Source organism: Sorex araneus, chromosome 6 (genome assembly GCF_027595985.1).
Source record: "Sorex araneus isolate mSorAra2 chromosome 6, mSorAra2.pri, whole genome shotgun sequence".
Taxonomy (NCBI): domain Eukaryota; kingdom Metazoa; phylum Chordata; class Mammalia; order Eulipotyphla; family Soricidae; genus Sorex; species Sorex araneus.
The window spans coordinates 93,452,919-93,524,643 of record NC_073307.1 but is presented as its reverse complement, the minus strand read 5'-3'; the positions used below and the strand labels follow the sequence as shown (position 1 = coordinate 93,524,643).

Genomic DNA, 71,725 nt, shown 5'->3' with positions numbered 1-71,725 from the left:
TCCTCCTGGGAATCTGTTCTCTCGACCTAAGCCTCAGCTGCCCTTACTTCCTAGCACCCCCAAAAGCAGGGTCCCGATGAGGGACGAGACGGACCCAAGGCAAGCGGTGAGTTGTATGCTACCCTGGCATCGAGATGGGCCTGGCCAAAGTGCCTAATGCTTAACTATAAGTTAAGAGCTTGGTCATGGACAAATGTTCTCATGATCCAAACAGTGATAACTAGATTTGGACCCTGCTAGGGTGAGGAATGATTAATCTGGCCTGAGTGCTGTGGTCTGAGCCTGTGGCAAGATGTTGCCAGGAGAGCTGCCTTGCAAGCCTCAATGTGTCTCTTGCTATGTCCATATAGAAATAACTAGTATTAAGATGTTAGTAAGTGTTTGGACTAAGGAAAAGAAAAAAAAAAGCCTTAAGAGTCAGGAAGGGCTTTGGAATGCCCTGCCCTCAGGAAGGGCTTTCTTATGTTGATTTTGCTACTTGGCTGGGTGTAGCCTAGAGGGCAAGGTGGGAGAGACAAGTAGGGGGAGAGATGAGAGAAGCGAGAATCGAGAGGCTGCAGCAGATGGAGAGAGAGGCCGGAACCGGGAGTGCGGGAGATGAGAAAGATGGAAGATCGAATAAACGGTAACTAATCAGCAACCAGCTTGGTCCTCGTTCTTCCTTTGCCTGTCCTTGGCTAACGGCCGTCCCGATCCAGCCCACACACAGCGGTTCCAGAGCACCGAACGCGGGTGGTGAGACAGAGCTGCCCGGAGAGCCTGCGAGTGCACACGCCCCTCGGCGTGCCTTAGTTTTTTACAGACGTGGGCCACCAAAGAAAATCAAGAGCAATGCTTTTCTGTCCCCCCGAAAGCCTGGCAGGATCTGTCCCTCGGACACTCGCATATGAAACAACCTTCTGTCAGGGCCAGGCTTGGGGAATCTCCCAGCAGGCCCCAAGCGGGACTCACATCCCAGATCCTTCCTGGGGGCATTGTATCCATCAAAGGAGCAGAGATGCTGAGAGCTGACGGAGATGAGGCGGGAGTGGAGGGGCGTTCCAGGTCAGTGCCCACCAAGCCGCCTGTGTCCAGGGAGGAACCGCGGCATCCAGACTCATTTCTGTGTCCATGACCCTCTGACTTGGCATGGCAGTGACCTTGGGTCCTCAGTAGAGGGAGACAAAGATGTGCTTTTGGGTAGAGATAAGCGAGGTTAGATGTCAGCCGATGTGCTGCTCTGCCTGGACCCTGCACCAGGGAGAGAGAGAGAGAGAGAGAGAGAGAGAGAGAGAGAGAGAGAGAGAGAGAGAGAGAGAGAGAGAGAGAGAGAGAGAGAGAGAGAGAGAGAGAGAGAGAGAGAGAGAGAGACAGAGGAGAGAGACAGACAGAAAAACAGACAGAGACAGAGACAGAGAGGGAGACAGACAGACAGAAAGATAGAGACAGAGACAGAGAGGGAGAGAGACAGAAAGATAGACAGAGACAGAGAGAGATGGGGAGAGAGAGAGAGAGATGGGGAGAGAGAGAGAGAGAGAGAAGATCAAGAGAGCGACTCAGGGGCCAGAATGATAGTACAGTACAGCAGGTATGACATTTACCTTGCATGTGGCCAACTCAGGTTCAATCCTTGGCATCCCATAGGGTCCTCCGAGCAATGCCAGGAGTGATTTCTGAGTCCAGAGCCAGGAGTAATCCTTGTGCATCACTGGGTGTGACTGAAAAAGCAAAAAAAAAAAGTGGGGAACCGTGGATACAGTGGGGGGCTGAGCACTCAGTCCCCCTCTCCCATGGAGCAGGGAACCATGGACTCTGCAGGAAAAATGTTGGAGGGCTTCTCGGAGGAGTTGATACCAGATGTGGGATGAGCACGATTTCTCCAAGGGGGAGAAGCAGATTTCTCTGCAACAGAACCGGGTCCAGCACATTCTTGAAGCTACTTGGTCATGCAGTGACACCACCCAGGTTCAGAAAGTCTCTGGAATGTTATTTATTCATTCATTCTTTTATTTATTTAGAGTCTCTGGAATGTCATTCATTTATTTATTTAGAGTTTCAGGAATGGGGGCTGTAGCGATTGTACAGCGGGTAGGGCATTTGCCTTGAACGCAGCCGACCCAGGTTCAATTGCCAGCATCCCATATGGTCCCCCGAGCACTTCCAGGAGCAATTCCTGAGCACAGAGCCAGGAGTAACCTCTAAGCATTGCTGGGTGTGACCCAAAAAGCAAAAACAAAAACAAAAAAAAGAGTTTCAGGAATGTTACTTATTTACTTAGAGTCTCTGGAATATTCCGGGGACTGAGTCAAGTGCTGAGATGGATGCAGAGCGGGGTGGAGAGAGGTGGGGGTCGGGCTAGGGGAGTGATGCAGAGATGTCCACAGTCTCTCCCTGCTATTCCTCTCGCCTGAACCCCCTGCCTTCCCCCCTCTGTGGTCAGACTGAGCTGAGAGGGGCTGGAGAGAATATGGTCTGGGGGGCTCTTGTCAGGGGCTCTGCACAGAGCGTAGGAAGTGCCCTGCTGTGGTCTGTAAGCAGCTGACTACACGTGTGTATGTGTTTGTGTTTGTGTGTGTGTGTGTGTTTCGCTTTTGCTTTCAATTTCGGCAGGATCTGCCTGGTGGGTGTCCGTGTCTGTGTTCAGCCACAAGGCTTGGACCCGGGGCTGCTCTGACGAGATCTGGACCCCATCCCAGTGGAGATGGAGGACCCCTGGAGAAGCTGCCGAGGAGAGCAAGAACCCCTGATCTTCTCACCCTCCTCCTCACCACCTGCTGACCTCCCAGCGGCTCACCCACACACGAAGCAGCGCCCAGCCGGGTTTCCGCCCAGCTGTCTTCCCCAGAAATAGAAACAGAGGGTGAGGGGGTGGTGGTGGTGGGGCTGCTCAGATAGATTAAATTTCTACCCCAAATCAACGGAATCCTCAGATATGCTGAAGTGACCCCAGAAGGCAGGCGGATGTTGGGGGGCTCCTCCCTTTGGGGATCTGGACAGGGTACAGGAGGAGGAGGAAGAGAGTGGGGGGAGTCTGAACCTCTCCCCGCTGTGCTCTGGTCCCCTGGACCTCTGGGCCCTGCTGCCCAGGCTGAAGGGACAAAGGATTTCTGTCGAGACTCAGGGACCAAGTTGTCCCTGAGACCCCAGACACCCACCCGAGTGTGGGCGCCTGCACAGGTCCCTGGAGAAGTGACTCCCTTTGAGTGTGGTCGCGCATCACAGCAGACAGTGTTCAGAACAGAGGAGGGTCAGGCCGTGCATGAGGCCGACCAGCCCTGAACGCCCTGACACTGGCGTCCGCAGAGCCCAGGAGGCTGGGAGACTCAGGTGCTGGGGGAGGGAGCTGAGAGGGAATGAGCTGGAGCCGCAGGGGCTCTGAGTTTGCTCCTGGCTGGCCCTGGCCCAGGAGGTGCCTTCACCCAGAGGAGGGAGGGGCTCAGGCACTTCTCTGGGATGTGCACGTAGAGGGGTGGACAGAGCTGTGTGGAGGGGGTCCCTGAGTCTCCCTGCTGGAAGGTGGGGGATCATCTAGGGTGAGGCCCGCTGCCCCCTTCTGAGATTTCCGACCTCTGGCATGGTGTATAACATCTGTGTTTGGGGGCTGGAGACATAGTAGTACAGTGGGTAGGGCACTTGCCTCGCACGTGGACAGCCCAATTTAATCTCTACCACCGCATATGGTGCCCAGAGTCCACCAGGAATAATCCAGCAACCCAGTACAGAGACGGGAGTCAGCCCTAAGCACTGCTGGGTGTGACCCTGCAACTAACCAACTAACCAACCAACCAACCAATCAACCAACCAAACAACCAACCAACCAACCAAACAACCACCCACCCAACAACCAACCAACCAACCAACCAACCAAACAACCAAACAACCAAACAACCAAACAACCAAACAACCAACCAAACAACCAACCAAACAACCAAACAACCAACCAAACAACCAAACAACCAACCAACCAAACAACCAAACAACCAAACAACCAATCAGTTAAATATTTGTTTGGTTTATTTTTCTGAATCAAGCATATCCAAGGCAACACTCCAAGAGTTATTGGGCAAATATCCAGTCCTTCTCTGCATGTTCCTGGAGGAGTTATTGTGGCCCGGTGAGGATCTCAGGGATGAGGTGCTGCCACCCTAGTTACTCTGACCTGGGGGTGGGGGGGGTGTCTCTTCTTTGTCTTTTCAGTCAGGCCTCTGGCAGGGCCGTTAATAAATGCTCTGGGCTTCCCAGAAATGTGCCTGAAAGTCACCCATCTTGTTTTCTTTCTCATAAGGCAAGAGAATCACAACGGATGGTGAAAGAAAATCTCCCTCCATGGGACTGGGATGCACCCTGACTCCTGCATCGAAATGGGACATTCTAGAAAGCATAAATTCATGGTCTTGATGCAAACTGTTACAACTTAAGAGACAGGACCCCGATGGGGAAGGACAAGCTGAACTGGCCTGAGGACTTAGTCTGGGATTTACGGTAAAAGCCTTGTTTGTTCTCAGAGTCTGGAGAACTGAGTGTTAAAAGCCTTACTTGCTCTCAGCCCAGAGAATTAAGTGTTGGGATCTTTGTCTATTACTGTGTTTATCCAAAAAACTGCAAGTATGGATAACTTATACAATTAGAGGGAAAGATAAAAACAAGGTAGATGTCCCTGGGAGACAGAGTGTCTCTTTGAGTTGATCTCCCCAAGAGAATTTCCTCTGCCAAATGTTTATCCATGTAAATGACCAATCACACCTGCCCTTAGCTCAACCCCCCCTCAGATGTTCTATAGGTGCATTAAAGGGGCCATTTTCACCATCAGGCTGTGGTCCCCGTTTCTCTGTCTCTCTGCTGGGGAGCCCTGGGGAAGTGGGGAGGCTGGGACAAGGCCACCCAACGCAACATGCATCGCAGCTGCAGTCCCTGAGGTTTACTTTGTGAACTCACAATTACGAATTGTATTATGTATGTTGGTGATGGGAAACAGGTATTTTGTTGTTAAACAACCTTCCTTTTTGTTAATTCCTACTAATATTACTGGTGATTGGACTGAAGAAGAATCCTTAGTTATATTACAAGAGGTCACGATCACGATCACGAAATCCCGTTAATCATCGATTTCTCGAGCGGGCTCAGGAACCTCTCCATTCGTCCTTTCCCTGAGATCTTAGAAGTCCATCTCGACTCGGCCCTCCCAACGATGTCGATGTCGCACTGGAGGCTCTGTCAGGGTCAGGGGAATGGGATCCAGCTTGTTACTGGATTTAGCATATGAATACACCATGGGGAGCTTGCAAGGCTGTCCTATGTGGGCAGGGAACTCTCAGAAGCTTGCCAGTTTCTCCCAGAGGGAGAAGTAGGCCACAAGATATCGCTTCTGGGAGCTTGCTTTTAAGTCTCTGGATGTTGGCTGTTGATGGGATTACACACACCTGGGTTCCTCTGCTGGTACCTTCATGGGTGAGGCCTGTCCGAACGTGTGGAGAGGGGCCTTGAGCATGGCTGTGGCTAGATTCCGGTGGTCTTCGGCGACCGGGAGCTCTGCTCGGGGCGGGGAGGGAAGCTGGAGCTCATCCCCTTCGAGAGTCCCCGGGGAAGACAGCCAGGCATGTGGGCAAGAGACTCTCTGGAGGTATATGAATTAATTAGGCCAAAAAGCGTAGTGGAATTGATTATAGCAGGACTATTGGCTTTAATCATATTATTACCACTGCCACAACTGCAGGCTTTGCTTCACCACATTCTATTCAGACTGCTCATGTGGTTAACGCATTATCCCGAAATGTTAGTATTGCCTTAAATTTGCGAGAAATTATTGATCAAAAAATGGATGAGAAATTAAATGCTTTTAATTAAAAAAATGGATGTGGTTAAAAGCATAAGAAATGAAGGACAAAGTTTAAGGGCTCAATCCAAGTTACGACGTCATTATAATTTTACTTGAATTTGTGTGACTAATATGAAATAAAATGAGACCATATATCCATGGGAATATCCATGGGTTAAGAAACATGTTACAGGGCTTTGGCATGATGCCAGTGAAAGTTTGGATCTTTTAAACCTACATCAGGAAATTGGAAATATACAACAGGCATCTAAGGTTGCCGAATTGAGCGTTAATCCTACCAAGTTTTTGAAACGCCTTTCTTCCTATTTTAAACCTGAAAATTTGTTTAAACGTGCTTATGGTGTTATTGGATTTGTGGTAGCACTGTTTCTTGTCCTCTTTTACTTGCATTATTGCCCTGTTTATTTAGAAGATTGATGAAGAACATCCTGCAAATGAGAGCCCTCTGGCGTTATAATGAGCTACAAAAATTACCGCCGATTCAACTCAGATAGAGAAGGGAACACCAAATAAAATGTGGTTGGAGGCCATGCGGGGGAAGGGTGATGAGTGCTGAATGTAGACTAGAGACTGAACACAATGGCCACTCAACACCTTTATTGCAAACCACAACACCTAATTAGAGAGAGAGAATAAAAGGGAATACCCTGCCACAGTGGCAGGGTGGGGTGTGGGAGGGAGATGGGATTGGGGGTGGGTGGGAGGGATGCTGGGTTTATTTGTGGTGGAGAATGGGCACTGGTGAAGGGATGGGTTCTCGAACTTTGGATGAGGGAAACATGAGCACGAAAATGTATAAATCTGTAATTGTACCCTCACAGTGATTCACTAATTAAAAAATAAATAAATTTTAAAAAATTAAAAAAAAGGAAATTACCGCAGATTTAATAAAATAAAAATGGGGAGATGCGGGCAGCTGCCTGTGCAGGCAGGGTCCTTATCTGGACATAGCCCTGGGAGCTGCCTCACACAGAGGGCCAAGAATACTTGGCATGGCCCCCAGTCCCACCAACCCTAGTACGTAGATAACTTATTGTATCGCCAACCCAACCCTGTAGAGAAGTTAATAGTTTAACATCTCCAGCCTGCAGAGAAGTTAATAAGAAACAGATGTATTATGATTTAGCGGGGACTGCAGGAAATCGCATCTTTTATAAATTATTAGAGGATAGAGGAATGATCAGATTGTTTTTCAGTGGCCTTTGTTCTTATTTCCAGTTATGATTTCAGAAACAAATTGTCCCCCATTATATTATGTTTCCTATTTTGGTTATGATCAAAGAAATGTGCCTTGTTGTAATAACCGTGAATAATTTTACTTGCCAAGTTCCTGAGAGGAATGTATAAAAGGCCGCTTGAAGTAAAGATCACTGCTGCTGTTTGTGAGAACTCAGCCCTCGCAACCACTTGTTTGGTCTCTTTAAGGTCCTCACCTTCCCTCTTAACCGGGCAAGAGAGAACTGATTCCGACTCTTTATTCAGGAGCACTGGGATAGGTATCAGGACTACAGAATTAGAGGAGAGAGAGTGGCCTACGTACAGCAAAGACTCCTGGCAATTTAGAACAAATAAGCAGAGTGTGGGGGGAGAGTCTAGGAAAATTACTGAAGGGATAGTAAGAGCAGGGAGGTTCAGGTTCAATTGGCTCATAGGACTTTTTTTTTTTTTTTTTGGTTTTTTGGGTCACACCTGGCGATGCACAGGGGTTAGTCCTGGCTCTGCACTCAGGGATTACTCCTGGCGGTGCTCAGGGGACCATATGGGATGCTGGGATTTGAACCCGGGTCGGCCGCGTGCAAGGCAAACGCCCTACCCGCTATGCTATCACTCCAGCCCCGCTCATAGGACTTTTTAAAAAAAAATTTTTTAATTTTTAAAAATTTTATTGACTCACCGTGAGATAGTTACAAGCTTTCATGTTTGGGTTACAATCTCACAATGATCGAACACCCATCCCTCCACCAGTGCACATTCCCCACTACTGATGTCCTGGGTATACCCCCCTCTTCCTGCCCTCCCCCTGCCTCCATGGCAGACAATATTCCCCATACTCTCTCTCTCTACTTTGGGGCATTATGGCTTGCAGCACAGACACTGAGAGGCCATCATGTTTGTGCTTCTTCAGATGTGAAATCTTTTCCCTGGAGAATTTACAGGCTTTTCAGTAGAGTTTTGGGGCCTCTGGTGTTGGGCTTCTGCTTCCTCAAAGACAGAGGCAGGGCAAAGGTTAAAGACAGAGCAAGAAGATGGGAACTGGATTTTGGGATAGGAAGGGATGGGTGCATGCAGGGGAGATAGACCGTCTGATTTGGACTGAAGAAGACTTGGAACCAAGAGAAAAATCATTGCAAACGGCAACAGAGAACAGTCTGGAAAAGGGGAGAGAGGGACTGGGGCGATAGCACAGTGGGGAGGGCGTTTGCCTTGCACGCGGGCGACCCAGGTTCAATCCCCAGCATCACATAGGGTCCCCCATGCAGCACCAGGAATAGTTCTTGAGTGCAAAGCCAGGAATAAGCCCTGAACTTCGCCAGGTGTGGTCCAAAGGCCAAAAGAAAAAGAAAAAAGAAAAAAGAGAACGGGACATTGTTGAAGAGAGATGTAACAGGACTTGTTCCTGTTACATGAGTGCAGAGCCAAGAGTTACCCCTGGGGTTAGGAGGACTGGTCAGTGGTTGGAACTAACCACAAGTGTGTGCATGGCTGAGGGTAGGTAAGATAGAGAAGAGACCGCTATGACAATAAAGCTGGGGATGATCACGCTGGACAAGAACCAAGGGTTAAAAGTAGGTAAGGGGGGGCTAGAGTGATAGCACAGCGGGTAGGGCATTTGCCTTGCACGCGGCCGACCCAGGTTCGATTCCCAGCATCCTATAGGGTCCCCTGAGCACCACCAGGAATAATTTCTGCATGCAGGGCCAGGAGTAATCCCTGAGCATCACCGGGTGTGACCCAAAAGGCCCCCCCACAAAAAAAGTAGGTAAGGGTTATTCTGGGTAATCTTTCAGTGTCAATATTGCAAACCACAGTGCCCAATAGGAGAGAGAGAGAGGAAAAGTGCTGCCATAGAGGCGGGCTGGATGGGGGTGAGGGGGGGAATCTAGGGACACTGGTGCTGGGAAATGTGCACTGGTGGAGAGATGGGTGTTGGAACACTTATGGCTGAAATCCAATCATGAACAGCTTTGTATAAATAAATGAATGAATACATAAAAATGTAAAAAAAAGAAAATTAAAAAAGAATAAATAAATAAAATAAATATAATTTCCAGCAAAAAAGAAAGAGAGAGAGAAAGAAAGAAAAAGAAAGAAAGAAAGAAAGGAAGGAAGAAAGAAAGAGAGAAAGAAAGAAAGGAAGGAAGGAAGGAAGAAAGAAAGAAAGAGAGAGAGAGAAAGAAAGAAAGAAAGAAAGGAAGAAAGGAAGAAAGGAAGAAAGAAAGAATAATCCTTGAGCATTGCCGGGTGTGATCTAAAAAGTCAAAAGAAAAAGAAAATGGGACACTGTTGAAGAGAGAGATGTTGGAATAAAGGAGAATCTGGTGGATCTGCACTCTGCTTCCATTTAGCAAGAGGTTTCATTTCCCCCCCCCCCATTCCCTCCCCTCCCCCCCTGCCTTCCGTGTCCAGTCCCCAGGGTCACTGCACAGTTTGTTTTGCTTTTGGATGCTAATCAGTGACTTTGGGATGCTAATGATGCTGGTGCTGACCTGAATGGATGGACCACAAGGCAAGTAACTGCTGACCTCTGGAAGCAGGGGACAGACGAGACCATGAAATTCCAAAGGATGTGGGGGCACTGGGGTTGATTGGAAAGAGGAAAAATAAAAACAGGGAATAAATAGTACAGGTCAAGAAACGTGTCCAGACCCCAGAGCCTGCAGGCAAGAGGGAGTCACCACAGCTGTCAGGTCCCGCATCTATCTCTTGGGGCAGTTGCTAGACAGGTGATATTCCAGTTCTTTCTCGAATATTCCATTCCGCTAACTGCTTCAATAAAGATGCCATGAGGTGCAGCCTCCATTGTGTGGGAGAATGGGTCACTTGGTTCAGCGACATGGGACACGCTCATGATCAGGATCAGGAGCAGAATGACTGTTACAGGTTGTTGGAAGTGTGAGAGAGGGGAAGGCACAGAGAGGGAGAGAGAGAGACAGAAAGAGAGTGAGGGAGGGAGAGAGAGAGAAAGAGTGAGGGAGGGAGAGAGAGAGGGAGAGAAGGAGGAAGGGAGAGAGAGGGAGAAAGAAAGGGAGAAAGAAAGGGAGAGAGAGGGAGAGAAAGAGAGGGAGAGAAAGAGAAAAGAGAAAGAGAGGAGAGAAAGAGAGAGGGGGAGAGAGAGAGGGAGAGAAAGAGAGAGGGAGAGAGAGGGAGAGAAGGAGAGAAGGAGGAAGGGAGAGAGAGACAGAGAGTTCATGTGAGTAGGTCAACTGAGCATCACTCCCCGCTCTTGGGTACCACCCTTCTGAACGCGAGGGGTGAGTCTTGATAACTCAGACAAAGTTGTCAAGGACAAAGTTGTCAAGTCAAGCAGAGTTTGTGGCCCGGAAGATCCAGTGACTGCAGGTCAGGGACACAGCAGGGAGCAGGGAAGGAGATGGCTGTGACAGAGGTGTCCTGGCCGTCTCCCCTCCTCCCCAGAAGGACGTGGCCAAGTTCCTTACACATGGCTTCTCTATCCCTTTGTCTGTTCGCAGGCACCCGGGGTGTTTCCAGAGTCTGGCTATGGTGAATAACCCGGCGATGAACATAGGAGCGCAGGTGGGGTTTCTGCGGTGTGGTTTTGGGCACCCGGGGTATGTCTCCAGAAGTGGGCCAAAGGGGAGCGCAACTTCCAGCTCCAAACCTTTGGAGAAATGCCCCTTGCTTCTCTGAGTTGGCCAGAGGAGGAAAGACAATGCAGCAGCAAGTCGGGGAGGAGGGGGTCATGGAGGAGGAGGAGGAGGAAATGCAAAGCGAGTGCAGGGTAATAACTATAAAACAGACGGTACCACCCGCGTACTACCCCGGGTCTGTGACTGCTTGCCTTGCACGTGGTTGACCCGGGTTCAATCTCCGGCACCTCGTACGGTCCCCAGTACCCTGCCAGGAGTAATTCCTGCATAAAGAGCGGGGAGTAAGCCCTGAGCACCACCAAGGGTGGCCCCATATCCCTCTCCCCCTCAAAACATAACAAACTGCTCCCAAAATGTCCCAACTTTTATTTATTTTTTGCCACAGGCTCCACCCATTCACCTGAAGCACAAGGGCGGCCTCAGAGGCCGCAGAAACTTCGGCTGGAACTGTGAAAGCCAACTGGTTCGTGGAACAGAGCAGGCCCAGTGGACACTGCAGGGAAGGAGGTGCAGGAGGGCTTCCCAGAGGAGGTGCTCCCGGGTGTGTTCTTTGCAGGATGTGCACGGTTCCTTAGGTGGGAGGAGCGGGTGCTCCCAGAGCAGGACCTGCGTTAGCACATTCCAAAAGCTGCGGGCGCCCAGCCTGCCCAGCAGTGAGACCCCAGTGTGCACGGAGTGGCTGGAATGTGTGGTGTGTGTGTGTGTGTGTGTGTGTGTGTGTGGTGTGTGTTTGTGGTGTGTGCGTGTGTGTGTGGTGTGTGTGTGTGTGTGTGGTGTGTGCGTGTGTGTGTGGTGTGTGGTGTGTGTGTGTGGTGTGTGTGTGGTGTGTGTGTGTGTGGTGTGTGGTGTTTGTGTGCGTGGTGTGTGTATGTGTGGTGTGTGTGTGGTGTGTGTGTGCGTGGTGTGTGTGTGGTGTGTGTGCGTGGTGTGTGTGTGGTGTGTGTGGTGTGTGTGTGCGTGGTGTGTGTGTGTGGTGTGTGTGTGGTGTGTGTGTGTGTTGTGTGTTGTGTGTGTGTGGTGTGTGTGGTGTGTGTGTGGTGTGTGTGGTGTGTGTGTGGTGTGTGTGTGTGGTGTGTGGTGTGTGTGTGTGTGTGTGTGTGTGTGTGTGTGAGGGGGGTTGGAAGGAAGATCGGGCATCGGGTCTAAGGCTACAAGGGAGGAATCTAACTTCCTGAGGTGACCAGAGTAACCTGGCAGTATGTCCTTCCTGAAGGACGAGACAGGCCGGGTTCGAGGAAGCGGGAGGGGCTGGGGGGTGCGGGGGTGTGCCCGGTGGTGCTTTCTGAGTTTCACTTTCTGTTTTGCTTAACTTTCAGCCAGAGAGGGCTGTTGTTCCCGACAGGCGGCTGGCCCGAGGCTGCACCGGAGCCCCTGGATCCAGATCCTAACTGCCAGAGAGCACCCTGGTAAGCTGACGGGACGCCTGCCCATCCCCCATCTTCTCACCCTGATCCTTGCAACCCGCGCTCAGAAAAGGGGGTCAGGTGACTGTTAATGGCCAAGGACATGAGCCTGGGGTGAGGGGAAGGGCCCAGGCCACCCGGGATGCAGAGGCAGAGGCAGAGGCTGGATTTGAACCCAGGTCTGTGTGACTGCTGTCCGTGCCCTGTGCCTTAAACAGAGAGAGGAGGGGCTCAACTAGGCTCAGCAGGACACCCCAACACCCCGTGTCCCTGAGTCCCTGAGATTAGTGACCCCAGAAGGCAGGTCGGTGTTGGGGGCCTCTTCCCTTTGGGAATTTGGAGGCAGCAGAGCAGGAGGAGGAGGAGGAGGAGGAGGAAGAGGAGGAGGAGGAGGAGGAGGAGGAGAAGGAGGAGGAGGAGGAGGAGGAGGAGGAAGAGGAGGAGGAGGAGGAGGAGGAGGAGGAGGAGGAGGAGGAGGAGGAGGAGGAGGAGGAGGAGGGGAGGAAGAGGAGGCTGGGGGAGTCTGAACCTCACCCCACTGTGCTCTGGTTCCTGGACCCCAGGGCCCTGCCACCCAGGGTGGCGGGGGGGCGGAAACGACACAAAGGATTTCTATCGAGACTTTTCCCTGAGACCCCAGAACTCAGGCTTGGCGTCACCCACCCGAGTATGGGCACCTGCTCAGTGCTAGGTCCTGGGGGAAACTGAGGCCAAGGAGGGGAGTGACTTTCCCGGGGTCCTATGAGGGAGAGGGAGTGGGAGATGACAGGGACCTCCTATCAGCCCCCCTCTGAGGTGAGGGGACCATGGGGTGAAGGGGTGACAGCAGACCTGTGTGTCCTGGATCCAGGAGCTGCCTGGGGGAAGGTGGGGGCCCCGTTGCCGACACCCCCACATTTACCCTGGCTTGGGGCTTTTGCTTTTTGACCATGAATGAGAAGGAGTCTAACAGCAGCACAGCCTTCCCCCCTGTGCCTGGGAGAGACCCCAAAAGAAAGGGATTCCTCCAGGTGGGTCAGACGCCCCAATAAACAAGCTTAGCAAAGACGGATTGGGAAGGCATGAAAGAGGAAGGAGAGGAAAGGTGTGGCCATAGACCACCACAGGAAGTGCAGTGGGGACTGCTTTGCTAGGGTCCGGTGCAGCGAGGGAGGGAGGGAGGTGCATGCATCTAGAGCCCTGCACAGCTCACAGTGCCCCAGCAGCAAGCCATCGGGCCTCTGAACTCCTTCTTGGAAATGGCCTTCAAAAAATTATTATCATTATTATTATTATTTTTTGCTTTTTGGGTCACACCTGGCGATGCACAGGGGTTACTCCTGGCTCTGCACTTAGCAATTACCCCTGGTGGTGCTCAGGGGACCATATGGGATGCTGGGGATCGAACCCGGGTCGGCTGCGTGCAAGGCAAACGCCCTATCCGCTGTGCTATCGCTCCAGCCCCCAAAAATTATTTTTTAATTGAATTAAGGGTGAGATACACCGTTACAAAGTTGTTCAAGGTTGAGTTTCCGTCAATATTCGAACACGCGTCCCTTCACCAGTGCACATTTAGCACCACCCATGTGAAAGGATCTATTGTTTTATTTATTTTTTTTTAAACCAAGATTTGGACAATGGTCCATTTCTCAAAAGTCCCCTGAGTTCTGCTGTCAGGGTCCAGGGTTGATTTTATTCAGCACTGTCCATCCCACTCTTTGTTCCTTTATGTGCCACAGGTGAGTGAGGCCATTGCGGTTGGGCCTTTTCCTCTAATTGAGTTAACATAAGACGCCCAATAGTTCCAGGGGTGCTGTAGCAAAAAAGGGGATTTTGTCTGACAGCCGAGGACTGTTCCACTGTGCCCATGTTCCACATCTTTACGCCCTCATGGGGCCCTGGGTTGTTCTCAGATCTTGGTTGTTGTAAGTATCATTGGCACGAAATTGGTGGGTCTTGTGGAAATTCTTAATTTTTTTCTTTCCTTTTTATTTTTTTTAACTTTTTGGGTCACACCCAGCGATGCTCAGGGGTTCCTCCTGGCTCTGCTCTCAGGAATGACTCCTGGTGATGCTCAGGGGACCCAATGGGATGCTGGAAATCGGATCCAGGTTGGGCGTATGCAAGGCAAATACTCTCCCCACTGAACTACCGCTTCAGCCTGCCCCTCCCTCCCTTCCGCTTTTTTTTTTTTTTTGGAAGAGGAAGGCTTCCTCTTTTTGTCTTTTTATTTTTGCTTTTTGTGTCACGTTCAACGATGCTGAGAGGTTGCACCTGGCTTTGCACTCAAGAATTAAGCTCCTGGCAGTGCTTGGAAACCATATAGGATGCCAGGGATTGAACCTGGATTGGCCCAGTGCAAGGCAAATGCCCTACCTGCTGTACTATCACTCCGAACCCATTTTTTTTTGTGTGTGTGTGGGGGGGATTAGGGATGCACTCAGTTCTACTAAGTCTTCACTCCTGGCTCTGTGCGAAGGGAACACTTCCTGTGATCCTCAGGGAAGCGTGCGTAGCCATGTGGCCAGCTAGGGCTCAGATGACGGTCATCCATGGGCAAAGCAGCCCTTTATCCCCTACGCTGTCTCTCTGTCCCCTGATTTTGTTCCAGCCAAAATCTTCAGTGGGGGATTCAATCCCCTGACATTTAGAAAAACTATTGGACTAGAGCAATAGCACAGCGGGTAGGGCATTTGCCTTACACATGGCCGACCCGGGTTTGATTCCTTTGTCCCGGAGCCTGCAGTGCTGGGGCTTTCCTGGGTCACCCGGAAGGGGCATGGGGGCCTTTGGAGCCACGCTCAACAGTGATAAGAAAATTTCAGGTCTGCTCTCAATGATGCTCAGGGCACCATGTGGTGCCTGGGATCGCTGTAACAAGCCTTATTCCTGTATCCCTGCATCACTCCCCCAGCCCTTGCAAGGTAGACCAGAAGCTCTAAGCTTATTTTCTTTGGTGAATTGAAAGCCAGTAGCTCTTTTTTTTTTTGCTTTTTTTTGGGGGGGGGGTCATATCCAGCAATGCTCAGGGGTTACTCCTGGCTTTGCACTCAGGAATTACTCCTGGCAGTGCTTGGGGGACCATATGGGATGCCGGGGATTGAACCCAGGTCGGCCGCGTGCAAGGCAAACGCCCTACCCACTGTGCTATCGCTCCAGCCCCAGTAGCTCTTTTTTTTTTTTAATGTAGGAATACTGCTATTTATTCAGCCACTGGTGAAGCTGATTGAACTGAGAATGAACTTCACATTCCTTTTTTTTTAATTGGATATCCGTGAGATAGACTTTTAAAGCTGATAATAATTGGGTTTCAGTCATACAATGATCCAGCAGTGTACATTTCCCACCACCATTGTCCCCTGTTTCCCCACAACCACCCCCTAGCCCCTCACCCCCTACCCCCAGCCTCCCTCTATGAGAGGCACTTTCCTTCTTGCTCTCTCTCTCTCCTTTTCCTTTTGTGTATTATGGTTTGCGATACAGGAGCTAAGAGGTCATGGTGTTTGCTCAGGGCATTAGGTATTTTTATTGGGACAGTAAGGCTGGAGTAGTTTTTCAATTGGGTAAACTCTAAAATTCATTCTGCGCATTGGAGCGATAGTACAATTGCGAGGGAGTTTTCCTTGCCTGCAGATGACCTGGGTTCAATCCCCGGCATACCATATGGTCCCTCAAAGGAGTGATTCTGAGTGCAGAGTCAAAAGTAATTCCTGAACACCATCTGTGTAACCCAAAAAGCCAAAAAAAAATTCATTCTGCAAGTTCCCTTCATTGCTTTGCTTCTTTCTTACATTTTATGTTTTTATGTTCTTCTTACATTTTGTTTTTTCTGCTTCTCACATTTTATACTTTTTTTCACATCTTATGTTTTTTTTCTCCTTCTGAGTCATATTTCCTCCTTCACTTTCATAAAAGACTGATAAGTATTCTTACAGAAGTGTCTTAGCAACTATACTATCTTTAGCTATTGTTTGCCTGAAAATGTATTTTTTCCCCTTTTCCTTTTTTTGTAATTGAATCATCGTGAGATACAGTTACAAAGCTTTCATGTTAGAGTTTTAATCATACAATGATTGAACACCCATCCCTCTACCAGTGCACGTTTTCCACCACCCATGTCCCCAGTATCACTCCCCACCAATCCAATCCCACCCCTCTCCCTGCCTCTATGGTAGACAATTTCCCCCATACTCTTTCTCTACTTTTGGGTGATGATTTTTAAAAATTATTCCTTCAATTCTGAATGATAATTTGAAAAAATCTCCCCTTCCTCACCCCCCAAAAAAAAGAAACAAATGAGCTGAACAATACAATAGCTGATGTAAAAAAATATACAATAGCATGTCTTGGACACAGAATTAAAAAAAAAACAAAGTTAAAACTCATTCAGTGGCCTCAAGGACAAAATAGAGAACATTATCCTGAGGAAGAGGATAGAAGACGGAGCAATAGTGCAATAGTCCACTTGCCCTGCACACGGCTGACCTGTGATCTACCCACAGGGTCTTCTGAGACCCCCCAGGAGTGAGTCCTAAGCACAGAGCCAGGAGTAATCCCTCACCACCACCAGGTGTGGCCATCACCCTCACCAAAAGAATTCTGGAAGGAAGAGAGGCAGAAAAGCAGAAAGAAGGAGGGAAGAAAAGAAATAAGGAGGAAAGGAAAGGAGGTGTGAAGAAGAAGTAAGGAGGAAAGGAAAGAAGGTGTGAAGGGGAAGGGAGGAAGGGAGGGATGAGGGGAGGGAGGGAGGCAGGAAGGAAGGAAAGAAGGAAGGAAGAAAGGAAGGAAGGGAGGGAGGGAAGGAGGAAGTAAGGAAGGAAGAAAGGAAGGAAGGGATGGAGGGAGGGAGGAAGGAAAGAAGGGAGGAAGGAAGGAAACAAACTCCCAGTCCCCTGGAGTAACTGTTTGTTCCCAGAACTGTAACAGTCCAGCTGATCCTTGAACTTCCTGATACCTGTGAGCTCTGAAAATCAAGCAGATCATTTCAGAAATATGTAAATGAGTAGTGATTCAAAAGAAAAGGCTAAAAAGGTAAAAAATAATAAAATAATTAAAAACATTTTTGTATAAGAGGATATTACTTTAAAAATTATAGATCCACATCCAACAACTCATCAAAAAGATCATACATCACGACCAAGTGGGATTCATCCCAGGGATGCAAGGATGGTTTAACATTCGGAAATCAATCAACATAATCCAGCATATCAACAAAAGTAAAGACAAAAACCATATGATCATATCAATAGATGCAGAGAAAGCATTTGACAAGATCCAACATCCTTTCATGATGAAAACCCTCGCCAAAATGGGGTTTGGAGGAACTTTCCTTAAGATAGTCGAAGCCATCTATCACAAGCCTACGGCAAGCATTATCCTCAACGGGGAAAAACTAAGGGCCTTTCCTCTGAGATCGGGCACAAGACAAGGATGCCCACTCTCACCACTCCTCTTCAATATAGTACTGGAAGTACTTGCGATAGCTATTAGACAAGAAAAAGAGATTAAGGGCATCCAGATAGGAAAGGAAGAAATCAAACTCTCACTATTTGCAGACGACATGATACTATATCTAGAGAAGCCTAAAACCTCTACTAAGAAACTCTTAGAAACAATAGACTTATACAGTAAAGTTGCAGGCTACAAAATCAATACCCAAAAATCCATGGCCTTCATATATGCAAACAATGAGGCAGAGGAAAGGGACATGAAAAAAGCAATCCCATTCACAATCGTGCCCCAGAAAATCAAGTACCTCGGAATCAGCTTAACCAAGGAAGTAAAAGACCTTTACAAAGAAAACTACAAAACGCTACTCCATGAAATCAAAGAGGACATGAGGAAATGGAAACATATACCCTGCTCGTGGATAGGGAGAATCAATGTTGTCAAAATGGCAATACTCCCTAAAGCATTATACAGATTCAATGCGATCCCTGTAAGTATACCCATGACATTCTTCAAAGAAATGGATCAAGCAATCCTAAATTTCATATGGAATAACAAACGTCCAAGGATAGCTAAAACAATTCTTGGGAAAAAGATGATGGGAGGCATCACCCTCCCCAACCTCCATCTTTACTACAAAGCAGTAACAATTAAAACAGCATGGTACTGGAACAAAGGCAGAGCCGTAGACCAATGGAACAGGGTGGAATATCCCTACACACAACCCCAAATGTATGATCATCTAATCTTTGATAAGGGAGCAAGAGATGTGAAGTGGAGCAAAGAAAGCCTCTTTAACAAATGGTGCTGGCACAACTGGACAACCATATGCAAAAAAATGGGTTTAGACCTTGACCTGACACCATGCACAAAAGTCAGATCAAAATGGATTAAAGACCTCAACATTAGACCACAAACCATAAGGTACATTGAAGACAAGGTCGGCAAAACCCTCCACGATATTGAAGATAAACGTATCTTCAAAGGTGACATGGAACTAAGCAATCTAGTAAAAACAGAGATCAACAAATGGGACTACATTAAACTAAAAAGCTTCTGCACCGCAAGAGATACAGTGACCAGAATACAAAGACTATCCACAGAATGGGAAAGGATATTTACACAATACCCATCAGATAAGGGGTTGATATCAATGGTATATAAAGCACTGGTTGAACTCTACAAGAAGAAAACATCCAACCCCATCAAAAAATGGGGCGAAGAAATGAACAGAAACTTTACCAAGGAAGAAATACGAATGGCCAAAAGGCACATGAAAAAGTCCTCTGCATCACTAATCATCAGAGAGATGCAGATCAAAACAACCATGAGATACCACCTCACACCACAGAGATTAGCACACATCCAAAAGGACAAAAGCAACCGCTGTTGGAGAGGATGTGGGGAGAAAGGGACCCTTCTTCACTGCTGGTGGGAATGCCGACTGGTTCAGCCCTCCTGGAAAACAATTTGGACGATTCTCAAAAAATTAGATATTGAATTCCCATTTGACCCAGCAATACCACTGCTGGGAATATATCCCAGAGAGGCAAAAAAGTACAATCGAAACAACATCTGCACATGAATTTTCATTGCAGCACTGTTTACAATAGCCAGAATCTGGAAAAAACCCGAATGCCCCAAAACGGATGACTGGTTGAGGAAACTTTGGTACATCTATACAATGGAATACTATGCAGCTGTTAGAAAAAAGGAAGTCAAGAATTTTGTAGTTAAGTGGATGGGCATGAAAAGTTTCATGCTGAGTGAAATGAGTCAGAAAGAGAGAGACAGACATAGAAAGACTGCACTCATCTATGGTATATAGAATATCAGAGTGGGAGACTAATACCCAAGAACTGTAGAAATAAGTACCAGGAGGTTGACCCCATGGCTTCGAGGCAGGCCTCACGTTCCGGGGAAAGGGCAACTCAGAGAAGCGATCACCAACTACATTGTAGTCGAAGGCCATGTGGGAGAAGGGAGTTGCGGGCTGAATGAGGGCTAGAGACTGAGCACAGCGGCCACTCAACACCTTTATTGCAAACCACAACAGCTAATTAGAGAGAGAGAACAGAAGGGAATGCCCTGCCACAGTGGCAGGGTGGGTTGGGGGGGAGATGGGATTGGGGAGGGTGGGAGGGACGCTGGGTTTACGGGTGGTGGAGAATGGGCACTGGTGAAGGAATGGGTTCCCGAACTTTGTATGAGGGAAGTATAAGCACAAAAGTGTATAAATCTGTAACTGTACCCTCACAGTGATTCTCTAATTAAAAATAAATAAATTATTAAAAAAATTATAGATCCACAATTTCTTAAAAATATATTTATTTAGGGGCTGGAGCAATAGCACAGCGGGTAGGGCATTTGCCTTGCACGCGGCCGACCCGGATTCGATTCCCAGCATCCCATATGGTCCCCTGAGCACTGCCAGGAGTGATTCCTGAGTGCACCAGGGAGAGAGAGAGAGGGAGGGAGAGAGGGAAGGAGAGAGAGAGGGAGGGAGAGAGAGAGGGAGAGAGGGAGAAAGGGAGAGAGGGAGAGAGAGAGAGAGAGACAGAGAGAGAGAGAGGGAATGTGTCTGCCACAGAGGCAGGGGGTGGGAAGGGGTGGGGGTGGCGGGAGGGATACTGGGAACATTGGTGGTGGAGAGCGGGCACTGGTAGAGGGATGGGTCCTTGATCATTGTATGACTGAAACGTAATCGCGAAAGTGTGGAAGTCTGTAACTGTATCAACACTGATTCATTAAAATAAAATTAAAAAAGACACCTCTTGAAATAGCACCAGCAGAGACAGGAGTCAGAGAAACACCGGGGGTTCAGTGTTAGTGTCTGTGACCCCCAGGGAACAGGGTAGCACAGACCTGTTCCCTTGCTGCCCCCTCTGGCCCAGCCGCTCACGGTCACTTTCTTCCTCCCCACCAGGGTGAAGCCTCACCTCTGTCCACCCGGACACAGATTGCAGAGTATGGGGGAGCCGGGATGCGGAGACCCCCACGGCACCATGGACCCAGATACTGACTCAGGTAGTCAACTTTCTCTCCCGTGGCTGGTGCCTGCTGGAGACCCCGAGTTAAGGGGGTGCCTCGGGCTGAATTAAGGGGGTGTCTCAGGCTGAATTAAGGGGGTGCCTCGGGCTGAATTAAAGGGGTGTCTCAGGCTGAATTAAGAAGGTGCCTCGGGCTGAATTAAGGGGGTGTCTCAGGCTGAATTAAGGAGGTGCCTCGGGCTGAATTGTGCTCTAGAGCAATCGAGAGCTGAAGGCAGGGTGGGCGGTCAGGAGTGGCCTAGAAACTCAAAAGGGGCAATGGTGTCTTGAGCACTTGAGGGTCTGGGGCCGCATCTTCTTCCTGTCCCTCATCCGGGTCCCCTGGCTGGGTTGTTCACTCTTCCCTCCCCTTGTCCTTTAGCCAATGGCCCAAACTGAAGTCAGGACAGCCTTCAGGGAGGGGAAAAGCTGGGGCACAGGAGGAAGAGGGCCTCGATGTTGGGAAGAATAGGACACAGATCTGCAATCTTGCCGGTTTCTTCTGCCCTCTGCCTCCTTCAAGCTCGTGCCCTTGGAGGCTGTTCATGAGGCCTTTTAGACTTCCTTGTGATGGTCAGTGGGTCATCACACTGGACCAAGTCCAATATTTGCCACCTGGAAGTGGCCTGGCGTGCATACATCATCTCACCTGTATATTGAGGATTCATTCTGCTTCCTTACATTGCTCTGAGCATTGACTATTCTGGAGGCGCACAGCCTGCTACTCTCTGTCACCTAGTAATGTCCGTGTCCCCTCTGTCTGAATGGTCATCCCCTCTCTCCCAGCCCCCACCGGGCCTGTGTTAGAGCATCTGCTTACCAGATGTGACAGCCTCAGGTGGCCGCCACCTGTTCTCATCTCAAGGTGTCTGCACAATTCTCAGCTCTTCTCTCGTCTCTACCCCACCCAGTAATAGACAGTGTCATTGACGAGTACCTGTGCCAAGTCCCTGGTTTCCTCTCTCACTGATTAGGACCAATATAAAACCCAAGCTCCTCTGCACCCACCCTTATCCACAAGGCTTCCCAAAGTCCTGTTGCTCAGGACTCTCTCCGTCTCTGTCTCTCTGTCTCCGTCTCTGTCTCTGTCTCTGTCTCCATCTCTGTCTCTGTCTCCCTCTCTCTCTCTCTCTCTCTCTCTCTCTCTCTCTCTCTCCCCCCTCCCAGGATCCCCTGCAGAAACTGCTGACTGAGTCACCTTGAAGAGAGAAGAGGAGGGAGTATAGGTTGGAAGCAGGACCCCCAATAGCCCCGGGTGGTTGTGGATGATCATGGCTGGAGGCTTCCTGGAACACACCCTCCCCCAGACGCAAGGGAATCTTGGAGACGGGGATGAAAGTGTTTTTCTTGCATGTGACCAACTCTGGCCACTCATGGTCCCTGAAGCACCTCCAGGAATGACCCAGTACTCTTTTTTAATATTTAAAATTAATATTTTATTTCTATTTTTTAATATTTAAAAAAATTTAATTAAAACATTTTTTTTTAAATGAGTCACCATGAGGTACAGTTACAGACTTAAAAACTTTCGTGCTTATGTTTCAGTCATACAATAATCGAGTACCCATCCCTCCACTGGTGCCCATTCTCCATCACCAATGATTCCAGTATCCCACCCACCACCCCCACCCCATCCTGCCCCCCACCGTGCCGCTGTGGTGGGGCATTCCCTATTACTCTCTCTCCCCTTTTGGGTGTTGTGCTTTGCAATATAGGTATTGAGTGGCCATCATGTTTGGTCTATAGTCTACTTTCAGCTCGCATCTCCCATCCCAAGTGGGCCCTCTTAGCACACTTTACCTGGTGGTCCTTTCTCTATCTGAGCTGCCTTTTCTTCCAGCATATGAGGCCAGCTTCCAAGCTGTGGAGCAATCCTCCTGGTACTCATCTCTACTATTCTTGGGTGTAAGTCTCCTATTCTGTTACTTTATAGTCCACAAATAAGTAGTCTTTCTATGTCTGTTCCTCTCTTTATGACTCATTTCACTTACCGTGACACTTTCCATGTTGATCCACTTATACGAAAATTTCATGATTTCATCTTTTCTAAGAGCTGCATAGTATTCCATTGTGTAGATGTACCAAAGTTTCTTTAACCAGTCATCTATTTTCAGGCACTCGGGTTTTGTCCAGATTCTGGGTATTGTAAACAGTGCTGCAATAAAAATACAAGTGCAGATGTCACTTCTACTATTCTTCTTTGCATCTCTGGGATATCTTCCCAGAAGTGGCATTGCTGTGACCCAGTACTTTTGAGTACTGCTGCTAGGTATGAACCAATCTCCCCCTAAGCTCCCCCCTGTCAAAGAAATAGTGATCTCTTGTCCAGTTTATGGGCCAGCTGGGGTGAGGGGTGACAGTGGGGTGCTGGGGAGGAGGTGATAAGGACTGAACCCAAAGGTCAAAGCTGAGGGTCTGGCCCCACACCCACAGATTGACTCTTCTCTGCCCATCTGGAGGGAACCAGCAGAAAGAATCATTTCTATGTGGTTGTGTCACACACTGGGTGTAGTTCGCCATGTTATTTTAAAATTAAACAATAGTGGGGCTGGAGTGATAGCATAGCGGGTAAGGCATTTGCTTGCACACGGCTGACCCGGGTTCGATTCCCAGCATCCCATAGGGTCCCCTGAGCACCGCCAGGGGTAATTCCTGAGTGCAGAGCCAGGAGTGACCCCTGTGCATCGCCGGGTGTGACCCAAAAAGGAAAAAAATTAAACAATAGCAATAAATCCATATATATATATTACCGGTAAGTCAAAAATCAAGTACTTAATACTTTTTTTTAAAAATGTAATTACAGTGAGATACATAGCTCCAACGTTGTTCATATTTGGCTTCATTCATACAATGTTCCAACACCCATCCCTTCACCAGTGTACATTTCCCACCACCCACGTCCCTTTGGGTGGCAGGCAGTACTTTTATTTATTTATTTTGCATTTTTGGGTCACACCTGGCGATGTACAGAGTTATTCCTGGCACTGCACTCAAGAATTATTCCTGGCGGTGCTTGGGGGACTATATGGGATACTGGGGATCGAACCAGGGTCGGCCATGTGCCAAGCCAACGCCCTACCCGCTGTGTTATTGCTCCAGCCTAAGGCAAAATCAAACATAGGGAGCGTTCACTGGAATGTCACAAAGACAACTTACAGTTCCTTGGATTAATTCCTGAGCTTCCCATTTGTTGGCTGAGGGGTCCTATATCCTATCAGAGTCTTACTTTTTTCCCTGTGAAATAAGTCTACGTGTTAGAGCCAGAGAGATAGTACAAGGGTCAATGAGCCGGCCAGTCTTGAATGGGACTGGCACTGGTTTGAACCCCCAGACCACACGTGGCCCCCTGAGCACCAGAAGAGGTCCCTCCTGATCTTAGAGCCAGGAATAGCTCATGAGCACTTCTGGGTGTAGCCCAACTATCCTCCCAAATGAAAAAAAATTAGAAAAGAGAATAGCTTTTTGTTTTATACAGCAAAAAATGTCATGGTCTCTCTCTCTCTCTCTCTCTCTCTCTCTCATGCACACACACACACACACACACACACACACACACACAAACACACACTCACCTATCGTCTCCCAGCTGAAATTCTGTTGTCTCCAAATCAATGAGAATTTTACAGAGCTCCTTTCTTCCTCCATCTGAGCTTGATCAGCCCCAGTCCTGAGGCTAAGCCTATTTGTTGTTGATACCACGCTTCCCCCATTGGCTGGGAGCGACCGTGTTTCCCGTGAACATGGACACACTTGTGCCATCTGCTCTAGTGGGCTACACCAAGGTACCTGCAGGCTCCTTCTAAAGGACGACAGACTCTCCATCCCTAACCACACAGAGAGGCCCTAACCACACAGAGAGACAGACACAATATCGCGAGATCTGGGGTCTGGGGGTCCAAGATCAAGGTGCCGGCAGAGTTGATGTCTACTGAGGCCCCACTTCCTGGAGAGCAGATGGCCACCTTCCCTTCCCCAGCCTCTCCTCTGTTTGTGGAGAGAGGTGGGGACAGTATCTCCTTGCAAGTATCTCACAAGCACTTGGGTCTTAATGGATTAAGATCAGAATTCTTTGATTCAATTGACCTTCTATCCAAACATACCCACATCAGGGGCAGGATACTAACGTCAGAATTGAGGGAAGAATGTATATTTCATTTTATGGCATCAAGTCATTCTATCAGCAGTACTTAGGGGATGGGTCCATGGAAGTACCTTAGACACAATACTCAGGCAATTCCATCTCCATTTATTTTCACCTTATTCTTATTTTCTAGAGAGTGGCAGCATTTTGGAGGATGCTTTCCGGTATATTCTGGACACAATGAGCAAAGAAGAATTGCTATCCCTGACAATAGAAGATAAAGCCTTGGAGAATCTTGAGGCTGAGAAGGATTTTTTTAAGTACTTCTTGAAGGGGTGGGAGGAAGGAGCGTCACTCACCCATTTTGCCACGTGAGCCTAATTTCCTCTGGGATGGCAGAGACCTTGTGTTTGGGTGGTAAATGTTTGTCACAACATTCCATGAGGAATATGTCCTCTGTATCAGTTCCTCACAGTGACTGTCCTGGGTTGAGAAGAGATGAAAACTGCAAGTGGCAGATTAGCAATTTGGGTCAAGTCATTAAACTGCTTATCAGAGGTCACTCTCCCCTAGATCACTCTTTTTTTGACACCAACTCCAAATTTAAAGGGGGTGGTATTCATCAGATCTCCCTTTGATGTGATTTTCTTAAAATTTAGAGCTAAATTCACTAAAGCTGTATGTAGTAAACAGCTTCAGTTTACTACACAGAAGGGAGGCAGAAACTGACAGGAAGTCAGATGTGACATTTTCCTTGTCCTCAGGAGTCATCACTGTTCCATATTCAATGTGGGACAAAAAATGGAGTGACACCATGGAGTGTCAGAACTGATCTAGGTCCTCTAATCCTTTCCAAAGGTGAGATGAGTACCACATGACAATATTCATTGTGGTATGTCCACTAAGGCAGCTTCTGCTGTATACTCACCTTATTAGTGCATCCAATGTCAAAAGTCCCAGGCATAAGAAAACTCAAATCAGTGAGGACACCTAGGGACCCAGATATCACTTCCCAAGACTTCAATGCAAAGGACAGATTCACCGATTGGTCTATAGTTAACCTAATTTTTCCATGGCATACTATATTCTCCGAATGGAAGAGACCCCACTGGGATTCTCTGTCTTTTATACAAAGTTCCCATTCTACAAACACCTGCAGTGCTTATAGTACTGATTTATTTTTATTTATTTATTTTTAATGAATCACCATGAAGTACGTTACAGACTTACAAACTTTCGTACTTATGTTTCAGTCGTACGATGATCGATTGTACACTCATCGCTAGGAGCATCTTTAGATGATGTAATCTTTAGATTACTTAGTTACTTATTTTCTGTCTGAGTAAGTAAAACTGGGACTTACTCATGTGTGAAATGTATTTAATGTCAGTGAAAAAAATTCCTTATATTTCTCAAATTCAATTTGGTTGGTAGATTAGGATCTATGACTTATGATGGATAGATATTACTGACCCACAGTAGAGATGATAAAATTGCCTGCTCATAACCCACCTTTATTGTTGCAGGGATGAGGAAGAGGCCCTCGGTGAGGGTCTTGGCAGTCTGAAAACAGAAATGGAAGAAAAGGAAGACACAGATTATAGAATCCAAGAAATGGATGCCATGGGAGACAAAGATGAAAACCAACGGGAGCAGGAATTCATACAGAGGTTTTTGAAAGAGTTTCCTCAGGTGAAATGCAAACTTGAGGTGCAAATAGCAGAGCTCCGGGCACTGGCAGACAAGGCCGACAAAGTACAACGAGACTGTACCATCTCCAATATAGTGACCAACTCCACCAGCATTGTTTCTGGCATCCTGACCATCATTGGCATGAGTCTGGCACCTGTGACAGCTGGGGCAAGTCTAGCATTGTCTGCAACAGGGTTGGGACTGGGGATGGCATCTAGTGTGACAGGTGTGTGTACTATCATCGCGAAACAATCAATCAAGTCCTCTATAAAAAATAAAGCCAGTAATTTGGAGTCGCCTGAAATCAACACAGAGGAGATGGTCAAGGAAGTTCTTCAGGATGTTGCTCCAAAACTCATGTCTGTAGCAACTGATTGTGTTAAAGATGGAGAAAAGATTGTGAAGAGTGTCAATGCCATAAAGTTGATCCAAGCCAGCCCTAAGCTAGCATCCCAAGTCACATGTTTCACAAATGCTGGGAAAGTATCCATCCAAACTGGTGAGCAGGTGCAGAAAGTTCTTGAAGGCACGGTTCTGGCTATGACCAAAGGAGCCCGTGTCTTTGGTGTGGCCATGACAGGCATCTCCATTCTGGCTAGTGTAGGCAGTCTTGTGAAAGATTCAGTAGACTTGCATAAGGGCTCAAAGACAAGTTCAGCTAAGAAAATGAGGCAGGATGCTCAGGAGTTGGAGAAGAAGTTGGAGGAACTCGTAGACTTTCATGCATATCTGCTTGGTTCTGATTTTGTAACCCTAGAGGAGCACGGGGAGCAGAGGCCCGTCTGGGACAAAGGCATGTAGACAACTTTTGGAGAAAAAAGAGGATGAGGTGGAGATCATGAAATTGGTGTTATGGAGTTTTGACATTTATGTCAAAGAATGCAGGGATGGGCAGTGCGTAAGGATGGTGAGTCAAAGACAAATCAGGAACATGGAATCTGAAATAAGGGAAGGGAGGAGGACTAGAAAGTGGAGGGGTATGGAGAAACTATTTTGGACCAAGGAAGACTTTCAGGACATGAATGAAGAGGCTTGGGGAATGCACCTGGAGAGGCCAACAATATGAAGGAGTTGAAAATGGGGAGAAAATTGGAGAGCACCAATGTATACAGCAAAGGTGATTCCTCTTTTGACCCCCCCCCCCATGGTTTTATGCCTCAAACAATAAAGAATTCATTCCCTAGTATTTGTGTTTGTGCAACCTTTTCAGTATCATTCACCGTTGCCTTCCAAAAGGTTTATCTTAGTTAGGCTCTGACTTATTTATCTAGATGATGATAATCATGATTTTGATAGTGGTTTGGTGGTGTTGGTCATGGTAGGGGTAATGACAATTGAATGGACATAAAAAATAGTCAAATCTTTGGTGCTTTTTTGGACCATGGTGCACTGGTGCCAATGGCTTTGAATAGAATTTTGAACACTGATGAAAATAATAGTTGTTTAAGACAAAGGGGAATCGAATTCAGATGACGGTGCATGTCACGGTTTCCATATCAAACCAACTTGCTTGTGTGAAGAAACACATATTATCTAGGCCTCAGTTTTCTTGTTAGACAGGCAGCATATTGAACTAGAGGATATTCCAGATCTGCATGGTTCTCGCCATTGGGTCCAGTAAACATGGCGATATTTTGAGTGTTTATTGGGTCACTTGATGAACTCACATGAGTTCTAGCTTTACATGTGCTTATGGATGCTTCTTCAGATTAGAAGAGCTAATTTTCAGGTGCGCGAGGGACAGAAATAAAACAAATGGACAGAGAAAGAAACACTATACAGCAACGTACTACACTACGTATATCCACAAGATCTACTCACATTTTACTGACACTCCTATGATTGCTTCCGAGGGCACCTTCCAGGTTTTTCCCAGAGTTACTGGCGCTTATTTCTTATCACCATCCACACTGGATCAGAATGACCCATAAAGAATATAAAGATGTTGTGTCTTTTTTTTTTCTTTTCTGCTTGGTCACCCAGGTGGGTGACTGCATCTTCCAGAATACTCTGAGGAGCTTTCATGGGAGGTTCTCAGGTTCATTTTCTGCAGAGAGGCAGCGGGAAGCAAATCCATTCCTCAAGATCATCACTTCCATTCCCCCATGGGCTTCCTGTGGGTATTCTGTGCCCTTCTGTGAATGTTGAGCATCATTCCCAAACAGGTTTTCATGACCAGAGTGCGTAAGAGACAAGGAACATGAAAATCTTCCAAGCCACTCACAAAGTGTTCTACTGCTTTGCCTGATATGTTCTATCACATACTGCATCGCAAAAGCCTTCTCTTCAACCTTTGATTCTCTGTAAGTCACCCTTCACTGCATCTTCCGTTTCTTCCTCAAGAGATCAATAGTGTCATGGCCACTCACTTTCCCACCTACCTGAGCAATTTATTTAATCTCCTAGTCAACTCTTCATCAGCCTTTGGATAATTCATGTTCTTTCCTGAATTCAGTTAGAGAATGAGTGCCTCAGATAATGAATCATTGACTCGTCCAATCACTGAATCACTGAATCATTGAATCATCAACCCTTTTACCAAGCACTCTTGGAGCTCAATCTCATTATGCCTTGTGTGGATTTAACGCTATTCTAATGTAATATATCTATTGGTTGAAATTCCTTTGGTTATGAGTGACAGAAATGGAGTCTGGCTGACATGAGCAAAAGGATGGCTTTCTCTTCTAGGGTCAAGCTCATGTACCTTAGTATGCCCAATAGATATTCCAAATTCCCAGGAGGCAGAGAAGTTAGGGTGGAGTGAATATAGTGTTGAATCAAGCAAGTATAAGTGGGACCTTTGGGAATAGGACTAGGGAAAAGTGAGATCTTGGATACTTGTGGTCACACCTAGGTCTTGGCACAGCGTCAGCTTGATCTTGATTCCCTTCCCTAAAAGATAGTGGGGGCAAGAGACAGTAGTGACTGAGCAAGCTAGCTGGGCATGCAGTTAGCTGAGTGATGCTGCTAGGAGCTGTGGCCCACTGGGACAGGCCCATCGAGGTCAGGGAGAGCCCAGGAAATGTCGCTGTTGCTACTAGTGACCTAATTCTATGCTAAAGCCGAGAGAGACAAGCGTTGCGTGGGTCCTGTGAAAAATGTTTATGAGTAGATGCACTTTGCAGAGTTAACGAAGTAGCTTCTATCTATCTATCTATCTATCTATCTATCTATCTATCTATCTATCTATCTATCTATCTGTCTGTCTGTCTGTCTGTCTGTCTGTCTGTGTCTGTCTGTCTCTCTGTCTGTCTGTCCGTCCGTCTATCTATCTATCTATCTATCTATCTATCTATCTATCTATCTATCTGTCTGTCTGTCTGTCTGTCTCTGTCTGTCTGTCTGTCTGTCTCTCTGTCTGTCTGTCTGTCTCTCTGTCTGTCTGTCCGTCCGTCTGTCTATCTATCTATCTATCTCTATTGTTTGGGGGCCACACCCCATGGTGCTCAGGGCTTACTCCTGGCTCTGCACTGAGAAATCAGAGCTGGTAGGTTTGGGGGACCATATGAGATGCTGAGGATCAAATCCAGGTTGTCTACATGCGAGGCAAGTGCCCTGCATGCTGTACTCTTTCTCTGGCCCAACAGAGTAGCTACTAAATGGGTTACATTTAAACATACGAGTTGAAGTTTTGGGATTCTGTTTGAGCATGTAGATGTAAACATTTCTACACTTAGACACCTGATAGACATAGGCTGCCCCTGGTCTCTGAGTGAGTACGGGGAGCACAGAACCATGGAGCCCCAAGACTGCTAGAGAGTCAAAAGGTGCCTCACATCACAGAGCTGGAATGAGCACAGGTATGTGGGTAATTAAATAATGCAAAAAGTGGGGGCCGGAGTGATAGTACAGTGGGTAGAACAGTTGCCTTGCATACTGCCAACCTGGGTTTGGTCCCTGGCATCCCATATGGTTCCCCTAGCTCTTCCAGGAGTGATTCCTGAGCAAAAAGCCAGGAGTTACTCCTGAGCACCTCTGGGTGTGACCCAACCCCTCACCCCAACTCCCACACCCCAAAAAGAGAATGTCAAGGCATGCATTTCCTCCTCCATGGCTGCTTTCTTCCTTTGGTTGCTTTGACTCCTGGTTGTGATTCCCGGAATGTGAAGGTTACTCCACAGGTCATAACCAGGAGGCGGAGGGGCTGGAGTGATAGGACAGCGAGGAGGTTGGCCAACCTGGGTTCAATCCCTGCTCCCCCCTAAGATCCCCTAAGCAGCACCGACTGATGCCTAAACAGAGTCAGGAGTAACCCCTGAGTACAGTTGGGTGTGGTCCCCAAGCCCCCCCAAATTAAAGATTAAAAATTCCTGGATCTCTGTGTACTCAACTTACCTCTTTATGACTTAACAATAAAAAGATTTTTTTTAAATCAACAGTCTTCAAAACAAATCTTTTGTTATACAGGGAATTTGTTCCTTCCATTCATACTGGAGTTCAGTAGCCGCTTCCCTAACTGCCCAGGCAATCTCATTAGTTAAGTGAGAGCGGCTTTGAGTTAGTGGCATGTGTGTTTTACCTGCCATGAGAGCACATGGTAGGGCTGTTTACATGTGGAACAACGGATTTGGGTGAATAAGGGTTGCCATGTCAAACGCATCCTTTATAGATATAGTGCAATAGTTTTAAGATTTGCTTTCTAAAGTTGATATTGTGGGTTATTTTTGTGAACAGTCTGATGTTTGGGATCATTCTTTTCTTAATAAACAAGTCCTTATTGTACAAGGAGGTTGACTCCATGGCTTGGAAGCTGGCCTCACATTCTGGGGAGAGGGCAACTCAGAGAAGGGATCACCAAGTATAATGCGGTCAGAGGCCATGCGGGAGAAGGGTGATGCGGGCTGAATGTAGACTAGAGACTGAACACAGTGGCCACTCAACATCTCTATTGCGAACCACAACACATAATTGGAGAGAGAGAGAGCAAAAGGAAATGCCCTGCCACAGTGGCAGGGTGGGGTGGGGGGAGATGGGATTGGGGAGGGTAGGAGGGATGTTGGGTTTACCAGTGGTGGAGAATGGGCACTGGTGAAGGGATGGGTTCTCAAACTTTGTATGGGGGAAACATGAGAACAAAAATGTATAAATCTGTAACTGTACCCTCATGGTGATTCACTAATTAAAAATAAATAAATTATAAAAAAAAGAAAAACAAAAAACAAGTCCTTATTAAACCAGGGTGTGTGTTTGTGTGTTTGTGTGTGTGTGTGTGTGTGTGTGTGGCGGATGGTTTGATCAGCTTAGTTTCATGCTAAACACAGATTACAGAAGTAGTTTTTTAAAAGACATTTTATTGTCATTAAGATAACGTGGTAATAATTGTAATATTTTGGCTGCTGATGTACAGAGTGGACTCTCCCCAGGAGGCCAAAAATCCATGCTCTTAGCTGGCCAGTCCTCTCCCCTGCCCACACCTGGTCATTTCAGCTCTGTGGTCAAGGTCCAAGGGCTTGTTCCTTTGCTTTTTGGACAATGTTCCAGCATTATTTAAAAAAAACTATTAAAAATGATTATAGGGGTCGGGCAATAGCACAGTAGGTAAGGTGCTTGCCACGGCACCCCATAGGGTTCCCCAAAAGCCAGGAGAGAAGTGATCCCTGAATGCAGAGCCAGGAGTAAGCCCTGAGCACCACTAGGTGTCTCCAAATAAATATTATATGAGTTTAGGTAACATGACCTCAATAATATTAATCTTTATGGTTTTGGTGTAGTTATTTCACCTCTCCTCACCACCGCCAATGTGCCCACTAGCCTCCTGTACTGTCCTACATTCCCTATAGTCTTCCTCTCCCTTCTCTCTCATCCCTCCCCCACCCCGCCCATGCTTGGTTATCTGTGTTATGTAATCAAAGGCCAAGGGTTTGTTATCGTTTGGTACTGCCTATTCCCTTGTTTTCTTTCCCTAGCGACCACAGATGACTGTACTCTGTGTGTGTGTGAGACACCATCCAGTGTCTCCCAAAGTGCTTCTCCCTCTGATTTATTTTATTTAGCCTGATGCCCTCCGTTTCATCCAAGTTGTGCAAGGTTTCATCTTTGCTTACAGCTGCAGATGATTCCATTGTGTTCTGTGCTGTTCATCTGTTGCTGCACGCTGGGTTGGACGAGATCTTGACTATTGTCAATACTGCTACAACAACCATGGGTGTGACTGTAAATGTACATATTTTTGTGTTGTTGGGATAGACTGAGTGACTCCCCTGTGAGGGTTGGACCCCACATTAAATCACCTCAGCTAAGGCCAAGGTTGACCAGAGAGAACGGGGAAAGCAGATCGAAGGCACCTCTGGGTGCACAGGAAGTATGGCCAAGACTGTTTTGCAAATTTTTTTTTCACTTCTTGGGTCACATCTGGCGATGCTCAGGGGTCCTGGCTCTGCACTCAAGAATTATTCCTAAACAGTGACCAAATTACAAAGACAGTCTACAGAATGGGAAAGAATATTCACCCAATACACATCTGATAAGGGGTTGATATCAAGGATATACAAAGCACTGGTTGAACTCTACAAGAAGAAAACTGCCAACCCCATCAAAAAATGGGGGGTGGAAATGAACAGAAATTTTCTCAAAGAAGAAATTCGAATGGCTAAAAGACACATGAGAAAATGCTCTACGTCACTAATCATCAGGGAGATGCAGATTAAAACAACAATGAGATATCATTTCACACCACAGAGACTGGTCCACATCCAAAAGAACAAAAGCAACGGCTGTTGGCATGGATGTGGGGAGAAAGGGACTCTCCTTCACTGCTGGTGGGAATGCCGACTGGTTCAGCCCTTTTGGAAAACAATATGGACAATTGTCAAAAAATTAGAAATTGAGTTCCCATTTGACCCAGCAACACCGCTCCTGGGAATATATCCCGGAGAGGCAAAAAGGTATAGTAGAAATGACATCTGAATTTCTATGTTCATTGCAGCACTGTTTACAATAGCCAAAATCTGGAAAAAAACAGTGCCCAAAAACAGATGACTGGTTAAAGAAACTTTGGTACATCTACACAATGGAATACTATGCAGCTGTTAGAAAAGATGAAGTCATGAAATTTGTATATAAGTGGGTCTACATGGAAAGTATCATGTTAAGTGAAATGAGTCAGAAAGAGAGGGACAGACATAGAAAGATTGCACTCATCTGTGGAATATAAAATAAAATAGTGGGAGACTAACACCCAAGAGTTGTAGAGATAAGGATTAGGAGGTCTGCACCACAGCTTGGAAACTGGCCTCACATGCTAGTGGAAAAGGCAGCTCAGATAGAGAAGGGAACACCAAGTAGAGGATTTGGGGAGGACTCATTCAGGTTGGAAGATTCGAGCTAAAAGTAGACTACAGACCGAACATGATGGCCACTCAATACCTCTATTGCAAACTATGACACACAAAGGGAGAGAGAACATAGGGGAATGCCCTGCCACAGAGGCAGGGTGGGGTGGTGGGGGGTGGGGTGGGGTGGTGAGAGGGATACTGGGATCATTGGTGGGCACTGGTGGAGGGATGGGTAAATGATCACTGTATGAGTAAAATGCAAACACAAAAGTTCATAAGTTTGTAACTGTACCTCACAGTGATTCTCTAATAAAAACAAAAAACAAACAAACAAAAACAAACAAACAAAAAGAATTATTCCTGGCAGTGCTTGGGGGCCCATATAGGTAGGCTGGGGATCGAACCTGGGTCAGCCACGTGCAAATGTCCTTCCCACTATACTATTGCTCCAGCACCCTGTTTTGCAAATTTAACTTGCACTATTAATGGGAAAGATGGTGGGAGCTTCCTCGTGATGTGAGGAGGTACCTGCACCCCAAATTCTTTTCTGCACAGTGCACTGACCTCCAAATAGGAACCCCAGGTCCCCACAACCATCAGAGTCCCTTTCGGGAAATAAATCCTTTGCCAATAAGATGTATTTGGTGGTGGCAGACTTTTGATTTGGTTGGTTCATTGATTTACCATGGTCCTTGCATTTCTCCTCCTCTTCCTTATCACAAATAGAAGAACAGAGGCCCAAGAGATAAGTATAATTTCCAGGTTTGTCACGTGCACACAGGAGGTCTCTGTAGCTAGTACTAGTACAGCACTTGCCTTACATGGTGCCAAACCTGGGCCCTGCCAAAACTGTTCCCTGAGCACAGAGCCAAGAGTAAGCCAAGAGCACTGCCAGATGTGGCCCACAAACAAGAAAAGAAATGCAACGTAGAAAGTCGCAACATTTAGGGGATCCTTCTCTCCCTCCCCACAACTCATGTCTTGTTCCTCTTCCTCCTAATGTTGTTTTCCTCCCTCCTTTTTTTTTCTTTTTGGGTCACACCCAGCGAGGCTCAGGGGTTACTCCTGGCTTTGCACTCAGGAATTACTCCTGGCGGTGCTTGGGGGACCAAATGGGATGCCGAGGATCGAACCCGGGTCAGCCGCGTGCAAGGCAAACACCCTACCCTCTGTACTATTGCTCCGGCCCCCTCCCTCCTGTTTTTTAGTGCAAGACCTAGTGGCTGGGAACCTCTCTCAGTCACACAGGAACGTGACTCACTGGTGCTTTCAAAGGATTCTCCAGAGCAGGGAGGAATTGACCATCCTACTTTCCCCACAGGAAACTCGCCAGGTGAGGTAGGTGGAAAAGGGGTTCCCTGGGGAAGGAGCAGCCTGAGCAAAGGCCTGGAGTCTGGGGTGTTGTCTGATCCCGGAGCTGGGGGTTCTCCAAGGTGCCTATATCAAGGAGATGGGGTGCAGGGAGTGGGGAGGGAGACAGGATTAGAGCAGTGAGGCCTGACTTGGGGCTTGATAGTCCCGCCCCCTCCATATCCTGCCTTACAGAGGACACTTCAAGTCACTTGGCTTGGGGGAATCTCTGTGCCCATCACTGAAATGCTAGAGAACACTGTAGGATAACATAGGTTTGTCCTTTCTGCCTTGCTGGAGGGATTTTAGGCTTATTGGCTTGTTCCCACCACAGTGCTCCCATTCCTCTGTGTTTATTTGTAGCTTCTTTCTTTGTGCTCTGCTTCCCCAACTGGTGAATCACCTTTATCTTCTAATCAGACTCTGTTAACTTATAAATACTGGTTTTCTCTTCTCCCTAAGTCCTTTGCATAGTTAATTCAGAGCAATATCCTTTTTGTATAGACACAGGGAGACAATGCTATGCATGACTTCATCATTCTTTACAGCTGTATAGTATTCCTTAGTGAAAATATTCCACATCTTTATTTTTATTTATTTATTTATTTTTAAAATTTTTATTAGTGAATCACCATGAGGTACAGTTACAAACTTATGAACTTTCATGTTTGCATTTCGTTTACATCCCTCCACCAGTGCCCAGTCCCCTCCACCAATGTTCCCAGTATCCCTCCCACTACCCCCACCCCACCCCCACCCCCATCCCCACCACCCCACCCTGCCTCTGCGGGCAGGGCATTCCCTTTTGTTCTCTCTTCTGTTGGATATTGTAGTTTGCAATGGAGGTATTGAGTGGCCTTCATCCTTTCCTGCCTTACTCCTCTTTAAACATTGGGTCAAGGGTAATCTATCACCTACACACTTTGCTTCTTTTCCCCTGAGCACACTTTCTCCTCACTTCCAACTCGTTTTTGTGTGATGCTTGGCCTGGTTTCCCCTCCCCGTCTTATTCTCCCTTAGCTAACCGGTCTTGCCCCTCTGCCCTCTCTCTGTGTCTTTCCATTACACGTTAAATAACACTTCCCCCCATGCTTCTTTCTTCCTTTTTCCTTATCCATTGTGTCTCCAATCACTTGTTCAAGTCTTCGGTCTCCATGGGGCCCATTCCCAGTTGTCTTTGGCAGCAAAGTGAGAAGAGGCAGCGGTGAAAGAGGGTTCTCAGGTCCTGAGGGTTGGGTTTGATCCCACTAATCATTTACCAGATTTCTGACCTTCGGCACATCAGGTAGCACCTGTGCTCAGTTGTAAACGAAGACATGAACGGTGCACACCTCAACAATTATTGAAGGGAAAGAGTTCCCCATTGCAATCACTAGGGTAATTACTGTAGCAGAGCAACAACCAAGGAGGTAAGTCACTCTTACCGTTAGTTACTGTGACACCAATTGGTCTCTTTTCTTTCATTTTGACCAGATGGATCTAAAAAGGGGGATTTTGATAGATGCTTGTTGTTTTCTTAAAATGCACCTGAAAATCATCCAACTTTGCACTCTGTCTTCATGCTCCCCATGCAAGGTAATTACAAGCAGAACTGAGAGAGGGTTTTCCAATATTAATATTTGATTAAAAGTGTTTCAAGAACCAGTAGGCCTGAGGGATGGTCACTTAGTGACTGCCAATGGATAGAATTTCTTTGCACACCAAAGTGTCTCTGGACTCTAGGTTTGAAATGTGTATTATGTGTTGTTACCTTGACAGCACCATTCTACCTTTCTCCCCCCTAAATGAATATTTGTATTTATTTTTTTATAATTTAAGTTAAAAAATATAACTTCATAATTTATTTTCTGTTGTCAGGGCCCAAAGGTTTTTTTTTCCCCATTGGTGATTGTTGAATTTTAAAGAACTGTTTGCTCGGAGTATTTTCATTGTATCGTGTTGGGTTTTTGGTGCGTATTTTTCAGTTGTGGTAATATTGGTTTACAAGAGTTATATGTTTCATGGGTGCAGCTATACACCTCATCAAAATGAATGTTAGTGTTATGGAAGAGATGAAGAGGCAGGAACCATGACGTGGAGGGATCCAGACCTCTGATGGGTCTTATAAATACTTATAAGGGCAAACATGATGTGACTGCTCATACCATACTCACCCATACAATGTATAGTATGTACAATAATATCTCAACACACAGACCCACAGACACACACATGCACACACACATATATGTATGTATATGCCAAAAATAGTAACAATAATGGGTTTCACTCCCCTGACCCTGAAAGAGCCTCCAATACGGCAGCGTTAAGAAAGACGAGTAAGGAGAGGCTGCTAAAATCTCAGGGCGAGGATAATAAATAGAGACTGGTGCCCGCTCGAGTAAATCTATGAACAATGGGAAGACAGTGATACAGTTATATATAATGTATATATTTTATACATATATATGATCTGATTGGTCAATCTAAAGAGGTGACCTCATAGGAAGTAACCAATCAAATCATGGAAACCACTAAAAGGCAGGAATGTATAGAAACCTAGATGAAATAAAGGGGGGGAGAAAAGAGAAGGTGATAAGGGAGAAAGAGATGAGGGAAGAAACAGCAGTGGTAAGTTGTGAAAGAGGAGAAGAAAAGGAACAGTAATTGCAATTGCTGTCCAGGACACGGAGGTCCCTATTTCTGCAGTTCTGTAACCCACAGATTTGTACCTAAATGAGCTATTAAATAAAGAATCGTTAAATAAATAAATTAAATAAATAATCGTTAAATTAAAGGGATCTCTTATCCACCATCCACAAGAACCCAGAACTATCACATTACCATCCCATGCCCACCGCCTAAGAACCCGTATCCCTCCACTGCCATCCACGGCAACCCCCCCCACCCCCCTTCAGCTTTCTCCCTTTCCCTGCTCTAGTCCAGGGTTCAGAGTTCTTTTCTTTTGGCTTTGCTTTTTCCCTTATGCTGTTTTATTTATTTGGCCTCAACCAGCAGTGCTCAGGGGCCAAGTGCCCATGCCAGGCAATCAACAGTCCAGTGCTAGTTCAAGGTTAGGGCTTGGCAATGTGGTGCTGTTCAGATTTAGGATGCAGGGGGTGGCCCTGCAAAGCCAGGGATCAAATGCTGAGAGTCATAAATCAAGGCGTGCGCAGACATGCTGTGAGCTCTCTGCCAGCCCTGCTTCATTTCTTTGCAGGCCACAGATGAGTGAAGTAATCTGGGATCTGTCTTTCTCACTCTGACTTCACTTCTCAGGACTCGCTTCAATCCATTATGCCACCAAGGGTAAGATTCCACCTTACAGCTGAGGAGCTTTTAGTTTTTAATCTCATATTCATACTCCAATTATATTCATACTCTGGGATTAGAGCGATAGCATAGTGGGTAGGGCATTTGCCTTGCATGTGGCCGACCCGGGTTCGATTCCTCTGTCCCTCTTGGAGAGCCCGGCAAGCTACCGAGAGTATCCCGCCCGCACAGCAGAGCCTGGCAAGCTACCTGTGGTGTATTCGATATGCCAAAAACAGGAACAACAAGTCTCACAATGGAGATGTTACTGGTGCCCGCTCGAGCAAATCGATGAACAATGGAACGATGGTGCTACAGTGCTATATTCATACTCCAACTTGTGTATTCACTCATCTGCCATTGGGCTCTCTGGGTATTTCCACATATTCATTGTAAATAACACTGCAATGAACATAGGTGTGCAGACATGTTTTTGAACTGATTTTTTTTTTCTTTTTGGATCACACCTGGCAATGCTCAGGGGTTACTCCTGGCTTGCATTCAGGAATTACTCCTGGTGGTGCTCAGGGGACCATATGGGATGCTGGGAATCGAACCTGGGTCGGCCCCATGCAAGGCAAACGCCCTACCCGCTGTGCTATGGCTCCAGCCCCCTGAATTGAGTTTTTATGTTATTTGAATAGCTAAACCAGGAGTGAATTCTACTGTGTCTATTTGTGATATTATAATAAATCCCCATACTGTTTCCTATAGAAGTTGGACCAATTTCTATTCCCACCAGTGGTGTGTAAGGATTATTTTGTCTCCACATCTCCATAATCACTAGCTGTTTCTGGCCCTTTTGGTAAAGGCCATTCTCATAGGCGTGAGGTGATACTTATAGTTCTTCATTTCCATGATGATAGTATGGTATGTCTTTTCAAGGTTTTCTTAACCTAACAATTGCATTTCTAGAAATATCTTAAGCTATTATACATTTCCAATGCAGGTCAAGCTTTCTGCTAGATCATCCATTATATTGTGATGTATGTAAAGACTTAGAAACAGTGTGAGTTACTACAGTTCTGTAAGGACTAGAGAGAATCTTGAACTCTATCTGGGGTCCTGGCCATACACAGCAGGGATAGAGGGTCTTCAGGAAGGAAGGGTCCAGCTAAAGGAGGAGGATGTGGGTTTTGGAAGCTGAGGCATCAAGGAGTTTATCAGAAGAGAGGCTGGTGGCCAGGTGAAGCCATTATCTCGGAATGAGAAGAACCAGTTACTGTGAATACAGAAGCAAGAGAAGGCGTCTTTCTATGTTCCAGGAAGGTGAGCATAGTCTTCACAAATAAAAGATACCTATCAAAGAGATCTGACTCTAGTCCTGACTTGGACAACTACTGATGATACCTTAAACTCTGTGATGATTCCTCCACTTAAGAAAAATGCTGTTTTGGGGGTGGAGTGATAGCACAGTGGGTAGAGCATTTACCTTGCATGCGGCTGACCCAGGTTCAATTCCCAGCATCCCATATGGTCCCCTGAGCGCCGCCAGGAGTAATTCCTGAGTGCATGAGCCAGGAGTAATTCCTGTGCATCACCGGGTGTGACCCAAAAAAAGTATAAAAAAAATTAAATAGGGGCTGGAGCAATAGCACAGCGGGTAGGGCGTTTGCCTTGCACGTGGCCAACCCGGGTTCGAATCCCAGCATCCCATATGGTCCCCTGAGCACCGCCAGGGGTAATTCCTGAGTGCAGAGCCAGGAGTAACCCCTGTGCATCGCCGGGCATGACCCAAAAAGCAAAAAATAAAATAAAATAAAACTCTCCTGGAAGTGGTAATATTATAAAAAAAAATTAAATAAAATTAAAAAAAATTTAAAAGGCTGACCATGAAGTAGGGATTCTTGAAATCCCTACTTGAAATTCCACACATGTCCTACTCAGAGCATGGGCCGTAGCTAATGAGGAAATATGGACTCATCATTACCACATCGTCATGCCATCATTGTGGTTACGATCGAGGAGTAAACACAACTGCTCCCAATCCACCACAGTTCCTAGAACACCCCCTCCTCTCCTTCTTCTTGGCTGCACTGTCTCTATAGCTCACACATGGCTGTCTCCCTGTCTGTTTCTTTGTGTCCCCACTGAAGGACACAACAACCGATGACCACGGGAAAGAGCTGCAGTGAGTCGGGAAAGTGTCTTGATATAACAGGGGCAGCTACAGGAGACCACACACACATCAGGCGAAGTGTATTTTAGGATCTGTGGCCCTCCTGCAGGGAAGTTCCAGAACCCTCCCTCACTACCTGCTGTGAGCTTGCCAAGGCCCGAGCTGCTGACATTCAACCCAGCTCTGTGTTTCTCCTCTCCAAGGGTGACGTCCACAAGGAGGCAGACCGTTAAGTGCGGGGTGACACCAAAACTCTGAGACACCATGAATCCAGAAGACAACCCAGGTAGCTGTCTTCTAAGAATGCCAGGTTCTTCTTATCTTTCATATACGTTTTTTAATGGTGGTTTCCATCAAGGATAGCAATCTAATCGCTATCGGGGCTTCAATACACGTAGTGGGGTCAGCAGGGATTAGGAATGACTTTATCAGTAGTGCTCAGGGCACAGCTGCTCAGGAAGAGAAGCCTGGAGCCACCTTGGGCTAATATCAAGGAAGCGGCTCCTCAGACTTCTAACCTTCTTTGTTCTTTCACCTAGGAAAAAGCAACTTTATTGAGAACACCATAAAGTATATCCAGGCCTCACTGAGCCCGGAAGATGTGCAACTTCTGCTGAAAGATAATAAAGTCTGGGAAAAAATAGTGACTGAGGCCGAGCTGTCCAGGTACCTCTGAAGTGGGTGTTGTAGTGTCATTTATCAGACCTCCTGAGCTGTTTTTTTTTTTCTTTTCTTTTCTTTTCTTTTCTTTTCTTTTCTTTTCTTTTCTTTTCTTTTCTTTTCTTTTCTTTTCTTCTTTTCCTTTCTTTTCTTTTCTTTTCTTTTCTTTTCTTTTCTTTTCTTTTCTTTTCTTTTCTTTCTTTTCTTTCTTTTCTCTCCCCTCCCCTCTTCTCCTCTCCTCTCCCCTCCCCTCTTCTCCTCTCCTCTCCCCTCCCCTCCCTCCCCTCCCCCCTCCCCTCCTCTCCTCTCCCCTCCCCTCCCTCTCCTCCTCCCTCTCCCTTCCCCTCTTCTCCTCCCCTCCCCCCTCCCCTCCTCTCCTCTCCCCTCCCCTCCCTCTCCTCCTCCCTCTCCCTTCCCCTCTTCTCCTCTCCTCTCCCCTCCCCTCCCTCCCCTCCCTCCCCTCCCCTCCCCTCCCCTCCCCTCCTCTCCCCTCCTCTCCCCTAGTCTGGTAAGGCAGTGTGACTTACTAGACTCCCTGACGAATGGAAGGCGTTCCTTCCAATAATACATGAGATTAAGTCCTCCAGGTCACACTTACTGGCAGCGACTGGCCTCGACATAAGAAGAGATAAAACCTACAGGGACAAGTGAGTGGTTCTGGGCCAGTGGTTTGTCCACCCTCTCCCTCACTTCTGTCACCTGTCAATGATGTTCTGATTAAAATATAAGCTACATGGAAAGTACTTAACATTATGACTAGCATCTGGGAAATCTCAGTTAATATTAACTATGATAAGTTGGCTGGGAACCGGCAGAGGAACCCAGGTGTGTGTAATCCCATCAACGGCCAACATCCAGAGACTTAAAAGCAAGTTCCCAGAAGCATGCGGCCACAAAGCGGCTGTGCGATATCTTATAACATACTTTTCCTTCTGGGAGAAACTAGCAAGCTACTGAGAGCTTCCTGCCCACATGGGACAGCCTCACAAGCTTCCCATGGTGTATCCATATGCCAAAGCCAGTAACCAGCTGAATCTCATTCCCCTGACCCTGAAAGAGCCTCCAATGTGGTATCATTGGAGAAGAGAAAGGCTTCTAAAATCTCAGGGATAGGACGAATGTAGAGGTTACTGAGACCACTCGAGCAACTCGACAATCAATGGGATTTCGTGATTCATGTTTCGTGAAGTTGGTTGGGAAGAGACAGGAGCCTGATCTTCATCCTGGAGATGAGACCTGAGCATTTGTCCCTTTGGGGACAGACAAGTCAGAAAGTTGGGACATAATCAGCATGTTTCTGGGGATTCTGGCTAGAGCCTTGTTTGTCCTGTGAGATGCCCTAGGAGGGGAGCTGGGATACTTCCTAACTCTATCCCTTCTCAAATCTGGGACTTGGCTTGTACCATGGAGAGTGATCTATTTCATCTGTCTTAGGAGATGAATGGTTCAATCTGATTAGATCTTCACGAAGATCTTCAAGTGGGGTTGTAGGTGAGAACTAATGACCAAAGCCCTGTGCAAAGGCTCAAGGTGATTTGGACAGGGTTAGAGCCCTGCCAGGACTGAACAGGGCTGAGTTCAGGTTGGAGGACTGATAAGATTTGGGCACCGTGGTTAGGTGTCCAGGGCAGTGGGCCATCAGGAGGCCATAGACAGAAAGGACAGAGGCCATTTCTTCTCTCTGATTTTATTCCTCTCAGTGCTGTATGTGAAGGGCTGTGGGTGATTGTTTTCTCCACAACTCCTGGGGATCTGATCTGGGATGTTTCTCACCTTTTTTTATTCTACATAAACTAACCCTTGAGCCAAGGAAAGGCAGTGTGACTTACTAGACCCCTGACGTCATATTTGTCATAATTTTATGTGACATTGTGGATGCCACATATATTTATATATATGTATATATGTACACACAGACATATATATATATGTATATATATAGGAATTTCAAAATGGTGATGTAGGGTTCCTATTCCACAAGCCCATGATGTTGACTGTTGAGGTGCTGACTTGCCTTGGGTGAGGGTTATCTGTACAAACCCCTACCATTTAGGAGCATGACATTTTTCTTATTTATTTATTTATTGATAAACGCGGCAAAGAATGCAATCAATGCATTTGATGTCTGTGGGATAGTAGAGCTTGTGTTGATAAAATTCTTCAGCATTAGATTGACGATAAAATCTTTGTGATCATGCAGAAGAGACCTTGTCCGGCTCATTTTACAGATACTCAAACTGCTTGTTGATCACCTACCTTCACCATTACAGGGACGAGGCACGGGCAATCCTTGAAGGTCTGAGAAAGAAGAACCACACGGTCGTGGAAGTGAAAAACCAGCATCAACAAGAACAGAAATACAGGGACAAGTTTCTGAAATTATATCCTCTGGTGAAAAGGGATGTCGAGGTGCATATAGCACAGCTCCGTGCGCTGGCAGACAAGGCCGACAAGTTACACAGAAAGTGCACCATCTCGAAAGTGGTGGCCAGTTCCACTGGCATCGTCTCTGGCATCCTGACCATAGTTGGCATCGGTTTGGCACCTGTGACAGCTGGGGTGAGTCTGGTGCTGTTTGGGGTGAGTCTGGGGCTGGGGACAGCATCTTCTGTGACTGGTGTCACCACTAGCATTGTGGAAAGTACGAGCATGGCATCCATAGAATCTAACGCCAATAATCTGGTATCAACTGGAATCAATCCAGGGAAGGTATTCCATGAAGTTCTAAAGGACAGCGACTCCCAGATGGATTCCTCAGAAAATAGTTTTTTCAGAAGCCTGGAAGACATGGCGAAGAACATCCACACCATCAGATTACTCAATGCCAACCCTCACTTAGCAGCGCAAGCCACGTTACTCATGAATGCGGAGAGAATCTCAGTGCAAAGTGCCCGGGTGTTGCCAAGAGCTTTGGGGGGCGCTGCTCTGGCAGTGAGCAAAGGAGTGCGGATCTTTGGTGCAGCCACTGCAGGCTTATTTATTCTGGTGGATGTGGTCAGCCTTGTGCAAGATTCAATAGACTTGCATAAGGGGGCAAAGACAGAGTCCGCGGAAAAGCTGAGGCAGCGGATCCGGGAGCTGGAAGGGATGTTGGAAAAACTCAAACAGATCAAAGAAAGTCTGATGGGGGACAGATGTTGTGACACCCAGAAAAACTCACACGTGTAAGACAAAGGTATGGCGATATTTTGTTAAAAGGAGGTAGAGGATTAAAGAGAGCGTATGGAACTGAGTGTTAAGGAATTTGATTTTCCTGATGATGAGCACACTAGGAGGTGTCATGTAGCAGTCTGTCAGGTCTATGTCCAGAAGGAACATGGAGCTTGGGATTAGGGAAGGGAGAGGTGTAGGATGACCCTGTTTATTTTTCACAGGAAAAACCACTGTTGGCACAATTACAGAGGCTTAGAGCTGTGAGAAGGCTCAGCATGAGTCCTAAGGGGTGGAAAGGGATGAGAAGAAAGCTGAAGAGTTGGAATAGTTTTATTATGGAGAATAATGTTGACTCATCTGTGGACACTTTCCATGGTTTCACATTCCAGAAGGAATTCATTCACTGGGGTGGGCCCTCACCCTACCCTTCCAATACATCTTTGTCTTCTAGAAGGTTTCATCCTACCCAGTTATGACTCCTCAGTGACGGTGGTGGTGATAATGACGACAGTATGTGAGTGATGACAGCTAAGTGGGTGGAACATTTGTCAAATCACTGGTCATCTTTGGGGCCATGGAACGTGGAAAGCCCAATGGAGTGTCAATGAAATTTCAAATGCTGTATTGGGACAATAGTTTGGGGGAAAAAGAAGAAAAACTAATTAAGATGTTAGCATGGGTCCAAGGAACTTTCCATGTCACTTGCGGTCAAGAGGAACAAACTTGCTTAGCCTTCGTTCCAGTATCAGTTGGGAGAAAGTGGAGTGCTGGACTAGACATTCTAGCTTATTCTCCCCATCTGTGTTAATCAATTGGTTAAATAAACACGATGATGCTGATCTGTTATTGTTTTTATGATAGACTCATCAGGGTCCTAGATTGATGTACTCATAAGACTTCTCAAAATCAGAAGGATAAGTTTGCCAGTGTCAGAGAAAGTCAACAATAAATGGAGAGACAGGGAGAAGGGGGGAAGGGTCAGGCAACAGCATCTTAATCCAAGTTGCCATCATATTTTACTTATACTTTGGCAGATCTCTTTCCTGTGGGAATCTTTCTATTTTTCTTCTGGTGCACTGCCCATTCTCCATTCTTGGGCAGAATTATACACAAGACCATTTATATCCATTCTGTTTATTTGTTTTGGGGCCACACTCTGCAGGTCTTAGGGTTTATTCTTGGCCCTGTGCTCAGGGATCACTCCTGGTGGTGCTCAGGGGACCACATGCAGTGTCAGGGGTCAAACATGCTCAGCATGCCTGCATGCAAGACAAACACCTTGACTGTTATACTATCTCTCTGGCCCTTATGTATTTTTGGTGGGGGGCAGTTATTGAGTCACATCTCCATTGTGAGACTTCTTGTTACTGTTTTTGGCATATTGAATATACCAGAGCTTGCCAGGCTCTGCCAATCGGGCGGGATACTCTTGGTATCTTGCCAGGCTCTCTGAGAGGGACGGAGGAATCAAACCCAGGTCGGCTGTGTGCAAGGCAAATGTGGTACCCTCTGTGCTATCACTCCAGTCCATTTCAATGTACACATTTCAATGTACCAAGTGCAAATGGAACATACCCATTAATATAAAGTTAATATTCAACAGCAGAGATCTGTATCACTATTTGATTTAGGTTTGTAAGTCATAAATAAATGTCAAAATTCTGCTGTCTAGAAAAACCAAAAAGCCCAAGGGCGTTGAGGTTATTATAAGAAAATTAAAATTATAAGAAATTCAAAGAAAAATATGAAAAAGTACACAAGACCTAAAACATAAATATGTTATCAGTGATCCAACAATGATGGAAAGTTATTATTCACTGCCACAACTGAAAAGAACTAAGTCTCTAATGCCTATATTAAGGATTTTAATGCATAAAGCCCTTAGAATCCTCCTTCCTAGTTAGATTCTAGAGGCAAAAGTCATTACAAGATTGCTAATTTCAAACATTTTATGACCTGGAAGAAAAGACTTGGAAGGGTTTAAGGCATCATCTTAAGTGGGCATGAAAAGTCAGGTTTAATTGAATAGTTGACTTATGTGTAAAAACAACCAACTTGTAAATGTGTCATCATAGAGTAAAAATAACCCGAAGTGTATATAAAATACAATTAGCAGAAACATAATCATGGAACAGAAAAAAAGGAATAGTTTTTGAAACACTTAATGACCTGAAAAAATTTCTAAGTCTGCTGTGAAAAGTATATCTACACAGACCTAACGGATTAGAGGAATGGATCTTTACCATTATGATAGATAATGTTCTTGTATCACTTGTAACATTTGTCATCCCATTTTTCATCGATTTGTTTGAGCGGGTGCCAGTAACGTCTCCATTCATCCCTGTCAAGGGCTAGTGTAGCCCAATGGTATCTGCTCACTCCAGGAACCCTAAGAGCCTCAAACCATTCATTCAGGGTCTTAATGAAGAAGTCTGACCATCTTGTTGGTGGGTGGTCATGAGGTCTTTTTACGTCCCATGGAATCCAGTCGGTAACCGCTCTAGTCCAGTGGTCGTCTCTAAATCGCATTACGTGTCTAGTCCATCCGATTTTCGACTCCTTGGCAAACGAGACAGCATTCCTGATTCTTGATCATGCATGGAGGTCAGAACTCCGGATTCCTTCTCTCACTTGAGTGAAATGTGATACTCCTAGCATAGCTCTTTCGATTCCTCTTTGGGATACCCGAATAGAGTTCTCATCCTGTTTTTGTAGGACCCATTATTGTAAGATAATGTTCTTATTTAATTAAAATCTTTCAAATAACCATTTTTTAAAACATGTAAGTATACATGTCTCCCAACCCAAAAATCACAAGATGAGTTGTCAAAATGAAAACACTTCCTTAAAGAGGGGGCTATAAGAAGTCTGGCAAACATTTCAGATTTGCAACTGAAACAGGAGAAAGCTTATTTGCTCATTTCTACCCTACTAATTCAACTGGAAGAAATGTAAGTCATATAAAATGTTTGTACCTAAAGTCAGTAAAAGGAATGTTTGAACTCAGAATCTAGTTAGGTGAGAAACCAGATCTCTAACTGGGAGAGTATCATTAGCCATCCACCCACCCCCTTTAGCTTCAAATAGAGATTTTCTAAATCCTTATTGTGAATAACTGACTAAAAATTCTCCAGAAAGTTTTCCTTAGAGGAAAGTGTGTGAAAATTGTTGTATCTACCTTGGAGTCATCATGCCCCTGTATAAGAGATCACTAACGTTATTATAGGTTGAGCCTTGTAAGACTCAGCAGATTTATCAACTGAAATTCTACAGATGATCGAGCCAATGTTTTGAATGAGAAAGATCTCCAAACAAGAATAATCTACCTAATTAGGTTATTATTCAAATTCAAAGGGGCGATACAAAGCTTTCAGACAAGTGACAGAGAAACTTATGTACACTAACCCAGCTCTAAATGAATACTAAATGGTCTTCTCAGAAAGGCAAAGAAAGCTTGCCTGGAAGCAGTAATACTCTTTTTTTTTTTCAATTTGGATAAGTATAACTATTTCTTTGAAAAGATAACTGCCCGCCATAGCCATGCCACGGGACTCTGCTCCAGGCTGTTTCGCTCAGGGCGCCCCAGAGGGATATGGGTGAGAGGCCTCCCTGGCCCAAGGGACTCAGCCCCAGCAGTTCAAATACCTCCAGAACCCAACTGCTGCCATGCTCCAGGCCTCTCCCCACACGCTTGGGCCGAGCCTCACACATGAGTGAACATATTCCTGGACCACGCGGCCACATTCACAGCTACAGGATACATTAAGACACTACCTATCCATTCTCCATAAGTACCACACCACATTTGATAGGGTTCAGATAGTAGGCAACAAATCATAGAGGGAAATATGCCTAAAACAGTAACAATAAGTCTCTCAATGAGAGACGTTACTGGTGCCTACTCAAACAAATCGATGAGCAACGGGATGACAGTGATATATATATATATATTCATATATATGTACGAAAGCTCACATCACTCAACTTTTTACAACATGTTAGTGATATCCTAAAGAATGTCTTAATGGCCCCTGCCAAAATAGAACAATCTTCACATTGCTTCCTATATTAATACTTTTTTGTAAGCATTTTCAGCAGTTCTTCATAACAGACAATAAAAATATATGATTTTGGTTGTGCTTTGGGACAGGGCTTGGGGCTTGGGATGGAAACATCATAAATTTGGTGGTGGGAAGATGTAATGGTGGTGGGATTTGTGTTTGAATATTAAATGTAATCAAATATTGTGAACTACCTTATAAAAGAAAAAACTTAACAAAAAAAGAAAAGATAACTAAAACAGGTAAATCCCATATGCTACTGTGAGAACTAGTATATCTTTTTTTTCTTAGCAATAATTTTCTTAAAAGAGGAAATATGGGGAAGAAGGAAGGTAGTAATGGGTGCTAAACTTGAGACTTGTTTTATTTAAATTTAAGTAAAGGAACTTAAGACTCTTAATGTAAACTTCATGATAATATCAGGACAAAAATATTTAGGAGAAACAAATAAGAGACAAAAGACACCTAATCACTAGAACAACAAATGTCAAAGTATATGGTGTTAGAAATAACAAAAGGCCAAAGGAACAAAGGCAAAGTTCACAAGCATTTAGAAAAATTGCACTGACAATATGGACTTTTATTTTTAAAATATCATTAAACATCAATAGATTGAGCTCACCAAAGTAACAAAGTGGCCAGAAGATCCAGAAAGAAAATTTAACCTTCTACAGCTCACAGGAGACATGTTTGGATTTTCATGATAAACAGGTTCAATGCAAATGCTTAGAAATTAACAATACAGGTAAATGGTAGCCTTAAAAAGGGCAGAAATGGCTGTACTTAGACAAAATAGATCTCGAAACTAAAAAATGGTAATTAGATTCAAGGATAGAAATTATTTTTTGATTAAAAGACCAATTCATCAAAAGGACATAATACTATTTATTTATTTATTTGACTTTTTGGGTCACACCCAGCAATGCTCAGGAGTTACTCCTGGCTCTGCCCTCAGGAATCATTTCTGGCGGTTCTCAGGGGAGCATGTGGGATGCCGGGGATTGAACCCGGGTCAGCCGCATGCAAAGCAAATGCCCTTCCTGCTGTATTATCACTCTGGCCCCCATAATTTAAAATAAATGCACCATATGAAGTGACGTCCCAATGTATTAAGCAACGAACAGACCTAATGAGAGACATCAATAGCAACACTACAGTAGTAGGAGACCCCACTCACCCTTGGAGAGTTCAGTAGACCAGTGTTTGTTAAAGTGAGTTATGCTGCTCCCCTCGGTGCTGGCAGGATCCAGAAGGTGTGGCAGAAGTTGTATCTGGCATTTATGCAATTTCTATTTGTTTTCTTAAAGAATGCAGATTCCAAGAAGGATCACTGAGTAATTGTTTCTGAAAAGGGGTTGGTAGGCCAAGGCATATGGGGACTTCTGAAGTAGACAAAGAATCAAAGAGAAACCAAGGACCTTAGGTAAGACGTTGGGAGAATCAAGCTTTACAGCTCTTACCCCTTCTAGAAAGCCCAACACACATTCAACCCCAGGGTCAGTGAACGATTGTCCAGGATATCTGGTGAATATGTTGGTACAGAAAACAAATGTCAATAAGGTCGTGAAAATTGAAATCATATCATTCATTTCAGATTATTATGATACTATAAGAAAGAAATTAGCCACAGAATTCTAGAAGTAATCTCACACAACTGGAGACTAACATGCTATTGAATAACTATTTTCTCAACGAGGAAATAAATGAAGTAAAAAATATTTATGGAAACAAAAAAGACAAGATATGTCAAAGCATAGTGGATATAGCAGAAGCAGAACTAAAAGGAAATTCTTAGCAATACAGGCCTTATTACCTCAGGAAATAAGAAAATCTCAAATAAACAATTAACCTCACATCTTAGGGAACTATAAAAAATAGCATCTGATACACAAATTATATAGGAATAGATAATAAAAGTTGGAGCAGAAATAAGCAAAGTAGAAATGAAAAAGATAATACAGAACCCAGAGCTGGTTTTTGAAGGAATAAAGAAGATTGGCAAATTGTTAGCAAGATTCATGAAATGAATAGAGAGAAAGAGAGAAAACTCTAATGACGATTAGAAAATAAAGGAGATAAGTTGCAAAAGGTATCCCTAAAATACAAAGCGTTGTAAGAGACTACTATGAACAACTTTATGTCACTAATTTAGAGGACATAGAAGAAATAAATAAAAATTCAAAATCACACAACTTTCCAAGACTGAATCAAGAGAAACTAGACAACCTAAATTTTTTACAAGGAAAAACATCGAATTAATAATAAAAACTATCTCCCTAAATACAAAGGCCAGGCCAGGATGGTTTACTAGTGAGTTTAACCAAATCTTCAAAGTCGACCTATTATTGCTTTTCCAAATTTATTTCCAAAAATGGAATAAATAGGTGTTTTTCCAAAAATTTTCTATGAAGCCAACATTATCCTGATGCATAAAGCAACAGATAACACAAACTCTCTCTCTCTCTCTCTCTCTCTCTCTCTCTCTCTCTCATCAAAATCTGGTGATCCAAAGATCAATACATTAAAAGGTCAAGTGGGATTTACCCCAGGATCTAAGCATGGTTCAGTAGTTGCACACTAATTAATATTATATGTTTGCCATCAACAAAAAGAAAGAAAGAAAGACCCGGGCCTGAACTCCAGACCTTGGTTAGCTGCTTTGGGAAAGAGGGGCTTGGAATATCTACGTGAGACTCTAGCACTGTTTGGTTTATTTTGGACTATGTTTCTCTTCAGTTATCTTTCCCTCCATCTCCTCATGAAAGTATTGCAATCGGAGAAAGGAGAATCAGGAAAACGAAGTGAAACTCTCCTAAGATTTTCTAGAGCTTTCAAACCTAGATGGAAACAAAGGCAAATTGTTAGGAATCTGAGTGAAATGTTGACTCTGCAGAAAGAGCGTCTCATTAAGATAGATAGGAAAAGCAAATAATTTCTGAACTATGAGTAAATTCTCTCGATGACTAATGATGTGTGTCATCAAGAGAAAACAAGAGGGCTGAAAGGTTGGAAAGGTGCTAAGATACTTGCCGTACAAGTGGCTAACCCTGATCCAACCCCCAACAGTATATATGGTCTCTTGAGCACCACCAGGAGTGATCCCTGAGCACAGAGCTAGGAGTAAGTCCAGGTGTGACTCAGAGACAGAGAGAGAGAGAGAGAGAGAGAGAGAGAGAGAGAGAGAGAGAGAGAGAGAGAGAGAGAGAGAGAGAGAGAGAGAGGGGAGAGAGGGAGAGAGAGAGAGTGCTTGATTCCACAGTGTGGTCATTGAGTTTACTCTGAATGGCCTTGAATCACAAAAGACACTTTTCTATGATTTGGATCAGATGAACTATTTAGTGGGGAGTCTCAGAAAACAGGGTCCGTTCTAGTGGGTTTGGGTCCAATGATGTCAGGACAATCGCTATCAATGATCACTAAATCTCTGTAACTTTGAGACAAGAAAAAAGATAAAGCTCCAAGCTGAGTGTGAAATGTAGACCAGAGGTCTGAGGTCTGCTTGAGTTAACACAACAGTACATATTAGCGCTCATGTGTGATAGCTTGGGTGTTAGAACAAACATTTATCTGCATTTCAGTCCTGACTCACCATGGAGTAGAGCCAGAAAACACTTTCTGCGTGCCCCCACCTCACTCAATCCAGGGTACAAGCTTATAACACAACAAAAATATTCTCACCCAGGTCCCTTTGTGAAAATAACCTGTTCAGCCACTGTCCTGGCGGGTGGAAGGTCTATACTCAGTGATTGGTCAAATCAGCCCTAGTAGGTGTTTGGCTTCCGGTGTTTCATGTTCTCTGTGGAGGAAGCTCCTGCCACCTGCTCTAAGCTGGCGTCTGTGGACTTGCTGGAAACTTCCCTCACATCCCCCTCATTCCACCTCTTACCCAGACTCCACTGGCTCATGTTAGCTTTCCTTGTTTACCTTAGATTTCGATGTCAATCATTAGTGTTAGTTAGGGGAGATTTTCTGGGCTGGCCCAGAGATCTTGTTATCATCTATGCTTAAGAACATGAGAAGATCTGGTTCTGCCTAATTTTATTTGGATGTGGCTCATACCTGCTCAAGACCTAGAATTGCAGAAGAGCTTTCAGTTGAAGAAAAAAAAAAAAACAACAAACAACAAAAAACCCAGAGTAGGGGCTGGAGTGATAGCACAGCGGGCAGGGCATTTGCCTTGCACGCAGCTGACCCAGGTTCAATTCCCAGCATCCCATTTGGTCCCTTGAGCACTGCCAGGAGTAATTCCTGAGTGCAGAGCCAGGAGTAACCCCTGTGCAATGCCGGGTGTGATGCAAAAAGCAAAACAAAACAAAACAAAACAAAACAAAAACAAACCAAAAACCAAAAACCAAACAAGCATAAAACAAAAAACAACCCAGAGTAGCAAGAACCAAAAAGCAGATGTGTGTGTGTGTTTGTGTGTGTGTGTGTGTGTGTGTGTGTGTGTGTGTGTGTGATGCCCAACCTGGAACTCCTGGAAGGGGCCAAGCCAAGTTAGCCAGTTACCCTCATGGGGTATCTCCCCCTGATCTCTCCTCTGGAGGCCATGGCCCATGGCTGAGGGGATGCCCCAAGCTTCTTGCTGCCACCAAGTGACTCTGTAGCCGGGCTAGGCGAGCCAGCCCCGGGAGTAGAGCAGAGGTGATAGAATGGAAGGGTCACTAGCAGGGCAATGGAGGGCAGCCATGCTGGAAGCTTCTGGACCTCTCTGCTGCCCTTTCAAGCCTCCCCCTCGGATCATGCGCTGGGCTCTGCCAGGGTATATGGAACACAGAATTGAACCTGATTTTCCGCCTCCCCACCCACACTTGTATGACCCAGAGCACCTTTACTTACCCTCCCCTGCCTGTACCTGGGAGTACGCTTTCTCTGTGGTGTTCAGATATCAAAACTTGTCCTATCTGGCCTGGCTTGAGCCGAGCCCGTGTCACCTAACTGCTGACCTGTCCCTTCAAACTGGTCCTTGTTGACTGCAGGCGACAATCTCCCCTCTCTTTCCACGGCATTAGGACACATGAGGACATTAGGACACCTGACCTCTGCTCCCAATTGGAAGCATCTGTTTACAGGTGACTTTGCAACTCTCCTTCTGCTCTTAATACCCCCTGCAGAGGTCTGGCTCAGCAATTTTCCACCCTGACTCCTTAAATGGTTTACATGAGGATCCAAATGCCACTTGGTGAACTCAGCACTACAGTTGCCTAAGAGCTTTCAGCTGAAAAAAAGAAAATAACCCAGAGTAGCAAGAGCCAAAAGCAGAGGTGTGTGTGTGTGTAACTGTTCCAAGATTTTGCGTTTCTACTTAGCTCTTTAGTAAAAAGACCTGGAATAGCTTGATTTGTTAGGATTTGTGTTGAGATGGGCTCTTTTGTGTTTGAATTTGCATCCGAAAAAGATTTTGGGGATTAATCTCTACTTTGTTTCTTTTCATTAATGTGCTAAATTCCAGTTGGGTTTAGTTTAGTGTTTCAGAAATTAAATTTTATTTAATTTAGCTGTAAATTAATTAATTAAATCAATTTATTATTTTAATTTAAATAAAATTAATTAAATTTTATGTAATTAATCTGTAACTCTTCTTACAGATATGATGGATCACTACTTTTATTTCTTATGGTTTTAAACCTAGGAAATTAGAATTTGACCTCTATAAAATCAAAGCCAGTAAAATGGTAAAGAAAACTGAATACAAAAAAATTTTTTTTGTAAGGCAAGCCATATAAGTGAAAATATTGTGTTAAGAAAATTGTTTCCCATGACATTCTTCAAAGAAATGGATCAAGCAATCTTAAAATTCATATGGAACAACAAACGTCCAAGGATAGCTAAAACAATTCTTGGGAAAAAGACAATGGGAGGCATCACCCTCCCCAACCTCAAACTTTACTACAAAGCAGTAACAATTAAAACAGCATGGTACTGGAACAAAGGCAGAGCCGTAGACCAATGGAACAGGGTGGAATATCCTTACACACAACCCCAAATGTATGATCATCTAATCTTTGATAAGGGAGCAAGAGATGTGAAGTGGAGCAAGGAAAGCCTCTTTAACAAATGGTGCTGGCACAACTGGACAACCACATGCAAAAAAATGGGCGTAGACCTTGACCTGACACCATGCACAAAAGTCAGATCAAAATGGATTAAAGACCTCAACATTAGATCACAAACCATAAGGTACATTGAAGACAAGGTCGGCAAAACCCTCCACGATATTGAAGATAAAGGTATCTTCAAAGGTGACACAGAACTAAGCAATCTAGTATAAACAGAGATCAACAAATGGGACTACATTAAACTAAAAAGCTTCTGCACCGCAAGAGATACAGTGACCAGAATCCAAAGACTATCCACAGAATGGGAAAGGATATTTACACAATACCCATCAGATAAGGGGTTGATATCAATGGTATATAAAGCACTGGTTGAACTCTACAAGAAGAAAACATCCAACCCCATCAAAAAATGGGGCGAAGAAATGAACAGAAACTTTACCAAGGAAGAAATACGAATGGCCAAAAGGCACATGAAAAAGTGCTCTACATCACTAATCATCAGAGAGATGCAGATCAAAACAACCATGAGATACCACCTCACACCACAGAGACTAGCGCACATCCAAAAGAACAAAAGCAACCGCTGTTGGAGAGGATGTGGGGAGAAAGGGACCCTTCTACACTGCTGGTGGGAATGCCGTCTGGTTCAGCCCTTCTGGAAAACAATATGGACGATTCTCAAAAAATTAGAAATTGAGCTCCCATTTGACCCAGCAATACCACTGCTGGGAATATATCCCAGAGAGGCAAAAAAGTATAATCGAAATGGCATCTGCACATGTATGTTCATCGCAGCACTGTTTACAATAGCCAGAATCTGGAAAAAACCCGAATGCCCTAGAACGGATGAGTGGTTGAGGAAACTTTGGTACATCTATACAATGGAATACTATGCAGCTGTTAGAAAAAAGGAGGTCAAGAATTTTTTATTTAAGTGGATCGACATGAAAAGTTTCATGCTAAGTGAAATGAGTCAGAAAGAGAGAGACAGACATAGAAAGATTGCACTCATCTATGGCATATAGAATAACAGAGTGGGAGACTAACACCCAAGAATTGTAGAAACAACTACCAGGAGGTTGACTCCATGGCTTGGAGGCTGGCCTCACATTCTGGGGAAAGGGCAACTCAGAGAAGGGATCACCAACTATAATGTAGTCGAAGGCCATGTGGGAGAAGGGAGTTGCGGGCTGAATGAGGGCTAGAGACTGAGTACAGTGGCCACTCAACACCTTTATTGCAAACCACAACAGCTAATTAGAGGGAGAGAACAGAAGGGAATGCCCTGCCACAGTGACAGGGTGGGGTGGGGGGAGATGGGATTAGGGAGGATGGGAGGGATGCTGGGTTTACTGGTGGTGGAGTATGGGCACTGGTGAAGGGATGGGTTCCCGAACTTTGTATGAGGGAAACATAAGCACAAATGTGTATAAATCCGTAACTGTACCCTCATGGTGATTCACTAATTAAAAATAAATAAATTTATTATAAATAAAAAAAAAGAAAATTGTTTCAAGAAAAATAAGAAAACTGATTATTTCTAAAATGGGAAGGAACTGTATAAAAGACAAAATATTAGAAAATGCAATTAAAAGACCATTAGACCTTCAAACCAAACCAAACTTTAGTAGTATAAGATGCCATTCCTTTCCTCTAAATTATATTTTCTCAGAAATTGTACAAGGATACAACTTTGGAAAGTATATCATAATACTTTGTTTTGACTATCTGGAATATATGTGTGTGTGCGTAAATATAGCAGAAACCTCTTTAAAAGGTTTTAAACCTCCAAAACTTGATTAAAACAAATTTAAAAAATTCATTTTATGGATTTCATTTCATGCCCAAGATGATCCTAATTAATGGTTTCCCTGACATTGTGAATTGGCCTTGAATGCTGATTAGAAACTAAAGTTCTTGTCAGATGCTCAGATGGGCCTACGACCTGGCAGATGGAGGGCGTTAAGTGACCACACTCTGATGTCCTTAACCAAACCGCATGGAAAACAAACGAACAAAACCATAACAAAACATAGGAATTTGTTTTTTGTGGGGGGAGGGGGTTTGGGTCACACCCAGTGATGCTCAGGGGTTCCTCTTGGCTCTGCACTCAGCAATTACTTTTGGCAGCGCTTGGGGGATCATCTGGGAAGCCGGAGATCCAACCCAAGTTGGCCGCATGCAAGGCAAACGCCCTCCACACTGTACTATTGCTCTGGCCCTGGTTCTAATCCTGTACTATTACACTGGATTTTGTAGGGGACCCCACTGAAAACAAAACCCAGAGAGACCAGCATTTACCTGCTAAGGAATGTGAAGTTACAGCTGCCCCTAACAGCAAAGATGCGCATTCCTGAGGAAAGCAAGGAGGCACGGAGGAATCTAAGACCAGAATCTTGTCTGGCACGAAGTATGGAACAATCTACGGTGAGGACTTGAAGACATTCATTGCTGAAGGTCTGGGGGGGGGTGGGGAAGAGGAGGGAGACATTACAAAGAGAAGGAGCAGCCCGAGGCACAGTTATACATGGGATGTTATCAGAGAAATCTATGAGTTTTCAAAGGTGTTCGGACCAAGGCAATTGGGTACATGGAGCCAAGACAGGTCTTGGAGGATCCATCACGAGGATACTGAGGTTTAAAATTAATCCCTTGTTAAACCCTTTTCTTCTGTCAAAGAGTGTATCCTTCAATAACCTCTAGGAAGATGACACGGTGAAAATTTCTGGTCACTATTTCAGGAGACCCTGGGCATAGTGCCCAGCAATGGGAGGACTCTGCTCCTTATCTGGCCATGCAGTTGAGTTGGGGCAGTTGCCCAGTTCCTTCCTTCTTCTACCAATCACCTACAAAAAACAGGCTAAGCCTACAGGCATGAACCTACTCATTAAGGATAAAGGTCAAAGGTTGCAAGAGCACCCTGGGGAGACTCAAAAACAGAAAGAGAGAAAAAAGAGGAAGGGAAGGAGGGTGGGAAGAAGGGAGAGAGAGAGAGGAGGCCAAATGTCAGAGATTGAAAAGGTGCAAGAGGATCAAGGGTGCAGATTCCCTTAGCTTGGTTTGGGGTCACGGGTTGTCTCTGCGTGTTCTCTCTTTTGCCTCTGTGCTTTGGTTCTTGGTCTTTCTGTTTCTGAGTTCAGAGATTTCCCTGGGCCCCAGAGTCAGGCTATTCAAAGCAGATGGAAGAAAGCTTTAGCCACCCCTCCTCTCCCACTCTCTAGCCCCAACTTTGCAGGACCTCTTCAGCTGACTTTCTTTGTCTTTCATTGACTGGTGCAGTTAGAAAATCACTCCAACAGAATGACCCAGAAAACAATACCTAATATTCAGGCCCTCAGATGAGATGCTGCAAGGTCCAGAGGAGGGAAGGGACAGGAGGATGAGGGAATTGCACTGATAACTGGTGGCAGAAAAAGCATTTAAGACTATACTACAGGAACCACAGGTGCAAAGATAAAGATTTTCTTTCTTTCTATATTGTCTGATATCCAAGTTGTGGGTCTGAAAAGGGATGCACACCAGGGAATTCTGGAGCAACTTATGAGTGAGAAATTAAGGAAAAACTTATGACTTAACCTATGGTTTGGAGCCCCTGCCCCCACCCACCCCTTGCCCCACTGCTCTCGATGGGCCTGCTACAAAGACCTATCAGCTCCCCATGTTTACTTCTTCCTCCTCACAACATGGGGTTGGTTGTTTTACATAAAAAGCTTAAATCTTCCAAAGCTCTTATATAATGGTCACTGTCACTGTCATCCCGTTGCTCATTGATTTACTCGAGCGGGCACCAGTAACGTCTCTCTTTGTGAGACTTATTGTTACTGTGTTTGGCATATCCAATACGCACGGGTAGCTTGCCAGGCTCTGCCGTGTGGGCTCGATACTCTCGGTAGCTTGCCGGGCTCTCCAAGAGGAGCAGAGGAATCGAACACGGGTTGGCCGCGTGCGAGGTGAATGCCCTACCGCTGTGCTATCGCTTCTCTCTGGGAGGCGGCTCTCCCAGTCCGCTGCCCGGGTTGGGGGGTGAAGGGGGCCCTGGTCCCGGGCTGCTCACCCAGCCGGGGTAGCCCAGGCCATGGGGTAGACGGAAGAGGAAACGAGGGCCAAGACAGTTGATTGATCAGTTGCCGTTTATTCCACTCTCTCCACACGCCTGTTCCAGTCTCTCTGAGCTCCTCATTCTAGTCTCACACTGCCCCTCATTCCCGTCTCCTCCTGTCTCTCCTGCTCATCTCTCCACGCTCCATCTCGCAGCCTGGGCTCTCTCTCTCCTCTCTGGATTCTGACTCTCACTGCTTCTCTTCCTTCCTAGCTCCCATTCCTAGATCTCCACTCTCTGGATTCTGCTTTCTTCTTCACTAGTCTCTCCACCCCTACTTGTCTCTCTCCCCTGGCTCTCTGGGCTACCCACAGTCTGGTAGCAAAATCAACATAAGAAACCCCTTCCTGAGGGCCCACCAGGTTCAAAGGAAATACCATCTAGAGGCATTCCAAAGCCCTTCCTGACTGCCTGCAGGCAAAATACCTCTTAAGGTGTTTTTCTCCTTTTCTCAGCCCAAAAACTCAATCAGCATCTTAATACTAGTTATTTTTGTATGGACACAGTAAGAGATACATTGAGGCTTGCAGGGCAGCTCTGCTGGGAACGTATTGCCACAGACTCAGGCTACAGCGCTCAGGCCAGATTAATCATTCCTACCCTAGCAGGGTCCAAATTTAGTTATTACTTTTGGATCATGACAGCACTTGTCCATGACCAAGCTCTTAACTTATAGTAAAATTAGGCACTTTGACCAGGCCCATCTCGATGCCAGAGTAGTAGCACATAACTCACTGATTGCCCTGGGTCCCTCCCATCCCTCGTCGGGACCCTGCCTTTGGAGGTGCTAGGAAGTAAGCTGAGGCTTAGGTCAAGAGAACAGATGCTCAAGAGGAAAATATCATGTAGAGTCAAATGACTCCCAGGTTACAAAAGCATAGCATTTACTACTAATCTACCCATGCTCATACAAAGGATAAGGCTCTGAATAAACTATGCAAAGGACTCAAGGAGAAGAGAAAAACAATATTTACAAGTCAACAGAGTACAAAGAAAGAAGTTACAGATAAACACAGAGGAAAGGGAGCACTGTGATGGGAACAACCCAATAAACCTAAGCTTACCTGAGTCTATGTTATCCTACAGTTACCATTTCGAAGAAAGCATTTGGAGGTCCAGTGGTAAGAGCAGTGAGTTTTTTGTTTATTTGCAACGTGGATCAGAGGATATTGGCTCATTAATAGAATTCATTACTTTAGTATTCCGTGGAAGGAGTTGACATACACTACAGATTAGAGACAGAACAAGGCATTGTTAGACCAGGCCGAGATCTCCCCCAAAGGAATCACACGAAGATAAGTTGCGATGCAATAGGCAAAGGGTCTTTAATGGCTAACTCGAGCTAGAGCCCCTGTCCAGCTCACCGACACAGTGGCAGCTTCCTCAGAGTGAGTGGCCCTGAGCCACAAGAGCACAGTGTATTTATCTTCCAGCATTACATCACAGGAGCTTTCTGATGGCAACGGTCTAGGGGAACTTTTCAGTTACTTGTTCTTTTTAATTGGCTGTGGGATGGGACAACTGTCAGGGACTTTCCTGGTTACATCTGATTAGTTGCTCTGGATTGCCTCGCCACTGTAGGGAACCTAAACCTAGTTACATCATTTTTGGGAAACTGATGTCAAGTTTAGGCAACCAACACTTTGGTCTAGCCAGGCCACGTTCTTTACTAAGTCTGTCATGGCGTTGCCTTGGACTCGCCTCTCTTTCAGCATAACTGCTTGCAACATAGCCTGAGAAAGAACAGTGAGGGTCAACTTGTGGTTCTTTAAGATAAAGACACCTCATCAGTGTTTTAGTCTTAACTTGGGAACTATCTGGCTGGGGCACGTTCCAAAATGTCTGGGATGTATGAATTTCTGCATTGAAATGAATTTCTGCATAGAGGACTTGTAGAAAGAAGTCTTGGTCCTTTACTTTACTTACCTCCACATTGCACTCCTCACCTGTGCATGCCCTGTGATCTTCCAGAGAGACCCAAGAGGGGGGAGTTGTATTGCACACCACATTTATTTTCCACAAGTGTAGTAGGGCACGAAGTAGGTAAACATTATTGCTTGAATTTCCCTAAGACATAAAAAGAAAACTGAGTGCCATACCACAGAAAGGGAGGAAAGTCAGCAGGAGACAATGGCAGGTCACTAGGGGTACACAGCTTGAGTGCTGTTATATGAGTAATCTGAAAAAGGACACTTGGTATTCTGTATGCAGCACGGCCCACAAGCCACTCTACCCAGTTGTCACCAAGTCCAGCCAGGGCCACATAGTTCGTGAGATCACTTTTCTAGTTTGTGTTCCCACCTCTGAAAAGTGGGGGAGAGTAGGGTTTAGTTCAAAATAGTGGCCATCAAGATCCAGAGACTCAGAAATAAAGCTCCCAGAAGAGAGCAACATAGGCCTCAGCTATGGGTGAATCTGCTCTCTAATCGTATTCTAAATTTTAGAGTTCCTGGAGTACGAGGCCACGAATGCTCTCAGACTCTACACCACTGATGGACCAAGAGTAGCACACAACATTTGATGGGGTTTAACAAACATGTTAGTAATCTCTTATACAAGATCTTAATAGCTCCAGGATGAAATACAACAATCTTGACACACTTTCCTCTAAGGAAACTTAATTGGACCATTTTTAGTGGATTATTCATGACAAGCAGTACAAAATTAATTGTTTTAGTTCTGTTTTGGGGGTACGGTTTGGGATCTGGGGTGGAAACATTCAAAATATGGTGGTGGGAAGGTGCAATGGTGGTGGGATTGGTGTTTGAATATTAAATGTAATAAATTATTGTGAACAGCTTTATAAAAATAAAATAAAAATAGTGGCCAGGGGAGTTACCAGAGTTACTTGAATTTTAAGTCAATGGCTGCACCTTGGGGTTTAGTGAATAAAGCTAGCAGGGGGCCCTCTGAGGAAACAGCATCTGTCCAGGACACGTATTGATTGAGTATTCAGGGGACTCTCTAGCCCTCTGCTGGGATAATAGAGTCTATCCAAGTGTACCTTCCTGCCCAGTGGTGTGGTCAGTAGGGCCATCCATAGGAACCAGGTACACATAGTCATGACATTTACTATGGGAAGGGTGACTCCAGCATGCAAAGAATTATCTTGGTACCCTCACCTATCAGTAGAAGACAAAATGGTGGCATCTGTGCATTGATCTTTGGGAACTCAGTTGTTGGAGTTGATGAGCAAGACTGAGCATCCCCTTGAGATATTCAGGTTTCTAAAGAGAAGAGAAGAGAAGATTCCTGCCATGGGCAGCAGCGGGAGGAGGAGCAGGCCATGTGGAACCCAGCAAGGTGGATCACACCTGAGCTTTTCACTTTCCCTATGGTGTGTGGGCCCCCAGTGGGTTAGGGACTAATAATAGTTGAGGGGTTTGGTCCAGGCACAACCCACTGCCATGATTTTTCTGACATTCATATTAGTTTCTTCATCTCTAGATCACATGGCCTTAGAGTAAGGACCGCCTCGGTGATTAACCAATGTCAGGGCAGAAGGAAAACTGCAAATGTGACTTTGGTCGTTCATAGACAGAGAGTACAAAATGCAGAGTGCTTTTTTTTCCCCTTTTATTTATTTATTTATTTATTTATTTATTTATTTATTTATTTATTTATTTATTTATTTATCTTTTTGGGTCACACCCGGCGATGCACAGGGGTTACTACTGGCTCTGCACTCAGGAATTACTCCTGGCGGTGCTCAGGGAATTATATGGGATGCTGGGAATCGAACTCGGGTCAGCCACATGCAAGGCAAACGCCCTACCCGCTGTGCTATCGCTCCAGTTCCCCAACTTTCTATTCTTTTTGTTTTCCTGTGTAAGAACAAAATAAATAAGTGAGATGGTGGCGGGTGGCAGTGGTCTCTCTCTCCCGCCCTCCACGTGTGTTTGGTGGTCATGAGCAGCTTCTGTACCTCGGCCAGATTCCACTGCCAACAGACTCATGAAGGAGGGAGCAGAACAGCAAGGCTGGTTGGTGATTAGTTGCCGTTTATTCCATTCTCTCCATGAGCCTGTTCCAGTTTCACTTGACTCCCCATTCCAGTCTCACTCTGCCCCTCATTCCAATCTCCTCCTGTCTCCCATGCTTGTCTCCCTGTGCTTCGTCTCACAGCCTCCTGCAGCCTCCATCTAGCCCCAACCTTCAAGCTTTGGGAGTAGCAACCACACAGGTGAGGCAGCACAATCAACATATGCAAAGGCCCTTACTTCTGGGGAAGCTCTTCTAAAGATCTCCTGCAGCCAGGAGATCCCCTCAAAGACAACTAGGAGTGTGTTTCTCCTTTCCTTAGTCCAACAACCATTTAAATATTCATCTTAATTCTACTTCTAAATTATTAGTCATTTTGTATGGACATAGTAAGAGATACATTGAGCTTGTAGGGTGGCCCTCCTGGGGACATCTCACTATAGATCTCAGACTACAGTTCTCGGGCCACATTAATCTTTCCTAATCCTAGCAGGGTCCTAGTCCAGCTGCTACTCTTTGGATTATGACAGAATTTGTCCATGACCATGCTCTTAACTTATAGTTAAGTATTATGGAGCTTTGGCCTGGCCCATTTTGATGCTAGGGTAGCTCATTGCTTGCCCTGGGTCCATCCAGTCCCTCATTGGGACTCTGCTTTTGAGGTACTAGGAACTAAGGGCAACTGAGGCTTAAGTCAAGAAAGCAGATGCCCAGGAGTGAATATTATTCGGAGTCAATTAACTCCCAAGTTATAAAAGCATGGCATTAACTGTCTTTTTGTGTCTATACAAAAAGGACATTGCTCTGAAGTAAACTATGCAAAAGGTCATAAGGGAAGGAGAAAGCAGTATTTCACTTACAAATACAAAATCAGAGATTTCTGAAGAATTTGACTTTACAAGTCACAGGTACTGTTTAGGGGAAAATAGTGATTAACTGGCTGGGGAAGAGAACACAGAGAAGAGATTAAAGATAAACATACTGGAATGGAAGTGCCTCAGGAACACTGTGAATGGGTGTAACTCAATACACCTAAGCTCCCTGTGGCCAGAGAGAAATGACATACCAATGTTATCCTACACTTTCCAATCGATAGGCAAAAAGATATAAAATTCGAACAAGATTAAGTGGAATATTCTCAGGCCTGATATTTTTGACTTCTTATAATGAGGTCAGACAGGAGTGGGACGATGGGGGTGTGAGCTCCAGGCTTTTAATTATGGTGTAATAGTGAGTTCTTGAGAAAGGGTGAGCTCGGTGAGATAATGTTCCCCTTTGTTTCACCTGGTATATATATACTGAGGTTATGTGTGGGTATTCACAGCCACAGAGACGGGACACCACTGAGAAGGACTTGATCCATTCCCGATACCCAGAGGAGGATTCCTTGGTAAGTTGGGGAGAGAGACCCACTATCACCAATCTGCACACCCTCACTCTCACAACACGCGCTCTAAGGAAGGATGGAGGTGACTATTTGTGGTATGTTAAGAAGCTCATGGAGGTTAATTAAAGGGCCCAAGGCCATAGAAAAAACAGGCGCAGAGGACAGACCTGGATCCAGGTCCGCATAACTACTGTTCTGAAGAGAGAGGGAGGAAGATGATTTTTAAGTTCATTTATTTTTGGGGGTCAATACCCAGTGATGATCATGGGCTATTCCTGGCTCTGCACTCAAGATTACTTCTGGTGGTTCTGGGGGACCATATGGGATGCAGGGGATTGAACCTATGTCGGCTGCATGCAAGGCAAATGCCCTCTCCGCTGTACTATCGCACTAGCCCCAAGGGGGCTGTTTAGATGGGTTCAAGGATTCTCTAGAAAACGGGCTTAAACTGGTCCTGTCTGCTAAAACACAGGTGGACCCAGGAGATGCATGGATATTGATATTGAGATATTGAGAGACTTATTCCTCACCCCCATCCCTGTGCTCTGTACACCTGAGACCCCAGGTGTCCTGCTGCTCAGTGTTAGGGTGCAAAGATTTTCTTTTCTTTGCAGGAGCCATACCCAGGAGTGCCCCCTAGCAGTGCTCAAAGGACTGTATATGGTGCTGGTGGGCCAGAAATTCAAACCAGGGTCAGTGGTATTCAAGACAAATATCTTAATCATTATTGTCCAGCCCCAGCAGATGATTTATTTAGAGACACAGGAATCAGGCTGTCCCTGAGACACAGTAAATCCAGGCTTGTTGTCACCCACCCCGTGTTGGGGCATCTCTCCTGCCAGGGGGGAAATTGAAACCCTAGGAGGGGATTGACTCTCCTCAATTTGTAGGGGGAAGAAGGAGCAGGGTGATGACTGGGCTATGATCTTCTGGTCTATGTGAAGAGTGTGGGTGACGGGAGTGAGAGGCAGACCCACGGACCCCCAAATCAGTAAGATATCTAGGTTAAGAAGGAAAGGTACCTTGTTGATGTCCCCACACGCTCCATGTTGGAAGAGTTTCAAGCAGAAACGCTGCTGCAGTCCATGGCAACACACACACACACACACACACACACACACACATATATATATATATATACATATATATATATGGTATATGCGGGGAGAAACCTTTGTGTTATTAACACCCCCCATCATTAAATATTGCACTGGAAAGTCTAGGGTGGTGTCTATGTCAAAGACCCCCTCCCTGGCGATGACTGTTCAGACCACTCACCCATTTTGAAACCCTGTCTTCTGTTGATGCACAAAACAACTCTCTGTACTGGATGTGTGGGGAGGGGATTGGGTGGCGGAGGGCTCTGGTTTGCTTCCTGGAGTATTGCAGAGTTGGAGACTTCCTAATTGAACGTGCTTTAATTTCTAAGTATTCCTTGCTATCCTTAATTTTTAAGAGGTCAGATAGATTTATTTTTCTCCTTATGGCTTCTGAGATTCATCTTACTCCAAAAGATCTTCTAGAGCCTCCGCCAGAGCCCAGGATTCAGAGCAACACACAAAAGAATATTTTAGCATCCTTGACCCACCCAGAGGGAAACCAAATCTGCCCCCCAAAGCTTCCCCTTCCACTGTGCCCTGCTACCATCGCTTTTTACAATGAACCCCAAACTCTGTTCCTCCTCTCCAGGGTGAAGCCACATCTCTATCTACCCACCGAGTGTGAAAGAGACTCCAAGACTCTGAAGCACCATGTTCCCAGGTCAGCATCTTCTTTCCCTCCCTCCCTCCCTCCCTCCCTCCCTCCCTCCCTCCCTCCCTCCCTCCCTCCCTCCCTCCCTCCCTCCCTCCCTCCCTCCCTCCCTCCCCTCTTTCTCTTTTTCTCTCTCTTTCTCCTTTCCTTCCTTCCTTCCTTCCTTCCTTCCTTCCTTCCTTCCTTCCTTCCTTCCTTCCTTCCTTCCTTCCTTCCTTCCTTCCTTCCTTCCCTTCTTTCCTCCTTCCCTCTTTCCTTTCTCTCTCTCTTTCTTTCTCTCTCTCTCTCTTTCTTTCTTTCTTTCTTTCTTTCTTTCTTTCTTTCTTTCTTTCTTTCTTTCTTTCTTTCTTTCTTTCTTTCTTTCTTTCTTTCTTTCTTTCTTTCTTTCTTTCTTTCTTTCTTTCTTTCTTTCTTTCTTTCTTTCCACCAAGTGGTGCTCAGGGCTTACTCCTGACTCTGCATACAAGAATCTCTTCTGGTAGTACCCAGGGGACCATATGCTGTGCCAGAGATTAAACCCAGGTCAGCATATGCAAGTCAAGTGCCTATCTCTCCCCATGAAAGAAAAATTTAAAACCTAATGGGCCTTCATTGTAATATCAAAGACACTACTCATGGTTGGCTTGGATTGACTCCTCTATGCTTGCTGGCAGGTAGACTCTTATCCTGTTTGAATCTTGAAAATAAAAATACCTCTTTTTTATAATGTACACACACACACACACACACACACTTGTTCCTAGTCTCATATCCTCAATTCCACCATTTCCAAATCATTGAAACCTATAAGTTGTCTAGTCACTCACTTTATTGTCAGCCTGGCCTTGAGCAGATCCTTAACTGAGACATTTTATTGTCATCACCACATTCTCCTCACTGAACAGGACTAGCCTTATTTTTCCTGTGAATATGGAAGCACTTGTGTGCTGCCTTACTGCTGTCCCAGGGTGCATACAGGCTCCTTCTCAAGGATGATAGACTCTCCCTTCTTTAACACACAGAGATACGAAGGTGAACTTGTGAATTCTGGAAGCTGGGAGTCCAAGATCAAAGTGCTGACAGGGTTGTGTCTGCTGAGAGCTCTCTTCCCGAGGAGCAGACAGCCACCTTCCCATCTGTCCTCACATGGTGGCCTTTCCTCCCTAGAGACAGACAATGAAAGAAGTTTCCTCTTCTCTTAAGCCTGTGGTCTTTTCAGAAGAGGGACTCAGGCATCTGACTCATTTCACTTCTCTTACCTCTTTAAAGACTTGTGAGGTGTTTGTGTATGTGTGTGTGTGTGTGTGTGTGTGTGTGTGTGTGTGTGTGTGCATGTTTGTGTGTAGGTGTTGGGGATGAGAGGAGAGGGGGTCAGAACATTAACATGAAGTTGAGGGAGTGGATTCCATCAATAGGACCACAGGGGGCATTATTCTTAGGATAATGCACAGGCAAATCTTGTACTGATCATCAGGGAAATTCTACCCCTGCATCGGACTTTAAACTTTGCTCTTTCCATGCAGAGAGCAGCAACTTTGTGGAGGACACCATCCACTACATCCTCAATGCTCTGAACAGAGAGGACCTGAAATTCCTCCTGAGTCAAGATGAAGAGTGGAAGAAATTTGTGGCTGATGCTAATTTGTCCGGGTAAACCTCTGGGGGCTCAAAAATGTCACTTATTCTGCAAATTTGGACTGATTTTCCACTTACCCAGTCCACTTCCTCCAGGCATTGGGTTGGGGATAAGATTTTCACTTCTCTTCAAACCTATTCTCTGTGGGGACTATGCCCTCAGAGTTAGCTGCCAACAATGACTGGCCTGGAGTTGAAAAGAATGAAAATTTCATAGAAATGGGCTTCTTGGAATTAATTGAATGAGAAGGTTGCCCACTCGATGCCTGGTTTCTTCCTTCTCAAGGTTGTTGTGAGGAAAATAAAGTGATGCGTGTAAAGTAGTAATCATGATACTGATACATACTAGCTGCACTCAGTTACTATTCATGTTGATTATCATCCTGAGAAGATACAGGTGCTAAAGAGTCTTCTCTGTAAGGATGATAACCAAGCAGGATCCTTTTTGGGGGCAAGTATAAGTGTCTTGAAAAAAATTAATATTTGTTTTTAGGGTCAAGGATTTATTTATTTATTTGGTTTTGGAGCCACACCCAAACAACACTCAGGGCTCAGTCCTGACTCTGTGCTCAGGGATCACTCCTGGTGGGGCTCAAGGAAGCATGTAGTGCTGGATTCGAACTTGGGTTAGCTTACTAATTAAGAGAATCTTATGATGATGTTTGTCAATTTATCCACAGATTAAATAACTGCTATAGATCATCTACAATGTATGATATTTATTTAAGGTTGATAGAAAATTCATTATATTCTATAATATTTGTCATTTCTTTGACAATAAAAGCACTGTGGTTTTTTTGCATGATATGCCTTGAACTGCCCATGATACATAAGCAAACTGTATACCAATCACTTTTTTTTTATTACAGGGATGAGTCAGAGGCCATACATGAAGGTCTGAGAAAGGAGAAAACACTCACAGCCATGGAAGCCAAAGAGATAAAGCAACAAGAACAGGAACATAGGGAGAGGTTTTTGAAATTATATCCTGAGGTGAAAGAGAGCATTGAGAAGCACATAGCACAACTTCAAGCTCTTGCAGAGAGGGCTGACCATGTCCACAAGGATTGTACAATTGCCAATACAGTGGCCAACTCTACTGGCCTTCTGTCTGGCCTCCTGACTCTCACGGGCATTGGTCTGGCACCTTTTACAGGAGGAATCAGTCTGGCACTGACAGCAACAGGTATGGGCTTAGGGGCATTATCTACTGTCACAAATGTGACCGCCAACATTGTGGAACATACAAACATGTCATCAATAGAAGCAGAAGCCAAGCATCTAGAATCATCTGGGATCAAGCCAGTAGAGCTGGCCAAGGAAGTTCTAAATGAGAGCAAAAACAGTTCATCTTTGACAGGAAACTTTTGTAACAGTTATATGGTCTTTAAACGTATTGCAAGGCATGTTCTTGCCATGAAGGTAGCCAGAGCCAGTCCTGAGTTAGCAGCCAAAATCACAGCCCAGAGCAGCACTCTGATGCAGAAAGTATTTGGAGGCACGCCTAAGGTAATGACCAAGGGAGTCAGGATGTTTGGGGCAGCCACTACAGGCTTGTCAATCATCGTAGATATATACAGCCTTGTGGAAAATTCAAAAGACTTGCAGTCAGGGGCAAAGGCAAAAACAGCTGAGGAACTAAGGCAGTCTGTAAAATCACTACAGGAGTTGTTGGAGGAGCTCAACCAGGTCTATGCAAGTCTGCAATAGGGTCTGACTCCTTCAAAAGAGTCATAGGGTAGAGTAAGGATTGTAGGGGACAAAGCCAGGGAGATGCATTATAAGAGGGAAAACAAGAACAAAGCAGGAACCCCAAAACTGGAATGGATTAAGGAAAAGAATAGAAACCTAGAAAAATGGGAAGAAAACCTTCCCATTGCATTAAAGATACTGTTGGCATGAATAAAAAGACATAGTAGAAGAGACAAGGAGAAGGTCAGCATAGTAATCTTGATATTGGAAAGAAGAAAAAGATTTAGAGTGATTGAATGTAGGAGAAACAATGGAGGAGTCGCTAACGATCATTTTATGATGTGGGGTCCCTGCACAAAGGAATACACTTTTTATGGGCATGTCTTGGCATGTCTAACATTTAGGATGTTAATTTTATGCATTTCCATGTATGCAGCACATGTATCAACTCAAATTTGTCTCCTACAGGTTATTTTACTTAGTGACTTCTTGAAGCCAATAATGATATTGGTGATGGTTTTGGTGGTGGTTATAATGATGCTGGTATGATGAAAATTAATGGATTGACCATGGGGGCCATCCCTAGTGCTATTTGGGGCCAAGGAACACTGAGAAAGCAGGAAATTACAGTGAAATTCCAAAGTTTTTGTGGGAACAGTGATTGATTTCAGAATAAGTATAAGTGAACCCACATGATAGCACAAGTCATACATTTGCTGGATGCAAATTCCTTAGCTTGCTGTAAGAGGACACAGTTTCTCAGAACATCAGTTTCCTTGCCGTTTGGAAATTGTTGGACAAGATGATATTTCAATTCTGTCTATTTCTGATTTTATGGGACTTTTTATGTGGCTTCAATAAATATGACCTTATTATGTTGAATGATTGGTTTCCCTTGCTCTGATTGACAGCACACTAAGTTGACTGAAAAAAAAAATACCTCCGTATTTGAAAATGTGAGAGAGGATTAGTCATAAAATTAGGCGCACAGAGGGAGGCCAGAAGACATCCTTTTCTAAGACATACTCAACTATTGCCTACACTCCTACAAGCACTCCAGGTGTGTCTTCCTGCATTTACCCTATGACATGGCCCTTGATCTTAACCCACTCTTCACATAGACCAAATTGACTTTCATGATATGAACTTTATTAAGGAACTGATTCCAACTATTCCATGGTTTCCAATTATTCTTCCTACAAAAGTCCAAAGACGCCATGCAGCCTAAAGTACTTTGTTGCAACCTATTATCCTCATAAGACAGAGAAGAAGGGTAGAGCACACAGGTTTAGACACTTGCCTTGCTCTTGGTCAACTCCCATTCAATCGCCTTAACTACATCCCCTGAGTGTACCACCAGAGTAATTCCTGAGCACAAAGCCAGGAGATAGCCCTGAATGTATAATCTCCAGGGCAGCTAGGGAAGCCCTGGCGGCTATACCCCAGGCTTGGGGGCTCGTCCGGGACCGCTCGCCCAGCCGGGGCTGCCCAGACCATGGGGCAGATGGAGGAGGAAACGAGGGCCAAGCCAGTTGGTGGATCAGTTACCATTTATTCCATTCTCCCCACGCGCCTGTTCCAGTCTCACTGAGACCCCATTCTAGTCTCATGCTGCCCTTCATTCCCATCTCCTTCTGTCTCTCCCACTCAACTCTCTGCGCTCCATCTTGCTCCCTGCTCTCTCCTCTCCTCCAACTCTCTCACCTCTCTCCAACTCCCAGCACTCTGGGCAGATGCTACACCCAGGCAGGTAGCAAAATTAGCATAAGAAAGCCCTTCCTGACTGCCCATCAGGCTTAAGGGTGGAAACACCTCTAGGGGTGTTCCTTTTCTCCTAATATTTTCATTAACATCTTAACATTAGTTATTTTTGTATGGACACAGTAAGAGATACATTGAGGCTTATAGGGTGGCTCTTCTGGGAACATCTTGCCACAGATTCAGACTACAGTGCTCAGGCCAGATTAATCTTTCCTAACCTTAGAAGGGTCCAAATCTAGTTATTACTTTTTGGATCATGACAGCATTTGTCCATGACTATGCTCTTAACTTGTACTTAGGCATTATGGCACTTTGGCCAGGCCCATCTCGATGCCAGGGTAGCACATAGCTCGCCGCTTGTCCTGAGTCCATATGGTCCCTCGTTGGGATCCTGCTTTTGGGGTGCTAGGAAGTAAGGGTTACTGAGGCTTAAGTTGAGAGAACAGATGCCCAGGAGGTAAATGTCATTGAGAGTCAATTAACTCCCAATGATAGCATTGCATAGCTATAAAAAAGCATAGCATTTACTGTCTTCTTGTGTCCATAAAGAAAGGATATTGCTCTAAATTAACTATGCAAAACTTAAGCACAAGAGAAAAACAATATTTATAAGTTGACAGCGCACAAAGAAAGAAGTTACAAATAAACACAAAGGAACAGGAACACTGATGGGAGTAACCCAACAAACCTAAACTTCCTGTGGCAAGGTGGAAAGGACAACCCCATGTTATCCTACACCTGAGCATTGCTGGGTGTGACCATTCCTACTCCCAATAGCAACAACAGTAACAGCAACAAATAGAAAAGAGGAAGTTGACTAAGAAGGATTAATATGGGAAAAATTGCCTAGTAACAGGATCGGGGAGAATAAGATAGGGGAAGAGAGATGGTTGATATAAGACTATGTTCCCTCTATTAAAGCCAAATACATAGGTGGTGGAGTTGCTAAGACATCTATGGATTGCAATCAATTTCTCCTCTCCCCAAGGCCAAGCAAGTGCCCTTCACTCCCCTCTCCATTGGCTTGTGACCATAATCTTAATTCTCTGCATTTCCATGTATGCAGCCCATCAATGTCCAACAGGTGCCAGACTGAAGTTCAGGGTAGGAAACTAGAGACTGGGACATGAAAAATTCCTTGATCCATATATTATGGCCATGGTAGAAAATGCAATGAGTGAGGAAACTCCCCAGAA

General features: G+C 45.3%; 2 protein-coding genes across 2 annotated transcripts; both read left to right on the top strand.

Annotated features, from left to right (window-relative positions):
- Window positions 1–20,402: 20,402 nt before the first annotated feature.
- Window positions 20,403–27,315, top strand: LOC101559317 (apolipoprotein L2-like). Its single transcript, XM_012933205.2, has 3 exons — window positions 20,403–20,501; window positions 24,778–24,955; window positions 26,111–27,315. Exons 1-3 carry the CDS (start codon window positions 20,444–20,446, stop codon window positions 27,075–27,077), a joined length of 1,203 nt encoding a protein of 400 aa, XP_012788659.2. The 5' UTR covers window positions 20,403–20,443; the 3' UTR covers window positions 27,078–27,315.
- Window positions 27,316–40,574: 13,259 nt separating this feature from the next.
- On the top strand, window positions 40,575–67,095 carry LOC101559056 (apolipoprotein L2-like). Its single transcript, XM_012933203.2, has 4 exons — window positions 40,575–40,596; window positions 40,850–40,976; window positions 43,241–44,088; window positions 66,965–67,095. The coding sequence occupies exons 1-4, from the start codon at window positions 40,575–40,577 to the stop codon at window positions 67,093–67,095; spliced, it is 1,128 nt and encodes a 375-aa protein (XP_012788657.2).
- Window positions 67,096–71,725: the final 4,630 nt, after the last annotated feature.

Bases quoted from the DNA above. Each gene is read 5' to 3' on its own strand.
- LOC101559317 (XM_012933205.2), top strand. From the start codon at position 20,444: ATGGGGGAGCCGGGATGCGGAGACCCCCACGGCACCATGGACCCAGAT. The intron at 20,502-24,777 runs GTAGTCAACTTT...CTTATTTTCTAG, and splicing joins GGACCCAGATACTGACTCAG to AGAGTGGCAGCATTTTGGAG. The intron at 24,956-26,110 runs GTGAGCCTAATT...TTATTGTTGCAG, and splicing joins TCACTCACCCATTTTGCCAC to GGATGAGGAAGAGGCCCTCG.
- LOC101559056 (XM_012933203.2), top strand. From the start codon at position 40,575: ATGAATCCAGAAGACAACCCAG. The intron at 40,597-40,849 runs GTAGCTGTCTTC...TCTTTCACCTAG, and splicing joins GAATCCAGAAGACAACCCAG to GAAAAAGCAACTTTATTGAG. The intron at 44,089-66,964 runs GTCTGATGGGGG...CTTTCCATGCAG, and splicing joins ACTCAAACAGATCAAAGAAA to AGAGCAGCAACTTTGTGGAG.